Source organism: Schistocerca cancellata, chromosome 9 (genome assembly GCF_023864275.1).
Source record: "Schistocerca cancellata isolate TAMUIC-IGC-003103 chromosome 9, iqSchCanc2.1, whole genome shotgun sequence".
Taxonomy (NCBI): Eukaryota; Metazoa; Arthropoda; class Insecta; order Orthoptera; family Acrididae; genus Schistocerca; species Schistocerca cancellata.
The window spans coordinates 254,426,961-254,499,049 of record NC_064634.1 but is presented as its reverse complement, the minus strand read 5'-3'; the positions used below and the strand labels follow the sequence as shown (position 1 = coordinate 254,499,049).

Genomic DNA, 72,089 nt, shown 5'->3' with positions numbered 1-72,089 from the left:
TGCCAGGATACCTCACTGGAATCTTCTGATTTTTTCTTGTAGTTTGTGTAATTAGTGTAGATTTTATTTATTGCTAGTGCGTAATTGTATTGAGAATCTCCTTTGTAGTTGCAGTCTTTCATTGTTGTACAGTAAAACAGTTGTGGCATGCATGTAGATTTGCACCAAGTATTTCGCAGCTGCGCTTGCAATTAACTAGATATTATTTTCAGTGCTATGTTAATGTATTCCCCTACTTTTGCTCTTCAAATTGTGTTTTTCTGTGTTGTTGTGTGAAATATTGTGACAATAATGGCGTGTGAAAAACGTAATACTAGGCTCCAAAGTAAACTGAGAAATGACAGTGAAGACAAAAGTAGTGTGTTAGCGCCACCATGTAATGAATTAACTAATGTTCAACATAGTAATTTGGTAACTGTGCATAGGGAAATGGAGCGGGTGGCAAACAATGGCATAGGCAGTGAAACAATTAGTGAACAGGGAAACATTATCGATCGATCGCTCGGCAACAGCTCGCCTCAGGAATCCGAAATGATAGGACACAATTTTGCAAATACTGTAGATTCAGGTTTTGCGTCCTCACCGTTTTCTCAAATGAGTCAAGACACATTTTCTGCTTGTCAAAATGTGAATGTTGCCGGTGAAAATGCACTGCCAAAAAGCATAGAGAAACAGATTCCAGACACTAATACATTATTATTGCAATTAATGCAACAAATGGAACAAAATCAGAGACAAATGGGACAAAGGCTTCAAAAGTTAGACACAATGGAACAACACCAGAGACAAACACAGCAACAGTTAGACACAATGGAACAACACCAGAGACAAACACAGCAACAGTTAGACGCAATGGAACAAAATCTTCACATCACGCTTGAACAAACACGTGAAGATTTAACTACTGAGTTACATAACATTGAATCGAAATGTCAAAAAAACTGTAATGACGTAAAAACACAAATTTGTGAGCATTTTCAACCTATTTTTTCGCGGCATGAATTGCATTACAGAATCACGAAGCAGCCATAAAAGAACTGCAAACCATTGTTCATGAAAATCATGAGACCTTGTGGGCTAAAATTGACTCAGTTGCATCTACCGATTCGGTTATGCAACTTGCAAAAACTCAGGAAAACTTAAAGGACACAGTAGATTCGATTTCAACACAAATGGACACTCTGAAACTCGGTTCAGAAAAACACACTGAGGAAATGTGTTCACTATCGGAGAAAGTAGCCGAACTTTCGGATCAGGTCACTAACTTATCTACAAAGGTAGATTATGATCTGAATGACACAAGACCCGTAGCCTTCACTGACACAGAAGAGTATGAACAAATTAGAAAATTCAAACAAAATCAAAATCAAATCAATACACAGTACAAAAGAGAAATCCGGGAAGTACAAGATCAGTTGACACAGGTAATACAAGAATTACATATTTCAGAGGACACTCACGTTCCAGTACGGGAAGAGGGACATAGAAATACGGAACAACCACAAAATAATAACACAGGACACTTCGGAAATTATGAAAGAAATTGGCAAGGCGCATTGGATTTTGAGATGGAACCGCCGAAACGAAGTAACAATGAGCGATGTGCGACTCGCCGACACGATGATTTCGACTATAAGCTGTTCATTACTACACGTAAATTCAAAACATTTAAGAATTCTGGCAACGACATTCATCCACAAGCATGGCTTCATCAATTTTCTCATTGTTTTCCTCCCAACTGGTCATTGGAGCTCAGGTTAGAATTTATGTGTGGCTACTTGCAGAATGAACCAGCTGTAAGAATGTGATCGGTCATTCACGATTGTCACAGTGAAGGAGAATTTTATCATGCCTTCCTCTCAGCATATTGGTCTGAAGCTACACAAGACCGAGTAAAGCATAGCATCTTAATGATGAAACATTTCGAACAATCTGAATTTTCCAGTCTTGTGAAATATTTTGAAAACATGTTGCACAAGAATCAGTACCTGTCAAACCCATACAGCCCCTCAGAACTCATCCGCATTTGCTTAATCAAACTGCCTGAACATTTGAGACATATTATTTTAGCAGGACGTTGCAAAGACGACATTGAAGCTTTTCAGGGACTGTTACAAGAACTGGAAATTGACACTGACAATTGCGGAACGCGAAAACAGGAGTACAACAATTACAGGTCACATCTGTCACAATTCCGCGATAACAGAAATAATACACGACAAGGCTATTCTTATAACGTAAATCGTGACCAAAACAGACACCACTCGTATGACAACCGTTGGCAGAGTAGTAATAATTACAGGGAAAGGTCACCTCTCCGCGGTAATGACTACCACAGAGACAATCAGAGAAACAGACAATATGGGAACCAAAATAATTATTATCAAGGGAGACAGAATAACTTTAGATGCAACGGTCCAGCGCACAGTTACGACTCAGGGAGAAATTCTCTACCACGTGACCAACAAGAAAGAAACTATGGAATCTACTGACATGACGACAGACGATATGATCGTAACGACAGACCGGAACTGCATCAGAACTGGCGGGATTTAAACAGAGCAGGGAACTTTCGACAACATGAATTTGAAGAAGTTAGGTCTCCAAATCCCAATAACGATGCGCGCCAACAAAGGAACAGACAATGACTCGCACCGCAGGCTGCCGCGTGCGCTGGCTGGCTCAGAGAAAAATAACATTGACGCTAACCTTGAGCAAAAGTCCAGTATACTTTACAGGCGAATACCACATGATAATTGTGTTGAAGTTGAAACTCTGCGTACTAGGAAGAGTAAAGGTTTACACCACATTTCACATGTAAAACCATTTATTGACAGATAATCTGCTTTTTAACTTAGTCTTTGCAATTTTCACTTCACGCTACTTGTACAATTTGCCACACTGAGAAACTGTTAACATGCAACAATGTTTTGAAGTTCAATATCCACTCAAGAACCAAGATAACTTATTTAAACAGAAATTACAAATGCTTTGTTATTGCGAACAGACGACACAGTGTTATTGTGTGTGTACATTCTTGCTTGTTAGTTGCACGATTACGTAACAACTATAAGGCTCACATACTTAGAACATATACTGGTACTGCAAATGAGATTCTAATGCAACATTTTGGTTTACTTGAAAATACATTCTGGATTTAAGGTACTTTATGTGAGATACCAGATGATACAGTGATTAGTTTATGTAACAGCTACACGATTTTATCATGACGCTACTAATGAGTGACAATTTACAATGTTGCTTTTGCGGTGTTTCTGTTTTATGTCTGCACAGTTTTATGTATTATTCTGGAAAGTAAAACATGTTTTAGTAGTAACTTTTGTGGTATAGCTACAAGGAGACAGCCTTTTCCGTAGGACAACAATACGTTACAGCACAGTACTTTCTTTATCACGGCAATAAGCGTAATAACTAAGATATCTATACGCAAAGCATTTCACTTTTGTTTATCATGAGGTAAGTACATTGATTTCTGCAGAACTTAGCTTTCGGAGGAAAATAACTACGACATTTCCACAGAGATTACCTTACAGCAAGTCGCACATTTAGCGCTACAGGACACACATTTGAGTGATTAATTTTCTACTTAAGTCATTTATTTTTAAATATATTTGAAGTACAATGATACAAAGGTTTTCCGTAATACATTTCATTCCATTCTTGTAATCTGTAACACCTGAGGTTATAATTACATTAATCCTCATGGGGGGCACACGCTTACTTTGTGTATCATGTGTGTTGCAAGCACAAGGAGCCCTAGCTAATATGGTATTTGCTTATACAACTTTACACATCGGTACCATATTTCTCTAATACATAAATTACACAGCTATCTGATCATTCAACTGAGAGAGACAAATGTTTTTACTACGTCAGTGACAGATATTTACGCAATTACACCGTTGTATAACTTCACACTTACGAAATTGTATTTTGTCTGTACTTTGTGAACTTTTCATATTTTTTCGGACCCATTGTGATACTATGATAGCTTTGAATGATGTATTTGGTAAGGGAGAATGATTTTAAAGTACGTTTGAGGTAGATGACGCTATTGAAATGAGCAGAGAATATTTTTTATGGTTTGAAATTATTGCAGAAAGCTACGACTTTTTTTAGATTTGACTGAGGTGTTATGATGTTATTTTTACGACGATGATGTGTATTTTGCTGTTGAGGTATGTTTATGATCAATAAGCCGATGTTATATGAGGAATTTGATTATGCTAAATATTTATAATGATGAAATATTGAAGAATGTCGACGAATATGTATATGTGTAACAAGGTAAGGAATAAGGAGTAGTGGTTAGGCACTCTGATTTGTGAAAAAGGTTGTTGGAAACCAAGAATCGTACATGTAAGTGTTATGAAATGTATGTAAATGCGTAAATGTATCACAATGCCGGCAAAAATTTTTTGGACACTGTTATATTCATAAGATTTTGTTTCTACACATTTGCAACGCAAATTCTCGACCCGTGAAATTTTGTATATGAGACTGTCACTGTAGTGGAAACTACTGTCATAAATATTTCCGTAAGAAAGTTAAGTGACCACCTGCACGTAATGCGTCGTGGGCACCCAGCTGTGTCAGACGCCTGGAGAACAAGCCATTACAGAGTGCCTTTCCAGAGGCACAGGTAGAAAAAAAAAAGGGAGGCCATTATCCTCGCTGTTGACATTCGTTTGTAGAAAGCATCGTAAATAAGACACGCTCAAACTTGAAAACATAATAGGTTCATACTGTCGAGCTCTTAATTTATGATATTTACTAAAATGCTTAATGAAACGATGAGAAACATTTCACAGCTATTGTCTTGCTAGTTGAGAGAAATGCCATATGGCTTGCTTTATGTACTTATTTACTTATTTTGTTTAGTATCTAGTTTCTAGCTGCACTGCAGCATTGGTTAAAATAAAATTTAATATATGTACTATTATAAATATTTTATGCCTACAGATCCAGTAAATAATTTTATGATCTATTCAAAAAAACGAAGGAGCATAAAAAGACATTTCCCTTCACAGGAATTGCATATGGAATTTTCTTTTCAACTACTTGGTAATATTTTTCGTAGAATAAGTTGTGGTGCTCCACTTTAATTACATAGACATTAAGATGTGAATAGACATTTCCCTTTTCTGCGTTGTTGTTTTTACTGTAATATTTTTTCTGCTTGAGCTATGTCATGTTTAGGTATAAGTTACTGCTGTTTGCCAGGCATAGTGTTACTGAATTTGACTTTGTGTTACTCTTCTAAGCTAGTTTTACTACTGTTTTATTTTTCTTGTTTGCTGCACAGTGCCTTATATTAGTTGTAGTACTGCAATTGCTTTGCCTATTTTTTGTCCTTGATGTTTGTGTTAATTGTTTTATGCTGCTGCATTGCCTCGTCCCTTAGTTTCGCATCTGAGCTCAGTAGATTTAAGTTAGCTTAAGAGGGGGTAGACTATATAAGAAACTAACTACGATGAATTGGAAGAAATGCATTAAGAAGCTATAAGAATATAGTTTGGCCAAAAAAAAGTAGTGCACAGTGGAGAAAAACTATTTTTGAAAGAGGATGTGAAATAAATACAGAAAGCATGCTTGGATAGGATTTTTTTGGTGGAAGCAAAGGTTGAAATAAGACGAAAGATCTATGGAATGAAGTTTTGGGTTGGACTGCAGTACCAAATGTTACACTGAAAACGAACCCTGTCCTTTCCTTTTGTGTTATCCCACTATGTGTTTGTGTACCCTTGTGTATTTGTTTTCTTCCTGTCTCTGTGTAGTTTCATAGAATTTTGTCTTCTAATATTAAGCTACATTCACTATGATGAGGAATACTGTTCTCCTCAAATATAATTGGCATTAATAATATGTTATTTACCTTGTAAATATGCTTAGACATTATTTATTCTGTTTTGTTTTAATGCTCATGTGTGAAGTTGATGTTTCAATAATTATTCTGATCTTTTATGTATTTACTTATGTCATAATTCCTGTAACACTGATGTATATGTTTATTTCTATTCTGTTGTAAAGCTTGTACTACAAATGTTATCTGTATTGTTATGTTCTTTAATGATGTATTTTGTACCTTTGTAATTGTATTCTCATGTTATAATATTGTAATTGACACCAGTTCATCAAATTAAGTAACTTGTAAGCATTCATTTCACTGCACACATTTCTGTTGGTCATAGTAATGCACAATATGTGAGAAGTTGGGACTGTTAGTGTTTGCATGTGTGTTGATAATTCAGCAAGGGACTGGATAACAGCATTGCTGGTTCTAAGGACAATTCCAAAAATTTCTTGCGTGGACGAGTGGTGGTTTATGGACTTGCTGTATTGTCTGCAAGACTTCTAAGGACAATTCCAAAAACTTTGTGCATGCACAAGTGGTGGTTATGGACTTGTTATATTAACTGCAAGACTCTTCAATGGTGATTGTGCACCCTGCACAGTCGCAACAGATGGCTGCTGGCCAAATCTACAAGGACTACAGTGGGTCTGCTCCTTTGATGACTCACCAATACCATTATCTCTACAAGGACTACAGTGGGTCTGCATCTCTGATGGTGCACCAATACCATCGTTTCTACAAGATCTGCAGTGGGTCTGCACCTCTGGTGGCCCACCAATACCATATTCTCTACCAAGACTATAGTAGGTCGATGATCTACCTACCAATATTCTTCAAAACTTCGAATGACTCTGCTGTGGGTTTGCTCTGTTGTGACCCATTACCTGTCAGCATGTCAAGAGTCAGCACTGTCTTTCCGTTGGAAGGACAACACTACAGCTTCAAGACTGCATGGAAATCCACTACTTCCGCGTGCATTGTCTATTACTGCTCAGACTTTGAGAAAAGAAACGGCAGTTTCACTGTGATGAATGACCAGGACTGTCTTAATAGACTTTGAGGAAAGAAACGGCAGTTTCACTGTGTTGAATGATCAGGACTGTCTTTATGGACTGTGAGAAAATTTTAGCTTTTGACCACCATCGTATTAATAAGTGTGTGCATTTGATTTCTTTGTTATTGTAATTACGATTATGAAAAATTTTAACAAATATGTATTGCCCAGTGCCCAAAACAATTTGTAAAATTTTTTGTGGGGAGCATGGGGGCTATGTAAGTAGGCTGTTTATGTTTTCTTATTGGCAACGTTACGTAGCGCTCTGTATGAAAATCACTGGCTGTGCTGTGTGCAGCCTGTGGCTAGTTTGCATTGTTGTCTGCATTGTAGTGTTGGGCAGCGGCAGCTGGATGTGAACAGCGCATAGCGTTGCGCAGTTGGAGGTGAGCCGCCAGCAGTGGTGGATTTGGGGAGAGAGATGGCGGAGTTTTGATAATTTGTAATAGTGGATATTATGAACTACTATATATATTATGACTGTTAAGGTAAATACATTGTTTGTTCTCTATTATCATCTTTCAATTGCTAACTATGCCTATCAGTAGTTAGTGCCTTCTGTAGTTTGAATCTTTCATTTAGCTGGCAATAGTGGCGCTCGCTGTATTGCAGTAGTTCGAGTAACGAAGATTTTTGTGAGGTAAGTGATTTGTGAAAAGTATAGTTTAATGTTTGTCTGGGCCATTCTTTTGTAGGGATTTTTGCTAGTCAGATTGCGTTGCGCTAAAAATATTGTGTCAGTTTAAGCACAGTCTCGTATACAGTTCTTCTAAGGGGACGTTACACTTGCACAATAGGCCACAACTTTGTTATTTCTCTTTCACGTAATCCTATTTCTTTTCTACACTTTTTCTTCTCCAGATCTCCTCAGGGTGTGGTTTTGTTGTTGTACATGTAAAAGAATTCATATAGGCAAAATCTCGCATTTTCTTTGATCTGGCCCCAAAGTTGCGCCGCCAATCTCGCGTCCGTCGGCCGTCGTAATTTAATATATTATTTATTGGTAATGTTGATTGTTGCTGACTTACGTGGTGGGCCTTAATGAAACTGATATTTCATTTAATTTTGATTTACAATTAAATGCTTTTGTGAAGTTCATTTTTTAACAATATTAACCGTCAGTATGAATTATTTGTTACGTTAATGAACAATGGAATAAGCTTTTTGTTGTAGGTTGGCAGGAGAGCCAACACCGTGTCACTAGAGGAAGCCGAAAGGCACGCGTCCCAGCTCACGCAGGCCGGCGTGAGGTCTGGAACAGGAGAAGGAAATTAGACTTCAGAAAAAACAGACGTAGCTGGTGGAATACTTAACTTTAATCCATTAATGGTGAACGTCGCTCTGGGCGGTACATTATTCACAGTATCAATAGTAACTGGTAATGGCGCCTTGCTAGGTCGTAGCAAATGACGTAGCTGAAGGCTATGCTAACTATCGTCTCGGCAAATGAGGGCGTATTTTGTCAGTGAACCATCGCTAGCAAAGTCGTACAACTGGGGCTAGTGCTAGGAAGTCTCTCTAGACCTGCTGTATGGCGGTGCTCGGTCTGCAATCACTGATAGTGGCGACACGCGGGTCCGACGTATAGTAACGGACCGCGGCCGATTTAAAGGCTACCATCTAGCAAGTGTGGTGTCTGGCGGTGACACCACATTCCTCCCCCGCAAATCGGCGTACGGTTGTGGCATAAGGCTTCCGCCCGCCGTGGGGAGGACCCCATGTTGACGTATGCGACGAGGTGGGAAGCCTAACAACAGGCGAGGCTGTGCCACCCGCACTCTGCCATTCAGACCGCGGGGAGCTAGGAAGCGCCTGAAAACCTGCTCCAGGGTGCATGCCAACATGCGGTGTATGCGCCCGCAGAGACACAGGAGGGGCTGAAGGGTCGACCTCCATCGGGCCGGGGCACCCGACGGGCGAAGACGACATATGGTCCGGAGCGGGCAAGAGTTCCATGTCGATGGACAACTGGTCACGGGAAGCGATAGGCGGCGCGTGACCCAGGGAGGCGCCCGGCGGTTGCAGCGACGCGTCCACTGCGGGCGTCGCCGGAGGGAGAACTGGCGGCGGCGGCGGCGGCGGCGGCGGCGGCGGCGGCGGGTCACCATAGGACAAAATGGAAGGCAGCGTCGGTAACACCTGGGGCCGAGGCGAGCCAGTAGATGGTTCCCCAGGGCGCTGACTGGACGGAACCGTCGCTGAAACCAGACGGGGAGCGGCAGATCCCGTGCGACGACAGAGGCGCAGCTGATTGAGATGTCGACGCACCTCACCAGAGGCCCCCAAAACCAGATACATAGCGCGGCCGAGGCAGCGAAGAATGAGCCATTCGAGCCAACGCTGTGAACCTCGATAGTGGCGGTAGTAGACAACGTCGCCTGGGGAAAAAGCAGGTGTCTGCCGCTGCACAGGAACCTGATGCGGCGGATGTAGCAAAGACATCAAGGTTCGATGAGGGCGACCGTGGAGCAACTCAGCCGGCGAGCGACCATCTCGGGGCTGAGAGCGATACGAGGACAAAAAGAGCAATAACGCGTCCTCCCGAGAATGCGACTCTTTCAACTTCAACATCTGTGACTTGAAAGTCCTGACCAATCGTTCAGCGGCACCGTTTGACTGTGGCGAAAACGGCGCGGAACAGATGTTGAATACCATTAGCCTTGCAGAATGATTGAAATTCTGCAGACATGAATTGTGGGCCATTGTCGTAAACAATAGTCTGTGGAAGACCTTCTTGTCGCAAGACCTGAAATAATGTTCTGAGATTGGCTAAATGTTCTTCTTCCGTCTTTCCGGAGATCACAAAATCGTCCAGAGAGTTTGCTGCAGTAGGGACCGACCCACAAACAGTTTTTAGATATTGCTGAAACAATGCAGGGGCGGATGCACACCCGAATGGCAGTCGTTTAAATCGATACAAACCAAGATGCGTGTTAACCGCCAAAACGCGCTGGGATTCTTCGTCCACTGGTATTTGCAAGTACGCATCTGCTAGGTCCAACTTCGAAAAATATTTACCCGGGCACAGTTTCTCAAAAAGAACTTCCAGGCACGGTAAAGGAAAAGTTGCAGTCACTAGTTGTGGATTCAGTGTTGCCTTGAAGTCCACACAAAGTCTCAATTTTCCCGAAGCTTTTGGCAAAATTACTAAGGATGATGCCCAGAGAGAAGCCTGCACACGTTCAATTACACCTTGTGATTCCAAATCGTGTAATGTTTTTGCGACCTCATCACGCAATGCGTGGGGAACATTGCGCGCTCTGAAAAATTTCAGTTGCGCGTTTACTTTCAGTTCCAAATGTGCTTTATACACTCCTGGAAATTGAAATAAGAACACCGTGAATTCATTGTCCCAGGAAGGGGAAACTTTATTGACACATTCCTGGGGTCAGATACATCACATGATCACACTGACAGAACCACAGGCACATAGACACAGGCAACAGAGCATGCACAATGTCGGCACTAGTACAGTGTATATCCACCTTTCGCAGCAATGCAGGCTGCTATTCTCCTATGGAGACGATCGTAGAGATGCTGGATGTAGTCCTGTGGAACGGCTTCCCATGCCATTTCCACCTGGCGCCTCAGTTGGACCAGCGTTCGTGCTGGACGTGCAGACCGCGTGAGACGACGCTTCATCCAGTCCCAAACATGCTCAATGGGGGACAGATCCGGAGATCTTGCTGGCCAGGGTAGTTGACTTATACCTTCTAGAGCACGTTGGGTGGCACGGGATACATGCGGACGTGCATTGTCCTGTTGGAACAACAAGTTCCCTTGCCGGTATAGGAATGGTAGAACGATGGGTTCGATGACGGTTTGGATGTACCGTGCACTATTCAGTGTCCCCTCGACGATCACCAGTGGTGTACGGCCAGTGTAGGAGATCGCTCCCCACACCATGATGCCGGGTGTTGGCCCTGTGTGCCTCGGTCGTATGCAGTCCTGATTGTGGCGCTCACCTGCACGGCGCCAAACACGCATACGACCATCATTGGCACCAAGGCAGAAGCGACTCTCATCGCTGAAGACGACACGTCTCCATTCGTCCCTCCATTCACGCCTGTCGCGACACCACTGGAGGCGGGCTGCACGATGTTGGGGCGTGAGCGGAAGACGGCCTAACGGTGTGCGGGACCGTAGCCCAGCTTCATGGAGACGGTTGCGAATGGTCCTCGCCGATACCCCAGGAGCAACAGTGTCCCTAATTTGCTGGGAAGTGGCGGTGTGGTCCCCTACGGCACTGCGTAGGATCCTACGGTCTTGGCGTGCATCCGTGCGTCGCTGCGGTCCGGTCCCAGGTCGACGGGCACGTGCACCTTCCGCCGACCACTGGCGACAACATCGATGTACTGTGGAGACCTCACGCCCCACGTGTTGAGCAATTCGGCGGTACGTCCTCCCGGCCTCCCGCATGCCCACTATACGCCCTCGCTAAAGACTGCGATGGAGCTCCGTATGCCACGGCAAACTGGCTGACACTGACGGCGGCGGTGCACAAATGCTGCGCAGCTAGTGCCATTCGACGGCCAACACCGCGGTTCCTGGTGTGTCCGCTGTGCCGTGCGTGTGATCATTGCTTGTACAGCCCTCTCGCAGTGTCCGGAGCAAGTATGGTGGGTCTGACACACCGGTGTCAATGTGTTCTTTTTTCCATTTCTAGGAGTGTAGTTCTTAGCGCAACCGAGGTCCGGTGCAAAAATGTCTGTAAATTATTCACATAGACGAGAAACACTGTCTGAAGGCACAGTCTGGTTCACTGATAGGGCCTGATTTACTATAGACAAGTTAAACAACTGAAATAAATCGAAACCAAACAAGTTCACTGCAGAAGAAGAACGAAGGACATAAAATGACACAAGTTTTGTTTGTCCTATGTATTCTGCAAGAAGACTGTACTGTCCTAACACAGGGATCGCTTGATCTCAATAGCTAGTTAACTTAACATTTGCAGCACACAACAGATGTGCGCCCAGCAGTTTGTAAGTGTCTTGATTGATCAGTGAAACTGCAGTCCCAATATCGAGCTGGAATGGTATCACTTTGCCGTTAATGTCCAAGTTCACAAAAAGTTTATTATCCTGCTGACGACAAGAGCGACTGTCTTGTGCAATGTGAACTGACACTGGTACAAAAGCACTTGCGACTTGACGGGAGTTCCGGCGATGTCGACACACACTATTCGGGGGACGAACACAGTCACCATTAGAGAGAGTGGCACTGGGCGGAGTGGAATGGACTATATGAATTTCCATGGGCGATGGTTCGCGAGCCTGAGTATCCTTGGTTCGATTCCGATTCCGGAGCGAAGCAAAGGGCCTGGAATGGTTTTGAGTTTCCGATCTGAGTTTTTTCTGGCAAACACTTTGAACATGTCCTTTTTTACTACAGTAAAAGCAAATAGCTTGGCGTGACGGACAATTCTCACGCGAATGTCTAGTAGCACACCGTGGGCATGACTTTAGCACTGCATTTGCTTGCCGGCACTGTACACGTGGCTGAGAGCCTAGCGGCAGCGGCGCGGCCTGGCACGAGGGCTGTTTACTGTTCCGTGCAGCTCGCCCAGCGGGCTGGTCAACGTGACACACGGGTGGCAAAGTTTCAAATGATTCCTGAGCAAAGTCAAGTCTGTCCTGTCGATCCACTATGTCCATCACTTGTTGAAGGGAGGGATTGACTAGTTTCAAAATCTGTTCCTTTATACGAACATCAGAAACGTTCTGTGCAATTGCATCACGTACCATAGTATCTGAATAAGGGAGTCCACAGTGACACTCAAAAGCACAATCCCTAGTAAGGCCTTGCAAGGTTGCAACCCACTCCCGATTAGTCTGACCTGCCATATGTTTTGTACGAAAGAAGGTATACCGTTTGGCAACTACATTGACTGATTCTTTGAAATATGCATCTAATGCAGACAAAATTTCGTCGTAGGACAGAGCTGTTACGTCGCGTCGGGGAAATAATTTGACTATCACACAGTACATTTGTACGCCGACCAAAGACAACAAAAACGGCTGCCGCTCGTTACCTTGAATTCTGTAGGCGGCGAGATGGAATCCAAATTGGCGTGACCACTCCGTCCAGCTTTCCAGTGCAGCATCAAACGGACGAAACGTTGATGCAACTGCGTGTTGTGGCTGCGTTAGCGGTGGAGTGGCGGCTGCCGCATCGTTTTGCATCGCACGTTGACCCTGGATGAGTTGTCCATGGGCATCCAGTAAGGCCTGCGTCTGCTGATTCTGTAAGCAATAAAATTTCGGACAGTACATCCGGAGATGGTGGCGAAGCCATTACACAACTAAATCAGGGCAGTATAGTTAAGAACGCGGTATTGCCTCGTCGCCAATGTTCTAGGTTGGCAGGAAAGCCACTACCAGGTCACTAGAGGAAGCTGAAAGGTACGTGTCCCAGCTCACGCAGGCCGGCGTGAGGTCTGGAACAGGAGAAGGAAATTAGACTTCAGAAAAAACGGACGTAGCTGGTGGAATACTTAACTTTAATCCATTAATGGTGAACGTCGCTCTGGACGGTACATTATTCACAGTATCAATAGTAACTGGTAATGGCGCCTTGCTAGGTCGTAGCAAATGACGTAGCTGAAGGCTATGCTAACTATCGTCTCGGCAAATGAAAGCGTGTTTTGTCAGTGAACCATCGCTAGAAAAGTCGGTTGTACAACTGGGGCGAGTGCTAGGAAGTCTCCCTAGACCTGCCATGTGGCGGCTCTCGGTCTGCAATCACTGATAGTGGCGACACGAGGGTCCGACGTATACTAACGGACCGCGGCCGATTTAAAGGCTACCACCTAGCAAGTGTGGTGTCTGGCGGTGACACCACACTTTTCATGTTAATTTCCTCGGCTAGTCAGCTCACTTTAAAGCAAAAAATCTTTAGTTATTAATTACAATTGCGGCTCATACACGCGCGAGAGTATTTCATCCTACCTCCGTTAACCATTGCATTGTAGTCGGAATCCTGGCTCTGGCTCTCGGCTGTTGTACTGAAAATAAGAATCTTAAAGCTGCGTATTGTCTGCAGGGTCGGCAAGCTGTGTTTTTCGCTTCCGCTAAATTTTATAAGTTAATATCGCCACGTAATGGCGTCGTTGGCTGCACCGGCCGCTGCGATTGTTGAACTGTAAATTACTCGAATGCAGGTTAATTCAAAGGAAGGCGGACATGAAATCGGGATCACCTTTTACAAATTAAAAGTGAACAATCATATTAAATCAATATATTATCTGCTTAATTAGTACAAATATGCTTACATTTGCCAGCACTCGCAAGATGTCCGTCTACACGCAACTAAGACAAGAGAAGAAGTGAAGACGACTAAAAAATTAACAAAATAGCGTATCTTGTCGTCTCATTAGATCATTTTGTTATACTTCTTTGCCCTTGAAACTTACACAGAGAAATTATTATAATACGGATAGATGAGAAAAACATATATTATTCAATTTTTAACTGTCTCTTCTTTATAAATACTGTTTTTAAGTATTTTCTTATTATTACGCTGGGGACGCTATACGCTCTTGAAAATTAAGAATGACTGTGCTGGTAAACTTCTAAGTTATTTGATTTTAAACAGCTGAGCAAAACTGAACGTACTCTGACATTTCTCTCTTTACTTATTCTGATCATCACTAAACTGACACACAATATTTTTTAGCGCAACGCTGTCTGACTGTCAATAATCCCTACAAAAGAATGGCCCTGATTAACAATAGCCTACACATTTCATGAATCACTTACCTCACAAAAATCTTCGATACTCGAACTACTACAATACAGCGAGCGCCAATACTGCCAGCTAAATAAAAGATTCTAACTACTGAAGCCACTAACTACTGATACGCATAGTTAGGAAATGAAAGGTTTTGATAGAGAACAAACAAAGTATTTACCTTAATAATATTCAAAAGTTATATATATATATATATATATATATATATATATATATATATATAAGTGTGTGTGTGTGTGTGTGTGTGTGTGTGTGTGTGTGTGTGACACCCAATTAAACAATTTTCTTTTTTCATATGGACACACGTCCAGGTCGTCCGCTCAAAACTCTGGCAACTCTCTCCCTACAGCCACCACTGCTGGCGGCTCACCTCCAACTGCACAACGCTACGCGCTGTTCACATCCAACTGCCCAGCCAACACCACCTAAGCGAATATTCCAACAATGAGTCCAGCCAGCCACCGACTGCTCACAGCGCACTCAGCGATTTTCATACAGAGCACTACGTGGCGTTATCAACACAAAAACCTAAACAGACTACATACAAACTTAAGACTTGTAAAAAAGTTTTCATTTTTTGAATAATATACTAAATTCACTGAACTTTCAGTGAGGCTCTAGTCTAGTAGGGTTTTAAATTTATTTCCTTTTCTCCGAAAAGACTCAACAGACTTTCGTGCAACGCAAAACCTCCAGAACCAAGAATCAACACACAAACATGTAGTTTGTGAAATAACAGTATTATTTGAAAATCGTGCTTGTATAATAGGAATGTTTGTGGTGTACAGCAGCAATTAACCACAATTAAGGGAAACATTACCAGTTTCGAGTTTACGGAAATTTTCCAGGTGGTAATTTCACAGCGACTTATGCCTAAACTATAGTAAGTTATTTTGACATCCCGAAGAGCTACGAAAAACAAAATGCGATGTGAGATGAGACACGGAGTTAAGTAATTAGTAAATACCTTAAATGTCATTTGTCTTGCATTCATTGAGTTGTATTACAACCGGAATAATTTGAGTTCATATTCATTACTACAAAGAAGTAACACATTTGAACACAAACGCCCCTGTAATATTTATTCAACAGCCCTTAATTCCATGCCTCCGAGGCGTCAGGCAGTGGTAGCAAAAGACAATGCACACGAAGGTTACCGAAAGGCATTGACAACTTCGCAACGAAGCTCAACTTTTTTTGGGCATACCGTACACGTACGCACACACACACACACACACACACACACACACACACACAATACGTTGATACTACCTACACAACACCCGTGTCATTCAGGTCAGTGCAGGGTAGTTATCCTACCGTGCTAAAAAAAATAAATAAATAAAAGAAAATCCCTGTGAACTTCCGTGAATTCCATGGGTTTGTTCCCCGTTACGAACAAAATGACTTTTAAAGCGGAATTTTACGTGCCTATTCGATTGAACCGTCTAAAGTTAGACTACTGCGATGTTCGTTTATCGACGTTTATAAACAGAGACAGTACAACACGAAGAATAACCATTACTCCAGCAGAGAAGCACCATCCAGACTGGCTCACTGCTGGCGCCATGCAGCAGCTCTTCTCTGTCGCTGCTGTAACAATAGCTTATTCTTCGTGTTTTGATGTACCTGATAATACACATCGATGAAAAGAATATAGCATTACAGTAATGTGAGACCACTCAATTCAATGACCATGTAAAATTCCTCTTTGAAAATCATTTTGTTGTTAGCAGGAAACAGCTAATGCTTTCCATCTGCACAGGTCGTCACGTGAAAGACTTGATGAGCTGTTGTTTCTGCTGAATCCAGCTACACACCACGACAACTAAATTACAAATATCTGCCGAAACACAAGGGAACATGCACCTGATGACTGTTAGGAGACACACTCCATAGATAAATGGATATGTGTGTACGGGTATGTGTGCTATCCAGCATTTCCTACCAATACCATTGAATCGACTTGAACCAAATTTTGCACATACTACTTCCTGCCTGTAAATCAGCGCTGTGGGGATTAGAACCTCCTGGCTACCACAGCACGAGAGACATGGATGAAATGGAAGTCCTCCCCCTGACTTCTGCACTGCCCTCAATGACAGAGGTGTTGTGTGGGTAGTATCAACATACATTGCAGGGGATACACTCGTGCATGGGCATGGCCGAGAAGAGAGAATTACACCTGTGATCAAAAGTATTCGGACACCTGACTGAAAATGACTTACAAGTTCGTGGTGCCCTCCATCCATAATGCTGGAATTCAGTATGGTGTTGGGCCATCTTCCACTCTCACAAGCAAACGTTCATTCAGATGCTGGAGGGTTTCTTGCCGGATGGCAGCCCGTTCTTCACGGAGTGCTCTACTGAGGAGAGGTATCGATGACGGCCGGTGAGACCTGGAACGAAATCGGCGTTTCAAAACATCCCAAATGAGTTCTATAGGATTCAAGTCAGAACTTTGTGCAGACCAGTCCATTACAGGGATGTTATTGTCGTGTAACCATTCCGCACAGGCCGTGTATTATGAACAGGTGCTCTATCGTGTTGAAAGCTGCAGTCACCATCCCCGGATTGCTCTTCAACAGTGGGGAGCAAGAAGGTGCTTAAAACATCAATGTAGGCGTGAGCTGTGATACTGCCACGCAAAACAACAAGGGGTGCAAGCCCCCTCCATGAAAAACACGACCACACCATAGCACCACCGCCTGTGCTGTGGCACTACACACGCTGGCAGATGACGTTCACCGGGCGTTCACCATACCCACACCCTGCCATCCAATCGCCACATTGTGTACCGACATTCGTCACTCCACACAACGTTTTTCCATTGTTCAATCATCAATGTCTGCGCTCCTTACACCAGGCGCGGTGTCGTTTGGAATTTACCGGCGTGATGTGTGGCTTATGAGCAGTCGCTCGACCATGAAATCCCAGTTTTCTCACCTCCCGCCTAACTGTCATAGTACTTGCAGTGGATCCTGATGCAGTTAGGAATTCATGTGTGATGGTCTGTGTAGATGTCTGTCTATTACACATTACGACCCTCTTCAACTGTCGGCGGTTTCTGTCAGCCAACAGAGGAGGTCGGCCTGTATACTTTTGTGTTGTTTGTGTCCCTTCACGTTTCCACTTCACTATCACATCGGAAACAGTGGAGCTAGGGATGTTTAGGAGTGTGGAAATCTCGCGGCAACGGACGTATGACACAAGTGACACCCAATCGCCTGACCACGTTCGAAGTCCGTGATTTCTTAGGAGCGCCCCATTCTGCTCTCTCACGATGTCTAACGACACTGAGGTCGCTGATATGGAGTAGCTGGCAGTAGGTGGCAGCACAATGCACTTATACGAAAAACGTATGTTTTTGGGAGTGTCCGGATACTTTTTATCACATAGTGTAGCAGCGGGAGAGGGGGAAGAATGTGGAGGGGGGAGAGAGATGGACAGGGATGGGAATAAGATATGGTCAGAGAGACGGAAGAAGAGGAGATGGAGAGGCAGAGGGAGTGGAAAAGAGGAGATGCACAGATAGAGGTGAGAGGATATGGACAGAGTGGTGGGAAGAGGAGGTGGACAGAGAGATGGGAGAAAGAGAGTGAGTTTAGTAGGAGATGTGATCAGTAGACAGGGTGAACATTAATAAAACCGCCAAACTGCGGGAATGGATTCTGACAGGGATTGGAGGAAAACAGGTCCTATGAGCATGTGTGCCAAATGTATCATTGCCACAGTAGATGGCGCTGACGCATAGAAGTTCCCCTGACCACCCGCCATGTGTCCCTTGTGGATTGCAGGCTGTATGATTGACGCAGCACACTCAAAGCAGCAGAATGATTCGGTATTCATTTCGGGAACAAGTCGATATGGTATCGGTGTACAGCCAAGCAGATAGAAACGGTCGAGGGGCAGCACGGCTATACCAGAACAAGTATCCTCACTGACACCAACTACATCACTCAACGTTTCAAGTCCTTTTTGGGCGTTTGTGTGATCCTGGGTCCTCTCAGATAAACGTGCAGTGAGGCAGCTGACTGTACTTCCACAAGATTTTAGGAGCCGGTTCTGCCCCTCGAACGTTTCCGTTTGCTTGACCGAACAAAACACCATCTGTCTTGTTCCAGACGTGAATACCAGACCATTATGCTGCTTACAGTACGCTGTGTCGATCTTACAGCCTGCAACACACAAGAAACACACGACACGTGGTCAGAGGAACTTTCATTCGTCAGCGTCATCTGCCGTAGCAACGATTCATTTCCGGACACATATTCATAAGACCTTTCTTCCTCCGTTTCCTGTCAAGAACCATCCATGAAATTTGTCGCTTTCATTAATGTTTACTCTATATATGCCATAGGTGTGCGCAGGCGAAATCACAGCAAAAGCAGAGTGAATATATAAATTCGAAACATATAACAGTTCATTTTCAATGAAGTAAATTACATTCAAATTGTGGCTGGTTGCTGCAGTACGCTCCCGAAATTCTCATTTAAACACAAGAGGCAGCCTCTGCTTATGTACAACAAGCCGCTTTGGATTAACTATAACTCAAAGAACGAATTTCACGTGAACGCGAGTGAGGAAGACACAATTAAGATTAAATGTGATGGTTAATGATCGATGGGTTCAGCACTACAAGGACCTATGGTACCAGCAGGCGAAGAAGAGTACGGCGAACCCGAAAAAATGACTTCATTATACTGCAAGAAGGGCAACGGCCTTGCCGCAGTGGATACACCGGTTCCCGTGAGATCACCGAAGTTAAGCGCTGTCGGGCGTGGTCGGCACTTGGATGGGTGACCATTCAGCCGCCATGTGCTGTTGCTATTTTTCGGGGTGCACTCAGCCTCGTGATGCCAATTGAGGAGCTACTCGACCGAATAGTAGCGGCTCCGGTCAAAGAAAACCATCATGACGACCGGGAGAGCGGTGTGCTGACCACACGCCCCTCCTATCCGCATCCTCAGCTGAGGATGATACGGCGGTCGGATGGTCCAGATGGACCACTTGTGGCCTGAAGACGGAGTGCTATACTGCAAGAGCTTCAGAAATTCCTGAGAGAAAATAAAAACAGAGATGTAACTGGAACATATTGGTGAAGATAACTAAATAATGGAAAACAGCCAAATTAATTTGTATGATCAAGAAAGATGACTAGGAAGGTCGTACAAATTTAGTAGACTTCTCAACTAAATACGTATGTTATATGCTACAGTAACAAATATTAGACTTATAGCAATTACTGAAATTCCGATTAGTTAAGAGCAGATAAGATTTAGAAAATGAAGATTAATCCCAGACTGATGCTTCTTTTAAATCTGAGTGGCGGTAAATGTTTTCATCGGCCACTCATCAGAAAATCGTGTAATTTCAATGTTGGATGTCGCGCTTCTGATCTCCATCGCAGAACCGGTAAAAAAAAAAAGACGTGGAACGTGGCTAAGAAGGGCTGTGAGGACCTGCCTATAGTGTGACAGGTCCACTGTGGCGTTGAGCAGAATTGTGATGAAATTTAGTGCCAATGCGATATCATTCACCCACTTTACAAGCACATGAACTTCTGAGCCTTAACATTTATTCCGTATTCGTCGACACCTTGCTTTTTGAAACGTCTTAGATCCCAAGGGTAAGGTCTCAGGGCGCCATTGTTTTGAACCATTACAAAACGAGGAAGTTTTGAGCCAAATTTGAAACTTTTCCGCTATACGTCGTGTGGCATTGCTTTGGGTGATAATATAAAGTTCTTTATTGATTTCATTCTCAGTGGCTGACGATTATGCTCAAACGCGGGGTGTCTGGGATCTCTAACTTTTATTTTTAAAGCTCTGCAGCTATTCTTCTCCTTACTTCTGGCAGAATTCTGCTCAAAAGCTGATAGATCAGATTTACGGGGATGGGACAAGACGTCCTTCGGGGCTACATTTGCATCTTTTGCACGTAATCGCCGGACAACGGCCTCATACGCCGCAAACGAAAAGCAGAAATACGAAGCATCAGTGCGAAGGACTGTGGATTGTGCTCCCCATCTGCTGTTAACCAGCTTAAGAATCAAGTCGTTTCGAAAGCATACTTTCATTTCTGTACTCACACAGTGTTACTTACAGGTAAGAGAGCAATCGAGCTTGATTCCCATATATTTAGGGCTAGACTTAGAACAACATGAGAGGCGATATACTTTGCATTTTACATTAGGTTCTCTCTTTTCCTCTCACCTGCGCAAATGGAAATTACAAACGTGTGTTCTTTTTATATTTGGACTTAAGATGACAATTATTGTAATAAAACAGCTGCGTTCTCGCATTGCGTTTAGGTTCTTTAATCTTTTATCACGCTCGGCGTCTCGTGACAACGTCAGCTGAACCTAACATTATCAATACGAAACGCTCCACTCAAAAATGTTACAACACTGTAAAAGACCGAGGAATTATAAATAATTGCAAAATGTAGGTTAACGTATAAACGAATCACTTACGCCTTAGCTTTTCAATAACTTCATCACGTACACTGCTAAACGCAAACGCTGCAAATAAATATCTACTCAAAAGTGCACCCATATCCTGTGTAAGGGGGACGGCACACCGACCACCATTCTCCCTAGGGCTCATGGAAAGGAAAAAAATATAGTGTACTCAGGTGTTTTTCTTTAATGAAAAGACTTAAAAATCGGTATTACACAAGTTTTTACCAGGGTTGCAACTGGAAATTTTGTGTGGCTGCTTACAAGTCGCCATTTGTCTTCCAAAATATTAAAAATACACCATACCCCTAGCTCCATCCCCCTCCCCCCTCCCCTACAAACTATCGTAAGGGCGCCATTGTCTACTCGCTACTTGGATTTGCGATTGACAGTAATAATGAGTTCAGAAAAAACATCAGGATCCACTCACCGGCAGTGAGCAAGAGACAGAGGAACAATCCTTATATTGCAAGCACATCCCTAACTACTGTAGAAATGAAACTGGAACGCAAATTTTGAACATGTTTCTGCCAGAGATGAAAGCTGTTACGAGGACTAGAAAAATTCCTGGACTTTGTCAAATAGAACCCATGGATACTTTTTTTATTTCTTTTCGAGGTGTTGTGAAATAACGTAAGCCAAGCTTTAACTTTAGCTATGAATTATTTTTGTACATATGGCTTTCTAAAGTGTAATTGGTATGGATGTTTAATAGTAAAACCAGTTCTTTATTGTTGCCAACGAAAATTCGTCCAAAGGTGATGAAATTTTAAAATGGATCTAATCCTTCAGTTTTAATTGTTCATGGTTGTACTCCTAGATATTCCATCGCAAGGACGTCCCAAAACTGCAACTATGCATAAAAACATCAAGAAACTGCAAACTGTGCTACGGTGTTATGGAAGAATAACAGTGTATGAAATAATTATGTGACCGTACAGGACCCCCAGAAAGGAAAAAACGGTACATTTACATGTGGAATTAACCATGAGAAATCTTTATGTACAACTTTTTGTTGAACGCAAACAAAGAGTAAATGCGAAAACTAACTTCTCAGCATTTATTTGGACCTTTTTAAAAGCAATCCAAATGGCTCTATTCGCCAGTTTGTTGTGTATGAGGCGTGGTTCCACAACGTCAAGATAGGAATAAAACAGGAACCAGAGCAGTCGGTAATAGGCAGTGAAGTAGCAAGTAAGAAATATATAAGAAAGTGGATTTTTTTATGATTTCCTTGCAAAGGATGAACCAACAACCGGCAAAAACTATGCTATTTATCTGGGCCAGCTTTTAAAAAAATTATATACCTGAAAGAAAAAACAATCATCTTCCTCCAATGTAATGCATGTGCTCACGAACGTGTACTGCCAAAGGAAAAGCTGGGCTTTTGTAAGATATTAATTATTTATTTATTCCTGCATCTAAAAATGTTGTAATTGATATATCTTTTGAATCCAGTTGCGATTTTACGACAGCCGTAGACGACTGTCTCTTAGATCTTCCGTAATAACTCATGAGTTAGGGAATTTTCTCGAAGGAAAATCGTTGGACAAATGCATTCACCAAGGAAGGGACCTATGTGAAAAATAATTGCTACGTCTAAATAAAATACATATTATTTCTGTAACGAAATTTTCTCCTTGGCTTCAAACCTGTCAGCATGTTCATTTCTGCTGAAAACTGTAGCATCGAGATGTGGAATGTGAAACTGATAAAGTAAAACTATCAGATCTTAGACAGATCTCATTCATAAGCCTATTAGCCTACTGCAAACTCTCATTAAACAGCAACGCCATTCGCACTTCATGCTGCATTTATAAGACTCCAAACCATGGAGTAACCAACGACTTGTTAAACAACTATGCTTGAGATGATTATGATTGCGAATCACGATAATTGTAAATCCAAATTTGTCTCTGTTTTGCATTCAAATTTACTTTACACAAATCCATTTTGTCATGAAAGTAGTCGTGATGTTAATGGTCTTCAGGTCGTCTCTTTTGAAGTAGCTGCAGATCCTTCAGATAGTACTCTGCGTTTTCTTTTGAAAAGAGTTTTTAAATATTGTGTTTTATTTATGTAACTTTCGTTTTTATGGAGCGATGCATGTAATTCCGTAGGTTTCTCTCTTCTTTCTCGTAGCAAAAAACACACGGAGGTAAGTGTAGTTAACCGAAACGGGAGATGTATTTTTCAAATACGTCAATTTATCGCTTTATAAATGCATCAACAGATGCTGAGAAGCTCATATTACTTATTTCCACTGTCGTACTACGTTTGTTTATATTATGTAACTAAGGACAGGGTAAAAGTCGAAGAATTTAAATAAGTCAGTAAGGGAATGGTGGTGTGCTGCTGGATAATTTAGATCTCATCTCTGACTCAGTAATTTGAGTCACTCACCCGTCATGTATATATATATATACACTCACACGTACACAGGACTCTTTCAACTAGGCTGGGTTAGGAGAGTGAGAGTTCTGAAGTTTTCAGCTGCGTTCCTCCCTCCTCTGTCCCTCGTCGTTAAAGGCGTGGTTCAGTCAGTGCTGATTTACTCCTAGGCAGGCACCGAACCCAACCATGTGCAAATGGCAACGGTCGAGTGCTGTGCAGTAGATTCGTATAATTAATTAAATGCACAGTGGACGAACAGCGGATATGGAAACACCTTTCACCTGGTCGTCCAGCGGGCGGTCGGTACTCAAGCTCAATATACGTCACCTGTGTCTCGTAGGCGTGTGGCCTTTGGGTACTTCCCGCCTTTACCAACTGTACGCCTTCTTCGTTTTTGCTATGGGCGTCTGGAACTTCGCGGAAGGTTCGTTGTGTGTCTCCTACTGTTGGCGAGATCTCGAAGCCACAACACTGGTGGTGGCCAACATGTTCACCATGGGCAGCGGCAACGTGAAGATGGCCTTCTACATGCTGAACCGACGGCGGTACAATTCGATGGTCCGGCGCGTCGACTCGTTGATGTCGCTTCAAAGCGAGAGCTGTTTCAGCAATCCTGCGCTGGAGAATATTGTCCAGAGATCTCGCAGGAGAGCGGCTCGCCTCACGATGGGTATGCTGCTCTTCATGGCTTCGCAAGGCATCGTGTGGTTCCCTATGCCGCTCATCGCCGACCCCAGCGAGCGGCGTCTGCCTTTCGTACAGCACCCGTGGGACAATAACACCAGCTACTACCAACTGTCGTACGCCGTCCAGTGCGTGGTAGCCTTGTGGATGGCCCAGATAAGCATGGGCATGGACTGCCTCTTCGTGACGATTATGATCCTGGTAGCGGCGCAGCTGGAGGTCCTCGCACTCAGGGTCGGCAAGCTGAGGGCAGACGAGAGTGGAGCAGGTGAAGGTCTCCGAATAGCGAGCGCCTCTTCTGTGGCTCACGAGAAAATGTACAGCAACCTGTGCTTTTGCGTCAAAAGTCATCAGGAAATCCTCAGGTACGTTACATTCAATTGTATTCATCATAAGCGAGATGTGGGCGATTTTGTAGCCTTCAGAATTGTGTTCTACCGCAGAGTGTGCTAGAAAGAAACTGAAGTGGGAAACAGCCAAACTAGAATCGACACTCTGTTTAGAACCAACACCATAGTAAACCACGCTGCAAAATAGGAGGAAAAAGTTCAGGAGGCACTCTTAAAATCTACATAAGATTGTGAAAGCAATTTATAGCCACCCGCATTACTAATTCGAAAAAGCGAACTGAAAACTATAGAACAAACTACTTACTACTTTCTCTGCGCTCTGCTTATTTGAATTTCGATCAATGTACGTAAAACAGTGCGGAAGCACACGCTAAGCAAGAAACGAAAATGGGTACCTCATAACTCAAATAATCCACAGCAAACTCTAGTGAAATCATTTAGAGATAATTAATGCAGTCGCCAGCCCAATTGAGCACTACCTGCTCACCAATTCGGAGTGGCCGAGCGGTTCTAGGCGCTTCAGTCTGGAACCGCGCGACAGCTACGGTCACAGGTTCGAATCCTGCCTCGGGCATGGATGTGTGTGATCTCCTTAGGTTAGTTAGGTTTAAGTAGTTCTAAGTTCTAGGGGACTGATGACCTCAGATGTTAAGTCCCATAGTGCTCAGAGCCATTTGCTCACCTATCACACAGTGCAGGGAACAGTAGCGATCGTGTATCAGCTTAACTGCACGTATGGCAAACGAAGGTTCGCATTCATGTTTCCAAGAACATAACACCATACAATGTAATAGTGGGAAATGTTAGCAGTTACTTTGAATCGTTAATAAAAACAAAAAGTAATAAATTAGAATAGTAATAAACTCTTGTAAGGGAAGAATGATGAACTGGAGGCAACTTTTGCTGTCACAGTAAGTAACCTCACAGTAACGTTTACCTACATGCACAAAGTTTCTAGAATTTCAAGCTGAAGACGTTGAAATGTTATAATTAATTTGAAAAGCACTCAACTGGGTAAACTTCCACTGATCTTTAACACATTTACAATGTCAGAATGTCAGCAAAGCTAACACACAATAGCACTTCGACAATAAATGTAAAACGAAAATGTGCATTATTTGTAGCTTTAGTTATAATGTTGATTTGCAAGAAAAATAGGATCTAGGTTAACTTTGCTTTTGCTTTAGTTTAGATTTCTAGAACGAACTTTGCCTCTTATTGTTATGATAGAACAGAACAGTTAAGTTACTCAGGAATCATTAATACTTACTTTCAATTATGCGTTCAAATGGTTCAAAATGGTTCAAATTGCCAAGAGCACTATACGACTTAACTTCTGAGGTCATCAGTCGCCTAGAACTTAGAACTAATTAAAGCTAACTAACCGAAGGACATCACACACATCTATGCCCGAGGCAGGATTAGAACCTGCGACCGTAGCGGTCGCTCGGTACCAGACTGTGGCGCCTAGAACCGCACGGCCATTCCGGCCGGCTATGCGTTCAAATCAATGAGGAGACAAACTGGCACTATTTTTCTTTCTTTGTAATAATCTTTTAGTTTTAAGTAACGACACTCGAATATTTCATAGCAGGAAAGGATTTGGATCCTCACACAAGGACGTAGCAGAATTAATAGAATGTGAATGGAAAAGTTTACATACAACACTTACTGCTTAAGTTCACTTAAAGTCAGTAGGTAACGCGTCATAATGTTTCAGAAACTGAACAGAAATCAAACGACCTCACAGTTCGTTGTAGACAAGGCGCTGTCTTCGACTATGATCCTGTGGCTCCACATATAATGGGCACACCGTAATTAGCGATGACCACTCACGGAGGAGTATCTTGATGTTTCTGGAGCCTTGAGCGTCTGCTCCCGCTTTTCATGCCGCTCCGCCACACATTTAACAACTTCCCTTACATAGGCCTGATTTTCCACTGGACGTGCAACTCATTCGACCAGTTGCTCTCGCGCTCGCTCTGACGTCAACATACTAGCGTCGAGAGACGGAGCTAGCTTCCTAAATTCCCTACCAGCATTAACCCAGTACAGTTACATCACATTACAGAAATAATTTGCATATATTACGAAAATATATTCCATTTCCAATTTACAAATAATATATTAATGGATATAGAAACCACGTAACATTTACAATCTACAGAAATGGCAAAAAATTTTAGGTGGCATGACCGTATTATATTGTAACAAGATGATCTTTAGAATAGCGGAGAGATCGACAAATAATATTGGAATTTTAGGTGGCATGACCGTATTACATTGTAACAAGATGATCTTTAGAATAGCGGAGGGATCGACAAATAATATTGGTTTTCTGTTCCTTTCAACTCAACGTTAATGTCGGAACGGTCATCAACAGCAAACGCAGCCTGTCGACAGTGCTAGGGACGCGCTTGGCGGGCTCGCACCTTGTAGGGAACGCCATGAAACGGCCGCCACCGGGGAAAACAGCGGAAGCCGGCGCAGACGGAAGACGGAACATCTGGCGACCAACCGACACAGTCGCAGCAGGAGCGGACGGCGTAGGGAACGCCAGACACCGTCCAGACATAAATACGGGACACGATCAGCCTGTCGTTCAGTCACAGGAAGCACCTGATGAAGACGCCGAGGTACAACTTCTAAATATTGTGTCAGATAAACGCAGACCACCGGCAGTACTCCCGATTCAACAAGATGTCATTCACCACTTATTTTTTATTTATGATCGATATGCTGCTGATCACGTCAAGAATTCCGTTAGATTCTAGAGTCATCATTCGAACGATTTCAAATCATTAGAACTGTAAAAAATAAATATCTGCATGGGTCATAACAACGAAACTTTTGAGACTCACAGGGTGCGTGTCTGGTATAGCCGTATTGTACCTCCGTACTGTCTGTCGTATAAGAGGTAGACGGGCGTTCAGTAAGTAATACAACACTTTCTTTTCGGCCAGTTTCAGTTAAAAATGCGGAATTGGTTTTGGGACATCGTGGAAGAGTCCCAATTCAGATCCTATAGTTTCAAATTCAGATCCTATAGTTTCAAATTCTGTCAAATTCTGAAGGTGGCAGGGGTAAAATACAGGGAGCGAAAGGCTATTTACAATTTGTACAGAAACCAGATGGCAGTTATAAGAGTCGAGGGGCATGAAAGGTAAGCAGTGGTTGGGAAGGGAGTGAGACAGGGCTGTAGCCTCTCCCCGATTTTATTCAATCTGTATATTGAGCAAGCAGTGAAGGAAACAAAAGAAAAATTCGGAGTAGGTATTAAAATCCATGGAGAAGTAACAACTTTGAGGTTCGCCAATGACATTGTAATTCTGTCAGAGATAGCAAAGGACTTGGAAGAGCAGTTGAACGGAATGGACAGTGTCATGAAAGAAGGGTATAAGATGAACATCAACAAAAGCAAAACGAGGATAATGGAATGTAGTCGAATTAAGTCGGGTGATGCTGAGGGAATCAGATTAGGAAATGAGACACTTAAAGTAGTAAGTGGGGAGCAAAATAACTGACGATGGTCGAAGTAGACCGGATATAAAATGTAGACTGGCAATGGCAAGGAAAGCGTTTCTGGAGAAGAGAAATTTGTTAACATCGAATATAAATGTAAGTGTCAGGAAGTCGTTTCTGAAACTATTTATATGGAGTATAGCCATGTATGGAAGTGAAACATGGACGATAAATAGTTTGGACAAGAAGAGAATAGAATCTTTCGAAATGTGGTTCTGCAGAAGAATGCCGAAGATTAGATGGGTAGATCACATAACCAATGAGGAGGTATTGAATAGATTGGGAAGAAGAGAAGTTTGTGGCACAACTTGACTAGAAGAAGGGATCGGTTGGTAGGACCTGTTCTGAGGCATCAAGGGATCACCAGTTTAGTATTGGAGGGCAGTGTGGAGGGTAAAAATCGTAGAGGGAGACCAAGAGATGAATACACTAAACAGATTCAGAAGGATGTAGGTTGCCGTAGGTACTGGGAGATGAATAAGCTTGCACAGGATAGAGCAGCATGGAGAGCTGCATCAAACCAGTCTCAGGACTGAACACAACAACAACAACAGCTTCATGAAGTTCCGACAGGTGGTGACGTAATTCGTAGTCTTCAAAATGGCGTCTTAACGGAGGTCCGTTGCTGGCAGACAACTCTCATTGAGTTTCTTTTGCCGGAAAACCAGAGCATCACAGATATTCGTAGGCGTTTCCAGAATGTTCATGGAGACCTGTCAATGAACAAAAGCACGGTGAGTCGTTGGCAAGGCGTCTTTCATCATCGCAACAAAGTCGCACAAACCCGTCTGATGTCCCGCGTGCCGACCGGACGCACACAGTTGTGCTACCCTCAGGAAACTGAAGAAACGACTTCACCATGTTCGTGGCTACAAAAGTGCAAAAGCACTTCTCCTTCTCCTGACAACGCTAGACCTCACGCAAGTCTGTGCAATCGAGAGGAATTTACAGGACTTCAGTGGACTGTTCTTCCTCGTCCACCCGGATCTCACATTTTTCGCCTTCCATCTGCTTGGCCCAATTAATGATGTACTCCACGGGAAGCAGTACGTGAGTGATGGGAAGTTTACCATGCAGCAAGACGTAGGCTCAGGCGCCAGCCAGTTGGGAACATACAGGCCTTCCCAGTAAGGTGGTTCAAGGCCGTCGTGTTGAAAGGAATTATGTCTGACAATAGGGCTTTGTAGCCAAAAACGTTTACTGGGATCCCGAATGAAACCAACCTGGATTCACAAAAATGTGTTGCATTACTTATTTGATATCCCTCGTATAGTACAGAAATACACACGTACATACTACGCAAGTCCCACGATGATATAAAACAAAATTGGACAGAAACAGTAACATGCACCATTAATAGTCTGTGAAAACGATGTGGAGAAACTGTGCAACAGTAGGCACTACTCACATAAAGCATCCTCACTCACGAAATGTTCTGAGCAGTACCGCAAGTATCGTACTGATTTACTCGTTTTTTATGTATTCGTGGTAGAAGGTTCGGAGTTTAAGATACTGAACAATTATTTGAGTTCAGTTTGAGATAAAGGACACAGGTCCAGGAACGGTTCAAATGGCTCTGAGCACAATGGGACTCAACTTCTGAGGTCATCAGTCCCCTAGAACTTAGAACTACTTAAACCTAACTAACCTAAGGACATCACACACAGCCATGCCCGAGACAGGATTCGAACCTGCGACCGTAGCGGTCGCGCGGTTCCAGACTGTAGCGCCTAGAACCACTAAGCCACCTAGGCCGGCTTCAGGAACGACCGAGTCGGAAGATATAAAGCAAAAATCGCCTGGCACCTCTGACAGACGAAACGTGTTCGGGCACTGTTGTGTTTAAGAGTATAAGATAAGCAACTGGACCGAAACCAGAAAAAATTCATAGTAAACAAGGCTCTGAAATACATACCATTAGAGCTATGGGCAGTTGTTCAGTAGAATAACGTGTTTTACATCAGCAAAGATATGTACGAGGATGAAGTGTTGTGGTCGCCATTGGTTTAACATTGTATCTCACTGAGATACAAAGTACCATACTTTTCCCATTGCAGGGTAGACAACATACACTGTTCAGTGAAACATAACAGTAATAAATTCTCAAAAGTAGTCATCAATGGCTGGTCAAACAACATTAGGTAATCTTGGAGTCTAAATGTCTGTACGGCAAATGTTGTCTGCTGATATCTGATGTCCAACAATCCATTTTCGTGGAAAGACGAAATCCATAAGGGTTCGGTACTGTAGTCCACTTTGCAGTGCGTGTTGCTACTGTAGAGTTTTTTGTTTTTTCCAAGCATAGAAAGTCACCATGATTTTGCCAACGGCCATGTCAAAGATGGCAGAGGAGGAGCCAGAGGTTCAGGACAGCCTCTTGCCCGTGGGCTGGGAAACTAACCCTAAAGGAGGAAGAAGCAGCAATGATCCAGAAGGCAACTGTAACCACTGCATTATAGAAGCGTAGTGTGTATCCACAGGACATGTGGTCCGTCACTGAAAAAGTGTCACGATGATCTTTCCATTGGCAAAAGTTCCCTACTAGTCACCCGTTCGGGTCTCCGGGAGGAGACTGTCAAAATGCAGGTGACCACAAGGAAAGGACTTAATCATCAACGAAAGGATAACGTTCTACGGGTGGGGAGCGGAATGTCAGAAGTTGGAACGTGGTAAGAAAGCCAGAAGGGAAATGCTAAGGCACAATAGGCTGAATAGGAAGGTAGCGCAGAGAACGAGATACTGTCAACAGTTCGGTGATATGGTTGATCTCATCAGAATAGAAAGGAAACTAACACCGTCAACGATAGTTCAGGTATATATGCCGCCGTCACAAGATGAAGAAGCAGTGACAGCGAAAGTAAATGAAGACGTTGAACGTATAGTTCAATACGTAAAGGCAGATGAAAATCTAATAGTCATCCGGGGGATTGGAACGCGGTACTAGGCGAAGGAGTAGAAGAACGGGTTGGGGAATAATATGAGATTGGAACTAGGAATGAGAGAGAGGAGGAAGACTGCAATGAATTTCAGCGTGTGGCAGTGCATGTTCTGCTCAAGAATCACAAGAGAAGGAGGTATGCTTGGAAAGGGACGGGAGGTACGTGAATATTTCAGTCACATTACACCATGATTAGTCAGAGATTCCGAAATCAGATACTGGATTCAAAGACTTAGCCAGGAGCAAATATAGATTCAAATCAAAATTTAATAGTGATGACGAGTAGGCTGAAGTTTAAGAGACTAGTCAGAACGAATCAAAACGCAACGAAGTAGGTGAAAAGAGTACGCTGAAGGTCTCTATGATTGCGAAGAATTCTCTGATCTGATAGAAGAAAAAACAGGAGACGATATAGAAGAGAAAGGGCATCCATTACTGTAATCAGAATTTACTATTAAAGCTTTGGAAGACTTAAGATCAAATAAGGCAGAAGGGATACATATACTCCATGATAATTTCTAAAGTCATTGGTGGTGGTGACAACAAAACGACTATTCACGTGCGTGAGTGGATTGTGTGTGACGATATATCATTGACTTTCGGAAGAATATTGTCCACACAATTCCGAAGACTGAAAGCCGTGACAGGTACGAGAACTATTCTAGAATCAGCTTAACAGCTCATGCATCTAAGCTGTTGACAAGAATAATATACAGAAGAATGGAAATGGAAACTGAGATGTGTTAGATGACGATTACTTCGGATATAGGAAAGGTAAAAGCACCAGAGAGGCGTAGGATTTGTCGACTTGGAAAAAGCATTTGACAATGTCAAAAGGTGCACTATGTTTGAAATTCTGAGGAAAATAGGGGAAAGCTATAGGGAGAGACTGGTAATACACAACATGTACAAGAGCGAAAAGGGAATACACTACTGGCCATTAAAAATCCTACAACAAGAAGAAATGCAGATGTTAAACGGGTAATTCATTGGACAAATATATTATACTAGAACTGACATGTGATTACATTTTCACGCAGTTTGGGTGCATAGATCCTGAGAAATCAGTACCCAGAACAACCACATCTGGCCGTAATAACGGCCATGATACGCCTGGGCATTGAGTCAAACAGAGCTTGGATGGCGTGTACCGGTACAGCTGCCCACGCAGCTTCAACACGATACCACAGTTCATCCTGAGTAGTGACTGGCGTATTGTGACGAGCCAGTTGCTCGGCCACCATTGACCAGTCGTTTTCAATTGGTGAGAGATCTGGAGAATGTGCTGGCCAGGGCAGCAGTCGAACATTTTCTGTATCCATAAAGGCCCGTACAGGACCTGCAACATGCGGTCGTGCATTATCCTACTGAAATGTAGGTTTTCGCAGGGATAGAATGAAGGGTAGAGCCACGGGTCGTAACACATCTGAAATGTAGCGTCCACTGTTCAAAGTGCCGTCAATGTGAACAAGAGGTGACCGAGACGTGTATCCAATGGCACCCCACACCATCACGCCGGGTGATACGCCAGTATGGTGAAGACGAATACTCGCTTCCAATGTGCGTTCACCGCAATGTCGCCAAACACGGATGCGACTATCATGATGCTGTAAGCAGAACATGGATTCATCCGAAAAAATGACGTTTTGCCATTCGTGCACCCGGGTTCGTGTCTGTGATGCAGCGTCAAGGGTAACCGCAGCCATGGTCTTCGAGCTGATAGTCCATGCTGCTGCAAACGTCATCGAACTGTTGGTGTAGATGGTTGTTGTCTTGCAAACGTCCCCATCTGTTGACTCAGGGATCGAGAAGTGGCTGCAAGATCCGTTACAGTCATGCGGATAACATGCCTGTCACCTAGACTGCTAGTGATACGAGGCCGTTGGGATCCAGCACGGCGTTCCGTATTACCCTCCTGAACCCACCGATTCCATATTCTGCTAACAGTCATTGGATCTCGACCAACGCGAGTAGCAATGTCGAGATACGATAACCAGCAATCGCGCTAGGCTCCAATCCGACCTTTATCAAAGTCGGAAACGTGATGGTACGCATTTCTCCCCCTTACACGAGGCATCACAACAACGTTTCACCAGGCAACGCCGGTCAACTGTTGTCGATGTATGAATGTCTGCAGCTTTTGGTCTTGCGGTAGCGATCTCGCTTCCCGCGCGCGGGGTCCCAGGTTCGATTCCCGGCGGAGCCAGGTATTTTCTCTGCCTCTAGATGACTCTGTGTTGTGTGTCTTTCATCATCATTTCATCATCATTGACTCGCCAGTCCCCGAAGAGGCGTCAGCAAGAAAGGGACTTCCAATACGGCGGCGCATAGGTTCCCCTGGCCAACAATGCCATGCGATCATTTCATGTTTTTGTGTATGAGTAATCGGTTGGAAATTTTCCTCGTGTCAGCACTTTGTGTGAATGCTCTGAAAAGCTAATGATTTGCATATCACAGCATCTTCTTCCTGTCAATTAAATCTCGAGTCTGTACTACGTCTTCTTCGTGGTGTAGCAATTTTAGTGGGCAGTAGTGTAATAAGAGTGGAAGATCAAGAAAGACGTGCTCTGATTAGTAAGGGCGTAATAAATAAATGTAGTCTATTGTTTAATCTACATATCGATGAAGCAATAATCGGAATAACAGAAAGTTTCAAGAGTGGAATTAAAATTCAAGGTGAAATGATATCAATGATAAGATTCCCCGATGACATAGCTTTCTTCAGTGAAAGTGAAGAAGAATTACTGGATCTGCTGAATAGGATGAACAGTCAAATGAGCTCAGAATATGGACTGAGAGAAAATCGATGAAAGACGAAAGCAATGAAAAGTAGCAACAATGAGAACGGAGAGAAACAACATCAATATTGGTGATCACGAAGCAGATGGCGTTAAGGAATTCTGCTATCTTGGCAGTATAATAACTCATGACGGACGGAGCAAAGAGGACATCAAAAGCAAACCATCATTGGCAAAAAGAGCATTCTTGGCTACGAGAAGTCTGCTTGTGTCATACATAGCCCTCAATTTGAGAAAGAAATTTCTGAGAATGTGCGTTTGGAGCACATTATTGTATGGTAGTGAAACATGAACTGTGGGAAAATGGGAACAGAACATACTCGAAGCATTTGAGATGAGGTGCTACAGAGGAGCTGGGTAAGGAATGAGGAGGTTCCCCACAGAATTGGAGAGGAAAAGTGTATGTAGAAAACACTGAGAAGAAGAAGGGATAGGATGACAGGACACCTGTTAGGACAGCAGGGAATAACTTCCATGGTACTAGAGGGAGTTGTGGAGCGTAAATGCTGTAGAGCAGGGCTTAACAAGTGGCCGGTTTTGAGCGCGAGTATTCGCGTCTGCTCAGGCACGTGCTCGCGAGCAGGTGCAAGGTCGCGGATTAGGGAGGGAGGGGAGGGAGGGGAAATGCGCGCGCGCACGTATGAATAGGACCGCAGCGTGCCTATTGAATTCGCGCCGACTGTGTAACGTTAAAAGTTCTACGATCAGCTCTAACAGTCACTTCGCTGGTTAAGAATCATGTCAAGTCGCCGTTGTGTAACCCCAACCATGCTTTCGCAGTTCAACCACCATTGGGAGGAATTGTATCTGTTTACAGAAAAAGATGGTGTTGCAAAATGTTTAGTATCTCACAAAACGCTGAATTCTTTCAGGAAATTTAATTTGCAGCGACATTATTCGTCGTACCAAGCGAAAGACTACGGAAGTGGAAAATGTGATGGACCAGATCGTGCACAGGAAGTTGTTAAACTTAAAAGGAAGCTATCCGAAGAAGATCTTGATGACGAAGAAAAATCAACTGAGGCAGCTCTCAGAGTGAGCTACAAAATTGCTTTGTTTTTAGCAAAATCCCTGCGCCCCTTCACTGATGGCGATTTAATAAAAGATGTTTGGTAGTTGCAGCGGAACATTTGTGTCCATCTCAAGTTGAACAGTTTCGGATTGTGCCATTATCTGACATGACCATTATGCGTCGCATACAGGACATGGCATACGACGTCCAGAGCCAGCTTGTAAATATCTATAAAGATTTTATAGCGTATTCTCTAGCTCTGGACGAAAGTGTTGATATCACTGGAACAGCGCAGCTTTCCATATTTATTAGAGGTGTTAATAGAGATCTTCAGGTGAGGAAGGAACTCCTCGATGTAGTAGCCATGATGAACACTACAACCGGAGGTGATATTTTAAGTAGTGTTGAAGAAAGTGTTGAAAATATAGGATTGTTGTGGAATTCTTTAGTTTCAGTGTCTACAGACGTTGCACCAGCGATGACAGGGAAATAATTAAGTTTCGTTGCGCTGTTGAAGGAGAAAATGCAAAAACTGACCGTGCCGAATGAAATAAGGGGCGTTCACTGTGTGATCCACCAGGAAAAGTTATGTGCAAAGAGTATCACTCTAAAAAATGTAATGAGTGTTGTTGTTCGTACAACCAATTATATAAGGGAGCATGGGCTACAACACAGACAATTTAAAAGTTTTCTTGAGGATGTAGAAAGCCAGTATGGTAGCCTGCCTTATTACAGCGATGTCCGCTGGCTTAGTCGTGGCGAACTATTAAATCTAATTTTTGCCTATTAGATGAGATAAATATCTTCATGGAAATAAATAACATGTGTGTTCCTGAATTGAAAGAGTCTTCATGGAAATGTGATCTCGCGTTCTTAGCAGATTTAACTAGCCATCTGAATGCTTTGAACATTTCACTACAAGGTAAAGATCTGCTAATTACTCATTTCATAGATCGAATACGAGCTTTTAGAATGAAATTGACACTTTGGGTGTGTCAGCTGGAAACAGGAAATCTAGCTCATTTTCCTAAATTATCATCCATGCAAGATGTTCACAAAGACTGTGAACGTTATTCACATAGTTTAGTTGCCCTTAAGGAAGAATTTGATCAACGCTTTCAAGATCTGACAGCACTAGAGAGTGATTCTGATCTGTTCTCCTCTCCATATTCAGCGAATATTGAAGAGATTCGTCCTGAGCTGCAACTAGAAATTATTGACCTGCAGTGTGACAGAGAATACAGAGACAAATTTCAGAACAAGAAAAACATTTTGGAATTTTACAGACACTTCCCTCAGGATAGATTTCCTCATTTGCACACACTGGCGGCTACAATAATATCAATGTTCGGTTCCTTGTATGTTTGTGAATAACTGTTCTCTGCAATGAAATGTAGCAAGACGCGCCTGAGAAACGCATTGTCTGATCGGAATTTAAACTGCACGCTGCGCCTACGATGCACAAGAGCAATTACTCCGAACATAGACGCAATTGTAAAGGGCAAAAAGTACAAGATAACAGAGAATCCCACACTTCAGTGAGACCTTTTATTGTGTAACAGTTCACAAATTAATACGAATGTAGGGGCATACACTAAGCTAATAAAATTATGTGGCACGTGTACATTCTCCTTTATTTGTTTCATTTGTCACAGTAATAATTGGTGAGTGATACCCCTGCAGGTGGCCGCGGATTTACATTGACTGGCGGCAGCTGTTTTGTGCCCCACGTGACTCTCCCCACTCTCCGCTCTGGTCCGGTAGTGGGGTTAGCGTGCTCGCGCTGCCCCGTGTTCGCGCCTTGCTGCTCACAGCTTGCTCCGCGAGCACGTATGTTATGAAGCCCTGCTGTAGAGGAAGAGAAAGACTGGAGTATATCCAGCAAATAATTCGTGACTCAGGTTGTTAAGTGCTACTCCGAGATGAAGGTGAGGAATACGTGGCGGGCTGCATCAAACCAATCACAAGTCTGAAGGCACACACACACACGCACGCACACACACACACACACACACACACACACACACACACACAAACACACACACACACAAGACTTTTCATTCTTCAGGAAGTGCGGGCTATCCGACCAGTGACCAACTTAGAATCAGAAGGTTTCCAGTCAGTCACCAGGGCGAGCTTCATTCACTTTTTCTGTTATTTTAATTTTTTCCTTCTTTAGTTTCTACTCATTGGAGTTGGACGGGCTGTTGTAAGTCTTTCCCCATTTCCAAAGGCTGGTAGTGGGGCGGAGGAGATTCCCAGATATGGTGGAGAGGGAAGGCGGGCGTTGGCCTCTATAAGAGCCACTGACGGAGTGGTAACTGCGACTGAGTGGCTATCAGTGATGCGAGTCTTCCCAGCGACTGAGCCCGGCTCCTTGACTGAAGAAGTGGGTGGTGCACTATACCACTTTGTAGGTTAGAGAAACCACACATTGAGATCAGAGGCGATTTGCCTGCCAAAACCGAAGGTACGCCAGCCATATTGTTCTCATCGAATGCTCGTCCTCGCGAGTCCGATGTAGAAGAAATTATTTTGATACTAGTAAACTGCAGAAGCATCCAAGGAAAGATCCCAGAACTAGTAACGCTTACTGAAAGATACAATGCACAAATAGTGTTGAGAACAGAAAGTTGGTTGAAACCGGAAGTGATTAGCCACGAAATCCTAAGTTCGGAACGAAATAATTACCGAATTCGATAATATCTAGGGACATCACGAATTCCGAATGTGAATTAATCTGGGTGAAGTTAAGTGTCAAACACTGTCCGAAGAGGCCTCGGAAGGCCCCACCATACCGACCAGCCGTATCCCCCCCCCCCCCCCATTGAACTAAATCTGGGATTGCTGATAATAAATTAGTAATTACTGTCGCACCTCAAAATGATATTTGACCTCAAGATAAAACGTATTCTATAAATGCAGTTGCTATAACTAAGAATAAAATTACTGTACCAATTATTCAGGTGTGAATGTATATGTAAGATCCATAGTAAATCCCTCGTCCTACATGCAAATAAATACAAATAAAAAATATAGAAGTTCCATTTGCATGTAAGGTTCGAATAATTCAACCATTATTTACGTCTCGGCAGATGCCTATCGGATGAGGATCCGATGGGCGTCACTGGACGCGGATGTGGAGGGGCATGTGGTCAGCGCAGGCTCTCCTGGAGCTTGTCAGCTTTCACGACCAGAGGCTCTACTTCCAAATCAAGTAATCCCTCAACTGGTCTCATCTGGTCTCATAAGGGCTGAGTGCACCCCACTTGCCAACAGCTCTCGGCAGACTCGGTCACCCATCGAAGTGAGAGCCAAGCCCGACGGAGATGAACTTTGGTGATCTAATGGGAACCAGTGTCACCACTGCAGCAAAACCTTTGGATTAAGCCTCATACATCGGTCCAAAATGGTAATCTGATTCTTTTACAGAGCTATTTCATCACGAGCTATGTCGGTAGAGTGCACCAGAGATAACTTCAAGAATATTGTTAATAACTTTCCTGATCATGCCGTTGCAACAGAAGGTGACTTCAAATTGCCAGGTATAGATTAGGGGAGTCATGGTATCAAACCTGGTGACGGAGACAGTTAATCGTGTGACATTATTCTGAATTTCTTGTCCGAAAATGACTTCGTGAAGGTAATTAGAGAACCGACTGCGAAAAGAAACGTCTTAGATCTCCTAGCTACCAATAGACCTGAATTTATCCAACCATTTAATGTAAAGGAAGGTCAGCGATGATAAGGGTGTGATAGCAACTATGAGTATGGGTATTCTAAGGACATGTCCTAAAGGGCAGATACCATTATATATAAGGCTCAACGGCCAGTTGACCATCTTCTTCTGTGCGGATGCACAAACAGTGCCCGAACTCTTACGGGAATCGGCAACAAGCCTCGAGCAATGGGAATAATGGGCAGGGGCACTAGGAATATAGTGCGGGACAATAAGTTGGGAATGTGGGTTCCATGGGAGGCGTGCCAGAGATAAGTCCCTGCAGTCACACATAGCCTCTGTGTCCTCGGTGGCTCAGATGGAGCCCTCACGGTAGCTCAGTATGTTCGGTCAGAGAGCTGGTTGGCCTCTGTAATAAAAAACTGAGTGGAAGTATCAACAAATGAACTTGAACGGATGTCATGTGACATCCGCAACGACCAAACACAACGAACAAAAAATGCAAAAAAAATCAACAAAAAACAGATGGATAGACCGTCTACCGTGGAAGCAGGTGATCCCGGGTTCGAGTCCCGGTCGGGGCACACATTTTCAACTGTCCCCGTTGGCTTGTATCAACGCCTGTATTCATCTATAGGTATTCATTTCATTATAATAACATCTGCAAGACTCTCTAAAGATTATCCGAAAGAACTTGCTCCCCTTACAGCAATTTCGCTGGCGCATCGAAAGGTACCTAGTGACTGAAAAAGCGCAAGTCATTTCCGTTTTGAAGGAGGTTCGCAGGACAGTTGCACATAATTATAGGTATATATCGTTGGCGTCAATCTGTTGTAGATTTGTGAAAGAGCTTTTATGCTGAAGAATTATGACATTTTTGAGGAACGGAACTCTCCTGTACAAAAATCTACATAGATACCGCAAACGAAGGCCGCTCTGTTCCTCCATGAGATCGATAGCGCTGTAGACGACGGCGCTCAGATTGATGCGATGTTCCTTGACCTCAGGAAGGCGTTTGACACCATCCCACAATGCCGTTTAGAAAAAAGAAAAAAACATACGAGCTTACTGAGTATCGTTTAAGATTTGCGATTGGATGCTGGACTTTCTTGAAGATAGAATTCAACAAGTCAATCTTAACAAAATGAAAATCGAGAGATGTAAAAGTAATTTCCAGAGAGCGCCAAGGAATTGTGATAGTATCGTTACTGTTTACAGTATGTATAAGTGATTCAGTTGAAAGCCTGGGTAACGCTTTAAGATTGTTCGCAGATGATGCATTTGTCTGTGAGAAAGTAGAAATACCAAAAGACAGTATCTATTTGAAATTTTTGGAAATTTGTGGTAAGTTCCTATGGGAGCAAACTGCTGTGGTCATCGGTCCCTAGGCTTACACACTACTTAATCTAACTTACACTAAGTACTTTTACTGCATTTTCTGCTTTTACAATGTACAGATAAGCGTGTATAAGAAATAACAGCAAGCTGTCACATTTCAGAGCATTCTGACACAAATGGTAAGGAATCGTTAAAAACTGCAATTGTATAATAGTTTAAACGTTTATTCCTTCTAAAATTTGAATATTTAACAGGTAAGTTTTCCTTCGGGATTTCACAGCACTGACTGCTGCACTACGTACACATTGGCCTGCAGCTTCTGTGGTGTCGTCTACTGAAATCCGAATGTTTTCTCGGCACACAGGTTTAACGAATGGTAGATCCACCAGGCACTCTTTTACTAGAATCCTTTTTCAAGAAAGTTTTAAGATAAATAATATTTATTTTCCACAAAGGAATGGTTACACTTACTATTATAAATAATGTGTATAGTTGCTTGGCGAATAAGTCACGTGAACCAGCTGGGACGTCGGCCTGCTCCCTAAGTAAAGGACTTACAAGTTTCTTACTTAAAATGGGTTTTCTAACTGATTTTTGTTTTTTCTTCTTAGCGTTCAGATGCTGTAGTACTTGGAACCTTTCCTGTCAGGATCAATGCTTCGTCCACATGATAAAACTATAATACTTGTCCATTCTCACTGAAATTATCGCTCCCGAACTCCGTGACAGTTTAACCGGTGCGTAATCAACCAAAGTATAATTCACTCCGTATTCTTGCTTTTGAATTGTGATTGCAACTGCAACTAAATAGGTGTAACGCAGAACACTGAGGGTTTCTGTCGTTCCTACCCATATGTTTACACTAAGTGTTCATCCAAAAGTTAAACCATTATTTCGCGCATGAGATTTTCTTCTGATGGCGTCAGCTGGCTCCTATTTTATACCTCCATAGCAAACGACGGAACATTCATAGCGAGATTATCCTTACATAATATGATTTCAGTTCATAGTATGATTAGAACGAGATGGTTCAAAACATTCACCAAAAATTAAACAAAGTACTACAGAAAACCGAATATTTGCTCCCATTTTTAACAAAGCTTTGAATCGAGATCCCCTTGCACAGTTCCGACGATAGGACGAACCCGTTTTTCCGATCATACACGGGAAGTGCCGCGACAGCAGCTAGCAATAGGCGTAAGAAATATCGGTTTTCGAGATTTTCTCTTTTTTTCAGGTAACTTTTCAGTGCGTATCGGCAGTTTAATTTTGGCTTGTTTATTTCAAGTGGAAAAAACTACGACAGGCTTCGACATAACAAGTCTGACAGTTCCCGTTTTAGGAACAAAGTCGTTTCTTATGTAAAATGTGTATGCAAGTTAGTTTGAAACTTGTATTTCCATTCTATAACAGTTGACACAACTTTTCAAACTTATTAAAATTGTGCATTTTGTGCAGTTTACGATTTTGGCTAGACTGAGAGGCTCTCTTGAGTTCAATAGTTTTTCACACGAAGGGCTATGTCTGAAATCCTTCTCGTGTTACAGGTTCGCCAGGCTGCTCAATGACACTATGAGCCCAATAGCTATGACACTGTTTGCCTTCAACGTCCTCGTCGGCTGTGTGGTGTTGTTCCAGACAACATACGTAAGTACTTTTACGATCTTCAGTTAAATCCATATCTACGCTCATGAGCAACTGATGTAGAGATATTTAGTAGCGAGTATTTCGTCATCCACGAAAGAAGTGGGCTATAAAACACCTATTACACCGATCTTTTACCTTTTTACAAGTATCTGCTCATTGGCCTTCGACCCCCAATCAGCTTGAACAAATAAAAATGCCTTTTTTGTCGTGGGCTTGCGGGATGGTCAACATCAACAGCAGCAATGATCCACTTAACTTTGCTGTCTGGACAACCAAACACGCGATAAATCATTTTGAAATGTAAAACCGCTTAAGCTATAATTTATTTTATTCTTTGGCGCTATTATTATTGGCGATACTGTGTTTCTGCTATTTCCCCCAGCTGATACCTTTCCTGTACGAGACTTTTTAAAATAGCACCAGCGTATGTGCTATTCGTAGCTGAATAGGTTACCTGCACGTCCTCACATAATCATTATGTCAATGATTTTCTTGTTTAACCGGCTATTGTAACTTTTAATTTTTCATTTCCAATTTTACCTATAAGCCAAAGCTGTACAATTTTTCTGTTTCTTCGTTTCTTGGCGCTTTTATTTACTGACATATGTCACCCTAGTTTCATTTAAGCATATATTAACATTTTTATTGTATATTAATTGCAAGGGATCAACCTATCATTCTCGTCTATCCCGCGAGTGTTTGATACATACGTTCCATAATATATCCGGTTCCGTGTCCGTACGCACGTTCAATCACGCATCCCCTCGCTGCTTGCTGGCTGGTTCCATGTGTTTTTCTGTGAAGCTTGGACATTCTGGTATGCACTTCCTACAACGCTGCCTAACGCTGTTTTTGGTAAGATTCTTCCATTGTTATCACTTTTAACGTCCCTCTTGTATTTGCAGCATATCATCTTGTTTGTCAGTACGATTTAGTTTACTTATTGACGTTCCTGCACTACACGATAGTGTTATCCTATTTCGTCCATCTAATTTTCATCCCATGTGCAAGTTATTTGCGTTGCTAGTTAAACATTTAGGTCATGGACTACGCTACCTGTAGTATCATGTTGTTTCCTAGGTTTTAACGGGAACCCATGCACGGCTTCCCATTTTCCTTGATGCAGTGTCGTTATGGTGGTCAAAATATTTTAGCTGGTGGACCGTAAGCTGTACAGCATGTGATAGGACGTGTTCACCGCTACATGACGACGTTCGATGTGTGCCTGTTACATCTCATTTTTATTCACTGTGACATTATGTAAAATTCCTCTTCATTGTTTTTTACCCTTCTTCATAGATTTTACAGGAACATTCTTCACCACATCGTACTACATCTAGGAAATACGTATTTTTGTAGATTATCTACTCCATAGGACTTACTATGGCGCTGGGACCTTACTAATACACTGTTGACCAAAATTAAGGCAGAAACTTAAATTTTTCAAGGCTGCATTTATTTTGCCACAAAACAGTACAAACAAGTGATAGTAAAGTGGAAACAATGTAAAGAATACAGAACATAATCAACTGCAACATGCATAACGATGGACAAAAATGTTCTTCGTCTTTTTTCCAACTTAAAGAATTTGCACACATAGTCTGACAACTGCTTAATATGCTCAGAATGGGGTGTGACCAACTCTGACACCGTACAAGCCTGACATCAACGGGACATGCTGTGAATGATGTCATCAGCGCCATGCTGAGGCAATAATACCCATTCTTCCTGCACGGTGGCTCACCAGTCTTGGAGGGTGGTTGGTGAATGCTGGCATAATGCAACCCGTCTCCCTAATGCATCTCAGGCATGCTCTACAGGATTCAAATCGCGAAAGTGACCAGGCCACGCCATACGTGCAATGTCTTCCGTTTCCAAACAAACATCAACCACCCATGCTCTATGGAGTCAATCATTATCGTTCACCAATGCGAAGTCTGGGCCCTCAGCACCTCGCAAGAACTGCGCATGAGAACCCAAGATCTCCTCACGGTACCTGACAGCAGTTAAATCTTACTGATTCACCCGCACAATTTCGTGAAGAGGTGTTTGAGTAGCCAGCGTAATCGCCGCCCACACCATCCTCGATATCGATGTCTTGCCATAATGTCTGGGTCCCGAAATCGTGTTCCACGGGTACCCCAGACGCGAATCCGTCGCGAATCACTCTCCGGGCGAAATCGGTACTCATCTGTGTAAAAAACGTTGACCAACCATTCGACCGTTCAGCTGGCATGTTGACTACTGCATACTAAAATTCCCTTCTTCGAAGACACGTCATAGGTAAGAAGAAAGCATGTCTACAACAATAAATGTCACTCTGCTGAAGCCTTCTGTACAGCGTTTGTCTCGATACAACACATCCGGGGGATGCTGTGACGTCAGATGCCAGTTGCAGTGCAGTACTAAGGCGGTACCGTCGTGCCCTTACAGCCAAATAACGGTACACTCTTTCTGATGTCACACATGATTGGCCTCTCCTGGTTTCCGGGATACCGTTTCGGTCTCTATAAACTGTCGCCTCATCCAAGAAACAAGAGAACGATTTACATTAACCCATCGAGCCACATCAGTTTGCGACTCTTCTGCTTCCATTCTTCCTATCGCCCTCCACAGCAGAGAGCCTGTAGTTGTTTTCTCTGTGTCATCCTGCACCTTCTGTGATTGTGTACACAGCGATTGTGGGTGTGGGTCTACCCGGCAAACAGTAGCCCACTTGATAGGTGTCCTGCCGTTATTGCTGGTGTGGTTGTCCGCTGATCGGAATGCCATCTTCCGTGCAGAACACGATCCTAACGACATCTCTTGACAGTTTTTATGATTATATTGTTAATTAGACACAGGACGGAGAAATAGCACTTTGTTGCTTTAATTTTGATACCAGTTAATATGCTGTGTAGGACTTTGTACACAACTATAACAAGATGCGGGCTACAGAGTGGTGTGGAAATTGTCGTTATAAGAAAGTTGGACAACAGCAGAGATGATTACAAAATGGTTCAAATGGCTCTAAGCACTATGAGACTTAACATCTGAGGTCATCAGTCCCCTAGAAATTAGAACTACTTAAACCTAACAAACCTAAGAACATAACACACATTCGTGACAGAGGCAGGATTCGAACCTGCGACCGTAGCAGCCGCGTGGTTCCGCACTGAAGTGCCTAGAACCGCACGATCACAGCGGCCGGCCCCGTCGAGTACAACGGCAGCAAAGATAAACTTGGGGGATATCGTTGGCTGCCACAGAAACAGAGAGCAGAGGATCGATGCAAACCGTCTGAAGCAAACACATGGTAGACTTCTTAAGTAATAGAACCCAGTACGTTGTCCTCGATGGTGAGTGTTCATCGGAGGTGAGTGTATCATTTGGAGTGCCCCAGGGAAGTGTGGTAGGTCCGCTGTTGTTTTCTATCTACCTAAATGAGCTTTTGGATAGGGTGGATAGCAATGTGCGGCTATTTGCTGATGATGCTGTGGTGTACGGGAAGGTGTCGTCGTTGAGTGACTGTAGGAGGATACAAGATGACTTAGACAGGATTTGTGATTGGTGTAAAGAATGGCAGCTAACTCTAAATATAGATCAATGTAAATTAATGCAGATGAATAGGAAAAAGAATCCCGTAATGTTTGAATACTCCATCAGTAGTGTAGCGCTTGACACTGTCACGTCGATTAAATATTTAGGCGTAACATTGCAGAGCGATATGAAGTGGGACAAGCATGTATTGGCAGTTGTGGGGAAGGCGGTAGTCGTCTTCGGTTCATTGGTAGAATTTTGGGAAGATGTGGTCCATCTGTAAAGGAGACCGCTTATAAAACACTAATACGACCTATTCTTGAGTCCTGCTCGAGCGTTTGGGATCCCTCCCTATCAGGTCGGATTGAGGGAGGACATAGAAGCAATTCAGAGGCGGGCTGCTAGATTTGTTACTGGTAGGTTTGATCATCACGCGAGTGTTACGGAAATGCTTCAGGAACTCGGGTGGGAGTCTCTGGAGGAAAGGAGGCGTCTTTTCGTGAGTCGCTACTGAGGAAATTTAGAGAACCAGCTTTTGAGGGTGACTGCAGTACAATTTTACTGCCACCAACTTATATTTCGCGGAAAGACCACAAAGATAAGATAAGAGAGATTAGGGCTCGTACAGAGGCATATAGGCAGTCATTTCTCCCTCGTTCTGTTTGGGAGTGGAACAGGGAGAGAAGATGCTAGTTATGGTGCGAGGTACCCTCCGCCATGCACCGTATGGTGGATTGCGGAGTATGTATGTAGATGTAGATGTAGAACCAGAGATGTAAGAGCCACCGGTCGTTGCTGTAGACACGACGATCCATTAATTTGGTGGGTAGACGCCGCTAGTGATCATGACGATGTACAAAGTACGATAAATCGCCGACAAGGCAACATAAAATGGAGCTGCAGCGACAGAAATGTTACATCGAATTTTTCAGTGACGACCGTGTAACAGTTTTTGGGCCCCATAGAGATATGAAGAATGAAGATAGTTCTCAAGAATATTGGTCACACAGTAACAGACGTAAAACTTAGTATGCATGGCTATAAAATACAACAAAACTTTAGTAGACAAAATGAGATGACATATCGATAAAATCTCTGTCACAGTAACCTGTATAATCTTTAGCAGTCAAAGGAAAAATCGAAATATCAATGTCAGCAGACAAAAAAAAGTAAAAAATAGCCCTATGTAACGGAGCAAAAACGATGCATTGATATGTGACGTTTAGTAAAATACATAAAAGATGATAAAAGGATACTGTTGTCAAAAATTGAAGCAACGATCGGAAATTTTATTAACTTGCCTCTATATTGCCACAAAACAGTACAAACTGGTGATAGCAAAGTAGAAACAATGTGAAGAACACAGAAGGTAATTAACTGCAACATGCATAACAGTAGACGAGAATGTGCTTCGTTTTTTCCGACTTACATGATTTGCTCGCACATTCCGACGTCTGGTTAATGTGACCACGTCTGGCACCAATTCAGGCCTGACAACGACTTAGCATGCTCTGAATTACATCATCAGTATCACGTTGAGGCAAAAATGCAAACTCTTTCTGCGGAGCTGCTCACAAGTCGTGGAGAGTGGTTGGTGGATGCTGACGTGATGCAACCCATCTGCCTAATGCTCCATGGGATCAAAATCGGGAGAGCTAGCAGGTCACGTTTTGCTTGCAGTATTTTCCTTTTTCCAAGAAAACATCGACCACTTGTGCTCTATGAGGTCGAGAACTGTCGTCCATCAGTACGAAGTGTGAGCGCACAGCACTTCGAAGCAACGGTACATGGTGTCCTAAGACCTCGTCACGATACTTGACAGCAGTTAAACCTTGCTATTCACCCGTAAAATTTCATGATGGGGTGTTCGAGTGGTCATATAATCCCTGTCCACACCATTAGTGATCTTCTTCGATATCGGTCTCTTTCCAGAATGTTCGGGTCTCGAAATTGTGTTCTACGTTCCCTCAGATGCGAATCCGTCGAGAAACATTCTCGAGACCAAATCGGACTCTTTTGTGAAAAGAATGTTGGCCCACTGTTCGACTGCCCAGGAGGCCTGTTGACTACTGCACTCTAGACGTTCCCTTCTGTAAAGACGTGTCAGAGGCGCACACATAGCAGGTCTCCGACAATAAAGGCAACTCTGTTGAAGCCTTCTCTACACCGTTTGCCTCGACACAACAAGTCCAGTGAATGCTGCGAGGTCAGACGCCACTTACTGCATAATGCAAAGGCGGTACCGTCGTGCCCTTGCAGCCAAACAATGGTTCTCTCTTTTTGATGTCTCACGTGTTCGGCCCTGCCCTGGTCTTCGGGATATAGTTTCGGTGTCCATAAAATGTCTCCTCACCCGAGAAATAGCAAAACGATTCACGCAAAGCCGTCGGGCCACATGAGTTTGCGACTGTGTTGCTCCCGTTCTTCTTATAGCCCTCCACCGCAGAGAGTCTGGTAGGCTTCTTCTCTGTGCCATATTGCACCGTTTGTGACTGTGTACACAGCGATTTTGGATGTCGGACGACCCTGCAAACACTAGTTCGTTTGAAAGGTGCTCTGACGTTATCGTTGGCGTGGTTTTCCGTTGACCGAATGCCATCTTCCGTGCAGAACACGATCGTACGGACATCTGTTGACAGTTTATATGATTATGTCGTGAATTAGACACAGGACGGGGAAATAGCAGTTTGTTGCTTTGATTTTGGAGCAGTGCATTAATGAAAATGACAAAAGAGAGCTATATAACCTTAAACTGTTTAATATTATAACGGTTACTTTGAATGAAATTTTTGTCGACCTGATGCCTTTCTTTAAAGTGTTCAAAGTTGCATATTTTACTATGTTTGAAATTTTTAAAATCGTTTGGCTGAAGGGCAATGAATTGTAAGCACAGTGTAGGTGGTATGCTGACATCACATCTCTTAAACTCAACTTATGACTACTGTTTCTTGAAAAACAAAAATAAAATTGAGACATGGAAGTTTGAATCGTTCCTGGAGTGGTTCAGACGACCGGTAGTGATAAACGAGAAATCTTTGTCCGACACAGACTTTTGCGTATCGCAAACAACTAAGGATAATGCGTAGTCACGGAATGTGAATCTATTTCGTAACGTGTACCACAACTGTAACCATCAGTGACAATATCTGTTCTTTCAGGACATTGTGTTATGAGAATACGGACATTGTATACAAACATTGTAACCGTCAAATGATACATTGAAAGTTTACCGTCTTGCCTCCTTGCCTAGGGACGCCAGATGAAAGTTGATGCGGTCAAGCCCTGAATCAAAATTGCGCAACGGATAACTGGGGAGAGGAGCTTGAGAGCGCTACCTAGAGAGCGTGTCCTTTCTGTACGATACTAGGCAAGGGGCTGGAGGGCTCACACGCTGATGTGTGGGTCCCTGCATTCTATAGCTTTTATTTTAAATAAATTCCTTTAACTTGACTTCTTTGTGATTTTTAAGGTATGTTAAAGATTGATGATAGTTGATTACCTATTTATTTTAAACATTATCACTCGACTTTACAGCGATAGCAGCAATTGTTTCAGTTTACAGATATTACAATTTTACAATAGCTCGGGTGTATTGTATACTAAGCTGCACGCACATTTCTACGGGTAAGACGGAATTGCGTTGGCCAAATGTATACCACCAAAGTCTCCCAATATTTTACATAGGACATTCACTATGTGAGGAGGATAATGGGCAAACTGGGGACCAGATACTTTAACACAGGGGGTCAAATTTCCGGGATTAAACGGGCACATTCATTACCTTACACAATCCGCAGTTGGAAATAAAAGATTTAGTACAAATATTCAAATACCTCTCTTCCATGCGTGAACATTGAGACAGACGCGCTGAGGGCACGTCTGCTCAGTTACCCGTCTTCTGTAACACCTGGGCCCCGGTGGAGGGGGTGGTCGAACCACTTGGCCGTGACCAACCTCTCCACCACAAATCTTATGACACTGGAAAGTCTTTGACTTTTACCTGCCTGTGCTGTCTCTCTCATCCCCTAGCCAGGAGTAAGGTTGGCACTACTATACTACAGAACTACTTCCCATCAGAGATTTGGCCACGCTTTACGGAAAGGTGTGAGGAGGATTAGGAAAGTTCATGTGCAAATTCACATCCACGTACAAGAAATGCATAATACACGACACATATAAATACGTATTATGAAGCCTGACACATTTCTTTCCACCCGTCCACATGGGTTCTGTTGCACCCGCGGCCGGCCGCGTCATGTAATAAAATTGGCTGCGGAGCCGCCTCTGCTTCTATTTCCCGGTGCGAGCGAGCAGCGAAACCTGCTGCTTATAGAGCGGACACTGCTGTACCGTTTCAATAAGACTTCATGACCACCTAATAACGGCGACATTAATCTGTATTTGGTTGGTGCATAAGTTTGCTGCGTTTTTTTTTTCGTTGAGTATAATAAACACAACAGGTACACATAAAGTAGACTTTATTCATTTGTAAGATATTTTCCTTCATTATTTACAACAGTTTGCCAACTCTGGGGTACCTTCAGATTCAGCGACTGTAGAAATCAGGTGGTATGAGGCGAAGAACTCGTTGAGCCATGTTCGGAGCGCATTTTCATCCGGAAAGGAAGTTCCTTGATGGTTGTTCGATAGAGAGAGGAAACGGTGAAAATCAGACGGGGCAACATCAGGTTCGGAATGTCTTCGCAACTCAACTCTTGTACTGTGCTTTTTGTCAGTCTGACAGAATGTGGGCGGGCGTTATCGTGGAATAGCATCACTTCACGCAGTCTTACAGGTCGCTGTTCTTAGACTGTGCCTGAAGTTGATTAAAATAACTTTCAGCAGTAATGGTTACACTTCGGGGAAGCAATCTTAGCACACCACACCATCGCCATTCCACCACATGCCATTACCTTTTGTGGATGGGCGTAGGTCTTTGTACGGGAAGTTGCTGCTTTGTTCTGGTTCAAACATTCCTTTCTTTTCCTTATGTTAACATAAAGACATCATTTCTCGTCGTCACTAACGATACAGGACAGGGATGGTCAATGTTGCTCACGAGACAATTGATGACGTGCGAGAAGAGATGCACATGTGGCTGCCTGTTGATTTTTTGTAACTTGCGGCACCAATGCACTCGTTTTTTTTTTTAACCTACCCCATTGCAAATGTCGCACTATGATGGAATGAGAACAGTTCATTACATTTGCCAGTTCTCGAGTACACTGAGGTGGATCATTGGTGATTAATGCGTTTCAACGACCTTAACCGAGCCCCGAAGGTCTTCCTGAACGTGGAAAGTTACTAACGTCAAAACGATCCTACTTATGACGAGAGAACCATATTCTTGCCGCCCTCTGTCCAATGGCGCTATCTCCATACTCGACGCCAATGTTCCTGGCTACACCCGTTGCTGTCACCTTCTACTGAAGTCAAGCAGAAGAATATGTCTCGCCAGCCGGAGTGGCCGAGCGGTTAAAGGCGCTACAGTATGGAACCGCACGACCGCTACGGTCGCAGGTTCGAATCCTGCCTCGGGCTTGGATGTGTTTGATGTCCTTAGTTTAGTTAGGTTTAAGTAGTTCTAAGTTCTAGGGGACTTATGACCACAGCAGTTGAGTCCCGAAGTGCTCAGAGCCATTTGAACCATTTTTTTTTTGAAGAATATGTCGGACATGTTCCGATTTCTCCACTTCGTAATCCATTTTCTAGCGTCCGCAACCCCACTCACTATCTCCAGATTACAAAATGACAATATGACTCAAATAGGAACAGTTAACTACAAATAAAAAATGACAGTCGATAAATAAACCCTTAACAACCGGAATTTCAACATGCAAAACAAAAGCAACACAGAACTACGGTTGTCAAAGGCTTGCTTATACTCCAAAGAGACAACATGAAAATAGTGTGCGGAATACTGATCATTTGCGTCTATCAAAGCTTCTGTGTACACTAAAAATTATATACACTACATACCGGACGTGTGGGCGAGGGGTATGAAATAAAAACATCGGATAAAATACGTCGGAGCTGGGTAAGAAAAATCTCATTTCGCTCAGGGAGTCTCGGATATGCTTAGCGTGACTGAGGTCAAGTAGCCTGGAGGACCAAACAGACACTTGTAAATGTGTGGAATTTTCTTCAAATTGTTGTGGTGTGATTCAAGAGTGATGAGATGATGCATAGCCGCAGTAGGTACACGTTGACTGCAAATTGTTATAGGTGAACAGATAGATCGTCATATTCGTACAATAAGGGCCAGTACCGTTCACTTGGTTGAGACGAAGGCAGACATACCAAGAACCATATGAGATCATGTCCATCACTATTCAGCAGGTAAGGTGAATCACCTTACGTGGCTTTCGACGTACTCACATGCCGCCATAAATGTGTACCAGAGTGTACTGTGAGCCATCAGTTGGGACTACTGTTTTCCCATGCTTCGTGCTTACAGTGGCGATATTTGTTTCCTCAACCCAATCTTTGTGCCACTTAAGGTGTGGCACGTGGATGCACACATGCGGAGAAGGAAGGAAGGAAGATTGGGGTTCGACAAGGTTGCTACACACGGAAAACAAGTTCCGATTCGGAAGGTTGGGGAAGAAAAGCGGCTCTCCGCTTGCAAAGGAACCACTAATAAGTGATTTACGGAAATAGGGGAAACCTAAACCAGGATTGCTAGAGGAGGATGAGAACCGCCCTCCTCTCGAGTACTAGTCCGTTGTCTCAAGACTACGACTCCTCACTCGCTCACATGTGGAACAGTACGTTGGTCCCCTATAAGGATGATGTATCATTGGACTGTTATGTCCTGTTTGGTTGCTGGACTGCGGAACAATTTGTGCACTGTGGCTCATCTAACCACTATCATAACCCATAGTAACCGTCGGTTACCCCTTGTCACGAGCACCCTATTTCTCACGGCAGTTGACTACACCAGTGTCGCTTTTCCCCGAATCGAGGTACTAATCGTTCACCATAGACACGGTGGCAGTGTCATGTGAAAAGCTTGTGCCTAAGTTCCGTAGGAGTGTCCATTGCCTCAGATACCAAGCTCTGCTTCAAGAATTTTAAAGCTGCACTGCATAGGTGTTGGACAAAATTACGTAAACACCGTGAGTAAAAACAATGCACACTTGAGAACAAATGCAGTTGATAGCTAAGCCTGAGGGTTTCGCTGTTGTATTTGAGCATCAGCTGTACCTGCCCAAAGTCTTCAATACGTTGTAAGTGCCAGTCGTGTTCAGAACAATGTTCTATGTAGGTGTAAGTGCATACTGTCTGTGCTAAGTGAATTCGAACCTGGGTAATCAAAGACTTATACCGCATTCGGGAAAACTGGAGAAACATCATCCTTTAAATCACAACATGGGCAAACGTCTTAAACATGGCAACTGTGTAAATCTGAAGAGGTTGAAGAATCAGACAACCAGTTGCAAATAAAGGTTTATTAGCCCTTGACCTGTGTTTCGATATTTGTAAAGGACAAAAGTGTGTTGAATGATAGATATGGGCTGTTAATGAAGGCGATTGTGACGAAAAATAAGACTTCGACGCAAAAGTCACTGCAGAACAGAATATGCACCCACGAACCCTACCAGTAACCTAACACTATAAGGTGAGTTAGAGAAGCAGGGTACTGCAGGATGAATACTGCAGGGTGAGGTGTATTTCAAAAACCTATGCTGCGATAGGAATGGAGTCAGTATTAGTTTTATGCTTTCCAAGTTTCTTTATGACGGCCCTCCACCATGATTCATTACAAGCAGCGACAGTGTGGCTGAGGCTTTCAGTTACCTCCAACGTGTGTGTGTGTGTTTGTTCGTGTGCGTGTGTGTGTCTGTGCGTGTGTTTATGTGACGTCTTGCAATGCCGATACAGCGCGATGGACCAAGCGGTAGTACAACACCACAAGACAGCAGCGGCCGACGCACAGCTGATGTCTCCAATGCTGCAGTTGCCATTCTTTACTTTATCCCCATTCCTTACCTTATCAGGCCACCTAAGTTTCAACATTCATCTGTAGCACCACATCTCAGATGCTTCGAATCTCTACTGTTCCGGGTTTCCCACAGTCTAAGTTTCACTATCATACAATGATGTGCTCAAATGCACATTCTCAGAAACTTCTTCATCAAATTAATGTCTATGTTTGATACTAATACACTTCTCTTGGCCAGGAATGCCCTTTCCGCCAATGCTAGTCTGCTTTTAACTCCTCCTTGCTCCGTGCGTCTTTGTTTACTTTTCTGCCCAGATAGCAGAGTTCCTCAACTTTAACAATTTAGTGGCCATCAATCCTAATGTTAAGTTTCTCGTTTTCTCATTTCTGCTACTTCACATTACTTAATTTTTTCTTCTATTTACTCTCAATACATATTCTGTACTCGTTAGACTATTTCATTGAGCAGATCGCGCAATTCTTCTTCACTTTCACTCAGGACAGCAATGTCATCAGCTGATCGTATCATTGATATAATGTTGCCTTGAATTTTAATTCCACCGCTCAACCTTTCTTTTACTTCCGTTATTGATTCTTCGATGTACAGATCGAACAGTAGAGACGAAAGACTACACCCCTCTCTTACACCCATTTTCATCCGCTCACTTCGTTCTTGGTCGTACTGTCCAGACTACACCCCTCTCTTACATCCTTTTTGATCCGAGCACTTCATTCTTGGTCGTACTGTCCTACTATTCCCTCGTGGCTCTTCTGCATATTGTACATTACCCGTGTCTCCCTATAGCATACCCCTATTTTTCTCAGAATTTCGAAAATATTACAACATTTTACTCATTATCGAACGCTTTTGCCAGGTCGACAAACCCTATGAACGTGACTTGATTTTTCTGTAATCTTGCTTCCATTATTAACGCAACGTCAAATTGCCCCTGTAGTGCCTTTACCTTTCCTAAAGCCAAACTGATCATCTAACACATCCTCGATTTTCGTTTCCATCCTTCTGTATATTATTCTTGTCAGCAACTTGGATGCATGAGCTTTTAAGCCGACTGTGCGATAATTCTCGCACTTTCCAGCTCTGTATATCGCCAGATTCATACATTCTGCACACTAATGTGAATAGTCGTTTTTTGCCACTTCTCCCAATGATATTAGAAATTTTGGTAGAATGTTATTTACCTCTCCTGCCTTATTTTCTCATTCTAATACTGGATCCCCTATCCATTCTAAATCGACTCCGGTTTCACCTTCTATCACATCAGACAAATCTTCCCCCCTCATAGACGCTTCAATGTACTCTTTCCACATACCCTCCCTCTCCTCTGCATTTAACAGTGAAATTCCCGTTGCACTCTTAATGTTATCAGCCTAGTCAGTTCTTCAGACAATCATTTCTTTTTCGATTTCTTTACAGTTTTCATGCAGCCATTTCGTATTAGCTTTCCTGCGCTTCCTATTTGTTTCATTCCTCAGTGATTAGTATCTCTCTTTTCCCGAATTTCCCTGAATGTTTTTGTACTTCCTTCTTTCATCTATAAACTGAAGTATTTCTTCTTTCACCCATGTTTCCTTAGCTATTACCTTATTTGTACCTATGTTTTTCTTTGCAAATTCTGTGATTGCCCTTCTTAGAGGTGTTCATTCTTGTTCAGCTATACTGTCTGAGCTATTCCTTATTTCTGAGCATTAGAGAACTTCAAGCGTATCTCATCATTCCTTAGTACTTCCGTATCCCACTCCCACTTCTCTGCGTATCGATTCTTCTTGACTAATCTCTTAAAATTCAGCCTACTCTTCATCGCTACTATATTGTGATCGGAGTCTATATCTACTCCTGGGTACACCTTATAATCCCGTATCTGATTTCGAAAGCTCTGTCTGAACGTGATTAATCTAACTGAAATATTCACGTATCACCCGGTCTTTTCCCCATACATCCTGCTCTTGTGACTGTTGAACAGATTATTCGCTATTATAGCTCAAATTCATTACAGAACTCAGCTTGTCTTGCTCCTCTCTCATTTCTTGTTCCAAACCCACATTCTCCTGTAACCTTTTCTTCTACTCCTTCTCGTACAACTGCATTCCAGTCCCCCATGACTATTAGACTCTCATCTCCCTTTGCGTATTGTATTTCCCTTTCAATATCCTCATATACTTTCTCCATCTCTTCATCTTTAGCTTGCGACGTCGGCATGAATACCAGAACTATCATCGTCGGTGTTGGTTTGCTGTCGATTCTGATCACAACAGCCCTGTCACTAAACTGTTCACAGTAACACACTCTCTGCCCTATCTTCCTATTCACATCGAATCCTATTCCCGTTGTACCATTTACCGCTTCTGTTTATATTACCCTATACTCATCTGACCAGAAATCCTTGCCTTCTTTCCATTTCTCTTCACTACCCCTACTGTATCTAGACTGAGCCTTTGCATTTCCCTTTTCAGATTTTGCAGCTTCCCTATGATGTTCAACCTCGTGACATTCCACACTCAGAGTCGTAGAACGTTGTCCTTTAGTTGGTTATTTCATCTTTTTCTCATGCTAACTTCTGCCTTGCCAATTCCCTCCCGGAAATCCGAATGGGGTTCCGGAATCTTATGCCAATGGAGAGATCACCATGACACACAGGCTACATGTCCAGTGGATGCACGTTATGTGTCATTAACACAGTGGTTTCCATTGTCTTCTGCATTCCCATGCCGTTGATCATTGCTAATTGGTCCGTTTTTTGGGGCGGTTTCCACGCCCAAGGACAAGAGAGTGCCCTAAACGTCTGTCCGCTCCTCCGCCCTCTTTGACGAGGCCGTTGGCAGAATGAGGGTGACTTCTTATGCCGAAAGTCTTCGGCCGCCAGTGCTGATTACTAATAAAAAGTTAGGCAGTAGTACGTCTCGAAGTTGGGACCGATGAAGTTTTGATTACTAATCAAAGACGCTGCGACTTTCTTTTACCTCATGTTTTTCGTTATTGCTCAACTGTATTTGATCGGGGCGGACGTCCCATGACACCCGTTGAAGGTCATCGTTGATCCATTCACTCAGTTACAGTGCCGGCGTCTAGACCACGGCTACTACTACTGTTACTTTGTGGAAGACAGAGTACAACAAATTTCTGGTCTGTCGTAACCGCACTCTTACTAATTATTTGACCAAGATATGAAAGCTCTTAAAATACGAAATTCCAGTTCCCTGTACTCAATGTTAAATTCGCTGCCCCCAGTCGCACGAATACTTCCCTTAATCTTTGTGTGCGCTGTTCCAAGTTATTCGCATAAACAATCCCATCAAGATATATCAGGCATTTCAGTGGTTTCAATCCTCTGAGAACTCTAATCGCTGAAATGCCGTAGGTGCGTTCTTAAATCCTAAAAGTAAACTCTTATGTTGATAATGACCTCATGGTGAAGTAAATGCTGTTTTTGGTTGCGCTTCTGGAGAGGCTTCTTAGCTGATGGTAGCCACTCCTTGACTCCATCGTTGAAAAACAGTTGCACTGGCCCAAACAGTCTATAATTTCTGTCATTTCCGGCAAAGAGTAGGCATCCGCTATAGTCTCGGCATTCAGATGTCAATAATCACAACAAAACCTATACTTCTGTGATTCATCCACTGATTTCTTAGTCACGACGACAGTTCCAGCCCCCCATAGGCTATTAATCTCCTTAGTAATCCTACCCTGCTGATCGATAAATTGTTCCAGAATTGGCTGCATGTAACTCACAGCTCCGTATGGTTTTCGGTAAATAAGTGATTCATTTCCTTTTCGGTACTGCGTAATATGCGTTGCTGGCAATGGCATTTACGGGAGAAACAAATCTCTAATTGCTAAAGTAAGCTTTCAATCCGATCGCTGTCACGTCCCTTTAGGTGCTTTCCCTTCTCTCGCAATGCTCGGGCTTCACCATGACTTTCGGCACGTACACTAAACGTTTCCAAGGGTGCCGACGTTGAAAGGCTTCCATCCTCTTTCGATTAGGTGCTCCTGTGTCAGCTATTTCTACAGCTCGCCTTGCCAGCTTGCCTAGGAATATGCCGAGCTGCGTTGTGTTTTGCAAAGCATAACATTTGCCCACGCCTGCAACTAACTCTGCTGTAATCTACTTCCTACTTTGATAGTTTCTGGCCGAATATGGCCTGTACAACGATTCAAATGCCCGTAAAAGGAAATCGTGGTGTCGACGCCACTAAATTTGGACTATGGAGCAATGAAAGAATGTCGTTTGAATGGACGAGCCGTTTCATGCCGTGTTGGCCGAGTTTACAGCCCAACACATGGAGGGGGTTGGAAGATGAGTTAGGCAACCATACAGAGGTGGAGAAGGTAGACAGTTATACCTGAAGATAGTGTCCACATAATGGTTCCTGGTCGGTGTTTGAATCTAGTGATCGATTTTAAAATCACATAAAGGGATGTACACTAGAAACCACCGTAGAGAGTATCTGACATTTTCTACTGTTTTTCTTGTCGTGAGGGACGAAGTTCTGTTAAGTGCAGCGTTTGTAAATGTTATGAGTTCTAGATATTTAATTTTTGTGTAGTATAATATAGCTACTTTGAGGACACTGCTAAATGTTCTGTTACAAAGTTTTATGTTGAATAAAATTATGTTTATTTTTAGAATTGAACACATAACAGGTGTACAATCAAGTCACATGTTTTCAGTCGTGCCTTGATATGGAATAGTTCTTCCATGTAACACGTGATATTCGAAAATTATCAGAGCTTCTTTAATTTCTTAACAATTTTCCCTGTCTTGAAAATGGAACTTTGTGTTGGTTACCAAGAGCTTGTATTTCAAAATGTTTTTCATTTGTAGTTGGTTTCTGGTAATAATTCTACTTAATTAAATTTCACTTACTAATTGTTGGTGTGTAACTGAGCAATAATGTAAAACGTAGACTATTAAGCACATTATTGACAAGATTTTCTCGATCGCAACAATCTCAAATCTCACTAGATTATTTCTTTCTACGTAGTTGACCATGTTGATCTTGCAACACTTTTTCACATTTGAGAAAACCTTATTTTACCGAAATAATTACTGTAATTTCACAAAATGATTTTAGCACACATAAAGTACATGCTACCATTTTAAAATGGTGTACGGAAATATATATAATTCCCATTCTAATGCTGTCTAGACGTGAAAGTCTAAAAAGTATTCCAACACTCACTCCTAATTTTTTGCATGTGATTCAGAAATGGAAATAGTACTGTGAATAACGTGGGCAGCCTACCCTGGCAGCTTCCTTTTTCATGACAATGGCTGTTCACTAACTTTGATGGTAAAGTGGGTATTTTTGGTTAACTTCTCTGGCACACAATTCAGCACATGCACTATAGTTCATATTCTTCGCTGTGTGTGACTCAGTGACTAATGTGGGCACATAAATCCTTTTAAGATTTTGAAGATGTAATGGGCCTATAAATAGGCGAGGGCGAGATGGGGAGTAACTGTTCTGCTGCTAAGCGGGTTATCTTTATCCCAAGCATTGGTGACAGCTCCTTTTAGACTCTTATGTACGTATTAGACATTAACAGCCCTCTCAGTTTACAGACTGACGATTTCGACATAATATTTTTCACTAGTAATAGTACTTGATGTGTGTTTTGTTATGCTGATACCAAAATTATTTTTTGATGTGGCGTTAACTAGCGATAGTTTATTATCTTCTCCTTTTCAAGAGCTGTCTAATTAAACTTGAAGAACACTTCCTTATGATTATGCGTAGAGAATAAAAGTTATGATTGTTAACTATACAGGAAATTATTGCTTCTTTGCATACTACCATGTAAGGCAAATCTCTTTCCGATATGTTTGAAGGAAAATACAATTTTAATGGTATTCACTGTAAGTGGGACATCCTGTATAACGAAGATCTCTACATCAACAGGCCAGCGCGAAACATTGGCAACTCGAGGCTGATTTTTCCCATAACTTTGCATTTTTTACGTGTGTACTCACGCTTACTACCTGCCCACGTTAGTGACGGTATACACAACTGAGTCTAATAGATACAGTAGTTGGCAATATTATGCAACTTCTTTTGATGTGTGATTCCCATGATTTATTTTTTCACAGAGCTCTGACATCACTGCAGTAATTAAATGCCTCGTTTTTCTTCCCATTCTGGGAGGCCAGGTTTATCTTTATTGCTGGGCTGCTCACCAAGTAAAAGATCAGGTGAGAATACGTCACATTAAACTCTATTCTATTAATTTTTACTTTCGAGTTTTTTCTTGTTTTCCTTCGCAGACTTCCCACGTATTTTGTGTGTAATCGTTTCTTTACCCTGCCGTTTCTGGTACTTCAACAAAACTGTTAGTGGTTAATGCAGATAGAAATCTGAGTGGAATCATTTTTCTCTAGGGAAAGACTTGAACACTTTCCTTCTAGGTCTTCATATTGAACACGAATACATTACACCCATTGGATATAGCGGAAGACATGAAAATCATTGAAGATCATATATTTTGTTTTCAACGTTATTGTTAAATTCCACATATTTCAAAATGCAGAAAACTCATAACCCATTTACTGGCTTAAGAGACACGAAGTTAAAAAAAAATAGCTTCAATGGTGTGACTAGGCTGATTCAATAAATAGTTTTGTCAACTGAACCTCTGCTCAGCTATTTAGAAAGTCTTTACATTTATGAACTGTGAGACCTGAAAACGTACTATCACTTCCTCTTTTAGATATACTTAGTTCAATCAAATCATATTGATAGTCTCCCCCTACAGTTTTATTAGACTGCCATTGTTTGCAGGTGGAGTTTCCCTCCACGTCAAGATGCAAAAAAGTTGTTCCTCTTTTCCTTTCGGTATACATTCAGTAATAGGATGAATTTCATAAATAAATAAATCAGAATTCATACAAACGGTCATCAACACTTACTTACTGTTTGTCAGTAAAACAAAAGGAAACACACTGATGCTGGTGTGACATAATCAAAACATTACATGAGTGAAGAGGAGCAAAGAAGAAACTCTGTATTTCTCGAAGCAATATCTTCAAAAGAAAATTTATTGTTCAAGAAAACACAGACGTACGTAGTAAGCTTTTCTAAACTAAACATACATAAAGATAAAAGTATGACTATTGTGACGTATTTACACAAAAGTGGACTTAAGTTCACTACTCGGCGCCGTCTGTTCTCCGATGAACCTGACTTATTAATTACTAACAATGTAACTAGTCAGCAAGTGCTCACTACTCACAATCCCTTGTTTCTGTAATAGAAGAGTTTGCAGTTGTTGCCATATATTTTGTCAGCGAGGTCTATTGGGTTTTTTGGTAACCATCTATAAAGCGGAAAGGCTGCCCTATAGCAGTAGAAGAACCACGAGTAGAGAGGGATGTACAGGTATCAGTGCTGTGGTTCCGATGTCAACAGGCGGAGGCGGTTTCGACTGCAGCGTATAGCTGCTCGTGGGTGGATGCGGGAACGAGCTTCAAGCGCGCCCTCAGGATTCTCATCTACCGCGCCCAGAAACCACTCATTCTCACTGCCGGACATGTCTGCCCGATCAACAGGGAAGCCTTTCTTTCGGTCAGTACGTACGCACTGTTGTTGCAATGCATACTTGCCTTTTCCAACAAGGCAATTTCTTGGCATCAGTTTCCCTTTATTTGGTTGTGATTATTGGCCAAATCTCTGTAAGTCTCATATAAGTAGCTGACTTCTTCCGTAATACAAATTTCAAGTTATGGATAACTCTGAGAATTGCATGCAAAGTCCAAATTATATCTGCATCTGTACACAAATTTATCAGCTGCCCACACAAATATTCCGAAATTCCCTTCTCAATAGTTCGTTTCGATACTCGGTAACACTGGTTTCGACACCTGTACTGAGTGATTGAGTAGGGAATGCACTCTTTTCAGTTTCACAATACAGCTGCTACGTTTTGTGCCTATTTAGTTTGTGTGAAACACGTAGACTTTTGGCCACTAATCCAGTAAAAGAAACTTTGTACAGGAAGTGATTGCTCTGTTAAATTATTAGTTAAAAATCTAATTTACTTATTGGCAATTTTACCAGAGGCTTTAACATTGTTTTGCTCTTAGAATGCTACTGTAAGTGGTCCACGTAAGAGAGCAAAGTGAAGATGTTTCGATCTTCCAGTGAATGACTGCATTTTTATTGTAGTAATACATTTGTTTTTCAGCACAATCCCTTTCTACAATGAAGGATTTGTCAATCGTTTTTCCACTATATCTGTCTCATCCTTGATGTGCGTTTTTTTCTTAAGAAATATATAGGACAAAACAGTTGATTATTTCGAATAAGATTTCAGCAATAACTTAAATAACCAACGATCTGCAATAACAGTGCGCTTGCGCGAGAAGGGGCACAGCATCAAAAGCCCTTAAGAATTAAAAAAAACATATTTTGAATGTATTACAGGAACCAGAAATTTTTAGAAATAAAAATAAAAACGAAAACGTACAGTTCACGTTGAATAACTAGTCGGAATTAAAGCACCATAGCATTCTGGCTAGTTTTGATTGTTTGTGTGATTAGGTGTTAGTAAGTAATAAAATTCTATATTATTCTCGCTTATGAAGATAGCGACCCAGCGGTCCTAGTCGCACTGTCCACATGGATAGCTTCTGTTCCGCCAGTCAGCTAGCCTTTCGTTGTCTTTCGTGCACCGAGCTGCCCTGGTGTCACACCGGTAAGACACTTCCACCTGATACTTTCCACATAGTAATTTGCATACTGCCGTGACTGATAATGTTCGTAGTGACAATTTTTTATCACTAATCCGGCACCTTTTTAAAGACTTTTAGCGTCCTCTCAACATAAAATATTTTCTTTTTTTATTAGTTGCGCGCAAATTTTCAACAATGGAGTATGTCTTCTTTACCTTTCGCCTGCTATAGTATTGACAAAATTCTCTGGATACTAAATTTTGACTAGGGGTAGTCGGTATGCCTTATCTTTTAACCTTGTGAGTATATTTTAGAAATTCCTTTATTAACTTTAATATCCATAAAATGTGGTGACATTGTGCTTCGATTTTTACCCTGTATTTAACACAGCTTTTTCCTTGTGACTGAGTTTTCTGCCTGGTTCCCAAATTGTAAAATACAGTGGAATAGTGTATTAGATTTCATGTCTGCCAATTTTTTTTCCGATATTGCACCCAGATACGGTATTCTGCAAAACATAGAGGGTTCCTTTGTCTCCTCGCCTGGACTAAGCGTTATAAAATCTGCTTCTGATCCACTATGAGAGGAAAGATTCTTCTCCTTCAATATACTGCTACTTAACTGAGGTAACACATTTTGGATCGTAACCGTTTTGATACGCTGTATACTGTATTTCATATTCAGCCCCTTGAACTTCATTGGTAAGGGTACTTCATACATACGGTTTAACATGGCTCGGAATGCTGAGAATTTAAATTTCTTTGGATTACATGACTGCCTCTGTATATAAAAAAAATTTTTTTTTTCACGCAGGTAAATTTTAAAGAATGGAGCACGTCTTCTTTTTCTCATCATAGTATTGACGAGATTCTCTGAAGAGTAAATTCGGACTAGGAGCTATGGGTATTCCTATGATGTTTTAACGTTGTGATTATATTTTACACAATCCTCTATTAGTTTTAGTATCCACAAAACGTTGTGATACTATAATTTGCTTTTAACCGTGTAGGTTGCAACTGATGATACGGCTTTAAACCGCGAAACCGGTTGTGTTTTAATAAACAACAATTCACCAGCTGTTAGCGGAGCTCTACCTAACATCATACTTCTAAGTTACTCATGTTGACAGTTGTTCTTGATTAGAATTCTAGAATATTTGCTTCCTTCTCTGTGGTGAAGGAATTTCGATAAAACTCTGTTTAATAATACCACTTAAGTGGGGCTGTTATAACTAATATTACCATTGGTATCATGCAGTGTTGGCATTGATTGTGTCATGCCACTGGTCTCTTTTACATACGATCAGTATCGCTTTGGATTTTCTGGCAGATTTTGAGGAAGAATTTCATTGTGGAAGCTGTTAAAAGCATCTCACATTGAAGTCCGTACTTCAGCCAAACATCTGGTATCTTGGAGATTTCATGTTTCTTTTAAATTTGACATGCTTTATTCGTTGTTTCTTCACCAGCGTTCTGTTTTGTGCAACATGGGGTCAGTACCATATTTTATTAATTTATTAGGCATAGATCTCTCAACTGCCTTAGATACTAATTCTCTGATTGTGAGGCACCTCTTGTGCTCACTTACATACTTCGTTAGGAAGGGTTGGTGACTATCTCTTACGAAGACATCAATCGAATTTTTATGTGTTTTTATAAAGAAATTTACTTTGCGCTTACTTTTGGTAGAGTTGAAGTAGCGGTAGTCAGCCTGGCTGCAATGATCTTGTGGTCGCTGTTCCCTATATCCGTCATGCCGCTGTCTATTTGCTCAGTATTATTTGCTGCCAAGAAGTCAAGTACGTTTTCGCAACCATTTACACTTCGAGTGGGCTCCTGAACTAACTGCTCAAAATAATTTTCGGGGAAAGCATTTAGTACAATTTCTTATGATGTTTTGTACCTACCACAGGCTTTGAACATGCATTTCCACTAACATATCGAGGGTAGATTGGAGTCACCACGAACTACAACTGTATGAGTGAGGCATCTACTTCAGACGACACTCAAGTTGTTTTTGGCCTGTTCACCAACTCAATTGTCTGAGCGGGAGGTCGATAAAATGAACCAATTATAGTGTAACCTCTACCCTTACTATCTACTTCTGTTTCCCTATAAATTAAACTATTTCTAACAACAGCAGACATGCAACCACCAAATGTATTTAATTTACTCTTTCTGACCACAGGTAAGTCCTTTGTAAGAATTTCGGCTGAACTTACCCTCGTCTTTACTCAGCTTTCGGTACCTACAATTCAGCTTCAGTGATTTCTGTTGGCGCTTAGAACTCCGGTTCTCCCCTACACAGCTATGGCAATTTACAACTGAAATACCGACTATTGCTAACTCTACCCTCGCCCTGTGTTCGCCCTGATTAGAGTACTCTGGTATGTGGTTCTGCTGAGACAAGACAGGTTGCTGACTCAAGTACTTAGATCCGAAGCTGATCCAGTGATGGAAGCATGTAATCTAATTAAAAATGTGCAACTAACACAGAACAGTAAATGAGACTTACCTTAAGCCATAGATTCGATTGGTAGTCGACTCCCAGCGCTGCAGTCAAGCTAAATATTATGTCTCGTCTGACTTGGTTTTCCAAGCCATACCAAAGACTTTTGAAACTGCTCTCATTTTCATCTGAAATCTCTACACCAACCTGCCACCGAGTTGTAACTGCGATACGGGACCCCATAATGATGGCTGTTAGCAATAGACCGTTCGGTTATATGTTTATGTACACCATTTACTTCTACCATGACATGCTATAGTAACGCTAGTGGCACTTTGTGTGCCCCCCCCCCCCAATTCCGTGTCACGCAGCTGGTAGCAGTATATTATTCAGTTGTTCCCATTGTCATATCATTACACCAACGACTAAACTTCCATGTGTCCTGTTACAATACATTTTCTAACGCGAGCCTGAATCCATTCATTCTCTGTCTGCCAGAGTTACCCTTTGAGATGCACAACGGTAATAACTGATTGGCGTAATCTGATATCTCTGATAGCCATGTGCTACGATCATTCAAGCGGCTCATGGCCCATGAGAAGGGGCAAATTAGTTTTGATCATGCAGTTACGTACGTCACAACTGGCGTCGCCAGGTCTACACCATGACACAGCGCTATGTATCTCTGTCTCCCCTCCTCTTGCGCCATTTTTAATTGGACTGGTTGTAGGGCTCTTGCATAAGAAAGGATATTGTAGTCAGTTCTCTAACTCGCCCAAGGAAGTCGTTCCTCGGCCCACAACCGACAGGCAACTGTCATAAGTAATAGCTCTACGGAAGCGTAATATGCACTTCCCAAACATTATATTTGGATGTAAGGTGCAATTGCGTATTTGCTCTATTATTGAGTAGTTTACTGAAAAATATTTAGATTCATGGTCCAGCCCCTAAGACAGTCAATGATGTCAGATTTGTGCAAATTACGGAGTCGTCCCTTACTGTATATCGATACTGTACTTTCCTAAGAGGTTGTTTCCAATCCCAAAGAAAGCAGGTGTTGACAAATGTGAAAATTACCGAACTATCAGTTTAATAAGTCACGACTGCAAAATACTAACGCGAATTCTTTACAGACGAATGGAAAAACTGGTAGAAACTGACCTCGGGGAATATCAGTTTGGATTCCGTAGAAATGTTGGAACACGTGACGCAATACTGACCCTACGACTTATCTTAGAAGAAAGATTAAGGAGAGGCAAACCTACGTTTCTAGCATTTGTAGACTTAGAGAAAGCTTTTGACAATGTTGACTGGAATACTCTCTTTCAAATTCTGGAGGGGGCAGGGATAAAATACAGGGAGCGAAAGGCTATTTACAACTTGTACAGAAACCAGATGGCAGTTATAAGAGTCGAGGGGCGTGAAAGGGAAGCAGTGGTTGAGAAGGGAGTGAAACAGGGTTGTAGCCTCTCCCCGATCTTATTCAATCTGTATATTGAGTAAGCAGTAAAGGAAACAAACGAAAAGTTCGGAGTAGGTATTAAAATCCATGGAGAAGAAATAAAAACTTCGAGGTTTGCAGATGACATTGTAATTCTGTCAGAGACAGCAAAGGACTTGGAAGAGCAGTTGAACGGAATGGACAGTGTCTTGAAAGAAAGGTATAAGATGAACATCAACAAAAGCAAAACGAGGATAATGGAATGTAGTCGAATTAAATCGGGTGATGCTGAGGGAATTAGATTAGGAAATGAGACACTTAAAGTAGTAAAGGAGTTTTGCTATTTGGGGAGAGCAAAATAACTGCTGATGACCGAAGTAGAGAGGATATAAAATGTAGACTGGCAATGGCAAGGAAAGCGTTTCTGAAGAAGAGAAATTTGTTAACATCGAGTATATATTTAAGTGTCAGGAAGTCGTTTCTGAAAGTATTTGTATGGAGTGTAGCCATGTATGGAAGTGAAACATGGACCGTAAATAGTTTGGACAAGAAGAGAATAGAAGCTTTCGAAATGTGGTGCTACAGAAGAATGCTGAAGATTAGATGGGTAGACCACATAACTAATGAGGAAGTATTGAATAGGATTGGGGAGAAGAGAAGTTTGTGGCACAACTTGACCAGAAGAAGGGGTCGGTTGGTAGGACATGTTCTGAGGCATCAAGGGATCACCAATTTAGTATTGGAGGGCAGCGTGGAGGGTAAAAATCGTAGAGGGAGACCAAGAGATGAATACACTAAGCAGATTCAGAAGGACGTAGGCTGCAGTAGGTACTGGGAGATGAAGAAGGTTTCACAGGATAGAGTAGCGTGGAGAGCTGCATCAAACCAGTGTCAGGACTGAAGATCACAACAACAACAACAACAACAACAAGAGGTTGTTGGACATATTTTGAAAAGAGCAAAATATACAGTGAGATTATAGTTAATGGACTTGCAGTGTTTGTCAGATCCATTAGCTCGCAATATATCTTGCTAGTTCCACTACTTGTTGCAAGGTGTTTGAGAGTACATAATACTGCTTATTATCTAGCAGTCTCAGAACGTGAAAGCTCCATTTCTGTAACGTATCTCAAAACTTGCTTCTGACCTGATAAACATGATGAATCGTATATCATCCAAACATTGCAAGCTCTAATGAACATCCTTTTTAATATTTTGTAAACATTACTTGATACTTACTTGGGTTCTTTTGCTGATTTCCGTGATCATATTACTGCGTATGGGCCAAAACAAGAAGAAATGGAATAGAAAGTGCATACCTTAATAGCTATTAGTACTTTTTCATATTTGCTACTGTGAAACATACGTCTACTGAACAAGTGCTCATTGCTCTTAAGGTAAGCGTTGTAGAGCCCATGATCACTAGACTGTTTTCTTGTTTTGGTATAAAGAACCTGCCTCCTAAGTTGTTTATGTAGTAGTATATTACTAGTAATTTTTTTGAGTTCTCTAACTTCGAGGAGTCACTGGTTTGTCTATCTGTCATTTGATTTATAACAAATGCGGTTTATCATGTTTACTGATTTCCTGTGTTAATTCTCTCATTTTTTGCCTCCATTCCTTGCAGATGGTGAATGCCTCATACTCATACTACGCACTACTGGGTCAAATGAACAAGCGCTCTGTGGACTGAAGAGCAATGGGTATTGATGTCCATAGTTTGCTACTTGTAGTATTGTTTTCTGAGCCTACCTTTCAGATAAAGATTGTTTAGAAGAAAGTACAATCGTAAAGCAGTTTTCTGATGTTACTCCAATTACCAAAAGATCTCAAATATCAAAACTGCTGTAGCACTGCAAATGTACACATATAGCCTTAGATCAATGATAAATGTCAATTATGATTCATTGACAGTTGTTTATTCCTTTCTTTTCCAAATAATTCAGTACTTACCAGCTACATTTCCTTAAGGTTAAGCTGGAGAAACAAATATGTTTAGAAATATAGACAAAAATTTTGTGAGAATCATGAACATCTGAATTGAGTACCATATTTTGCTGGGGGGGGGGGGGGGGAGGTGGAAGATAAAGTGAAAGTTCTTTCTTCTGAACTATCTTTCGTATTTGTTGCTTTATTTAGCACTGGCTCTATTTTCGTTAGCTTACCTCAAGTTCAGATTTTGTCATATGAAGTCACATATTTCAAACTGAGTAGATTATTAATCACTCCATTAGCTTTATTTTATTTGTGTAGTAGATAGAACTTTCCCAATGTTACAGTTATATTATTATTGAAAACTATGTAAAGAGTTAAAAATCTGATACATTCATTTTGTGAACTGTAACAGAATATTTTCCAATAAGACATTAATTTAATGTTTACAATTTGCCATTGTCTTGTTACATCACAAGTTATTTGAATTCTAAATTAAGTAGGGTGCTGATTGAAGAATTTCGTAGACTCTCAAATTGTAAAATTCTGTCTCTCTGTAGAAGATACAGAATTTTTTCGGAAGCAGTAGTTCCACATTTACATTTTATATTTTTTTTTTTTTTGTTTAAGTTGATAGTGCTTGAATCTTATTATATAAAATAAACTGTTTCCTCGAGTTTATCGTATCTTTTTAGACAGTGCTAAATCATTTTTGCTACCGACCACCACCGTAAATCTTCCTTAACAGCTGAGAGTCAAGAAGTTTATAAACTGCTGTAAATCTACCATTCTTTGATCGCAAGAAGTATTCAAATATCATTTGATAACGACGTTTGATCTCTAAGTTTATGTTTTGAAGAAATTAAAATATATTATAGTACTTATGGGAAAACATTATACAAGACAAAAAGGACAGATTATTCATTCTTTACTTTCTAACATGTCCTGTCTTATCATAAATTTTGATAAGGCATTATACAATTCTGCTAATGCAGACTGATCTGACATGTCCATTACCAGTGCCAACTAGCTGTCAAATGAAATACAAAAGATCAGAATGAAGGTAATAGAATTCACATTGATGGTCTTGATAAGAATGTGTTTTTCTCATAGGCATATTATTTAGATGTTTCAAAAGCTTTTGATAATATTGAGTGTAAGATAGTACTAAATAATTTAGAAGCATTAGGAATTGAAGGTGTAACTAATGACTAGTTTCACTCATATTTTGCAGATAGGTTACTAAGGGCAGAGATAACCCAACCCTCAGATAAGGGTAAACATTAAGCTAAACACTTACCAGAAGCAAAATGCATTACTATAGGCGTTCCTCAACGTAGTATATTAGGAACAGTTCTTTCCTAACATTAATCATTGACTTTTGCAATAGTGTAAGTCATATGGAAGGATATTCTCTCTGCTGAGGACGGCATTACTGTAGTTACTGAGGAAACATGATATCTTCTTGAAAGGAAAGCAATTGAAGCCCTCAATAAAGTTTAAAGTTGGTCATTAAGCAATAAAGTGGCACTGAACAAACAGAAACAAATGACATGAATTTCAGTTAGAAAAGAGAAAATGATCATATAAAATTATTTGTATCTGGAACCTCTTTAGTCTGTATAACAAACACATTTCTAGGAATTAATATTGATTCTCAGTTGAAGTGGTATGAAGAGAATGTCATCAGTACTCTATCCTCTTAGAGTCTTATCATCAGTGTACCTTTTACTAACATACTGGTAGTATGTACACCCAGTTCGCAGCTAGGGAATTCTTTTCTGTGGAATAAATGCCTAAAATAGGAACACATTTTTCAAACTACAAATAAGCGTGATAGGAATAATAACGAAAAATAGTAGTTGAGCTCATTGTAAAAATCTTTTCAAAACACTGAGTGTTTTACCTATACCATGTGTCTACATTTATCAGTCAGCTGTGTACACCAAAAATAACGTTGATTGTTACTGTTCACGACCATGGAACAAAATCTCGACTCAACTTACATCTACCAAGAAAGAATCAACATAAAACTCAAGACACCATATTCTACAAAGGAATGAAACTCTGCAATAAATTTCCCAATGAGATTAAAGAGATCACGAAAAAATATTTGTTATAAAAGTCTGTTAAAAAAGTACATGTTAAGCAATACAGTTCATACTGTGAAGGATTACATAGATAATACAGAGAAGGGTTTGGTAAAAAAACGTAACATAAGCAAGCAGTGGACAAATGCTTCTGTCAGAGCACAAAAAAGGCCCTTATATTGCTCTTCAAAAGACTTAAACAGGAATGTGGGGAACCAACTGCACCCATCCTCATGCCGCCTCCCTCCCCATAAAATTTTGCCATGTGATCATATTCGAGCTCTTTTAACACAGAACATTCCAAACCCTTTTATCCCAGTCTCTCTTTGTAGTTAAGCCTTCGTTCCCAATGTCTCCCTCTAAGAGTCACAGTCCATATTTGTCTCTCTCCCACTCCCTCCGTTTTCTCCCACTGACGTACAATATATCTCATTGCTATTGTCTCCTCTCTCTCTTACTCTGCCTCCTTCTGTCCTTCTTTCCCACTGCCACTGCCTCCATCATACCTCAGTAGCTCAAAAATTCTGGGAAGTCCAACATATTTTTTTCCACCTGTACTCTCGTGTTTAAAACTTCAGTCAAAAATGAGTCCTCCCTTATACCTACTTGTTAAAGTCCACAGCCCCCAAGCCTATGTATCGCCTCCACTCACCTATAATTTTCATTGCTGCTGTCTCCTTTCTCTTAGGCTCCCACTGGTCCTGTCTCCAGCCATCTCTCTTTTTCTTTCACTACCACTTTCTCTTTCCCACCCTCCTTTCTCCCACTGGCATTGTCTCCTCATCCTTCCATCGTCGCTGCCTCTGCCACTCTCTTTCAGCACAAACGGCCAGAAAAAGTTCGCATGCCAAAATTTTTAGTGAGAAAGGAGGTATGAGGATTGACGCCTGGTTTCCCATTTTTCTGTAAGTCTTTGAAAGAGGAATTATTCACCTTTTTTATGCTCCGACAGTAACGTTCTTTCGCTGGTTCCATTCTTTTTCCTGTTACAGCAGGGTGTGCTGTTTATATAAAACGAATTCTGTAAGTAAATAAAGTTTTTACAGTTTATTTATGTACTTCAACACATTTATATGCTATGGCACACACAAACAACTAACAAGTACGCCTAATATAAGGGTGACAGTAAATCTTTTGCTTAAAATTTTTTCTGGATACCTTGCTCATCGCTTTCAATTCAACCAAAATGTCCGGCTTGCGATTGGTATCTTAAAACAGTGTATTTTATTAGCATTATTTTACTGAATTCGCAGTCTTTCAGTTTTACGTGAGTTTTGGCAGTCATTTTAAGTTCTTTTCGGGCAGCCTAACACCGTTTTTAGCCCATTTTTTTGCCACTGCAGTACCACTTTGGGCTTAATTGTATAGGCGTTAAGTGACCATTCTACGGAGACAGAGCTTCATAAAGTTTTATTGGTGAAAAAGTGTTGGTGACCTCAGAACGCTTTCGATGGGCGCAGAACCTTTTCCATGTATTCACTAAGTCAATTTAAACAACATTTATGCCTCTGGGAGGATATTACGTGCGTATTTTACGCGCACAAGTACGGTAATTTTTGACCTCTGGATATCGGTAACGGATAATTATATCAAATAAACGTTCTTGGTTCCCTTCATAATATGTGGTAAAAATTTCGATGATTTGCCGTGAATAGAAATTATAGATGTGGCCATCCATACAACTGGTAATTTTGGTACGTACAGATAATGTTTTTTTTTCCGGTGTATATTGATAAAAGATTAAGACTTAGGACTACGTAAACCTAACTAACCTAAGAACATCACACACATCCACGCCCGAGGCAGGATTCGAACCTGCGACCGTAGCAGCCGCACGGTTCCGGACTGAAGCGGCTAGAACCGCTCGGCCACATCGGCCGGCAGTGAAAATCAAAACTGTTTTATTTGCAACAGTTAGTTACAACTTCCAGCTACTTATCTCCGTAGTCGCCGATCCGACTTAGACGTTTGTTGCTGCGTTGTACCAACTTTCAAATACCCTCGTCATAGAAGGCAGCTCCATTATTGTTTTCCAACAATTCTCTATGCTGGCCTACAGCTCGTTGTCTGTGCCAAAATGTTGTCTTCATAGCCAGCGGTTCATGTGAGCAGAGATGAAACTGAGACGGAGACAATTACGGGCTGTATTGTGGGAAATCAAACATTTTCAATTGAAAATGATGCAGGAGCATCTTCATTGTCCTTTCAGAATGCGGCTGAGAATTTTCTTGAAGAAGAAACCGCACGACAGTTATGTAATGTTGGCTGCATAGCTTCAGCCGAAATTTCTCACCAGGCCCTCGTACTTGGTGGGAGACACTATTGTTCTAGGTATCTTTATGGGCTCCCTGTCTGGTCGTAAGTAAAAAGAATTACGTAATGCGATCGAAGGGCATACTAGAGACATTGCCCAACACACATGTGTAAAACTTCATCGAATTTTCACTGTGGTTTCCATTTCGCGACCGATCATTCCTTACCCACCGAATAACCATCGTACTATTACATCATGTATATAGTATGT

General features: G+C 42.1%; 1 protein-coding gene and 1 pseudogene across 1 annotated transcript; both read left to right on the top strand.

Moving 5' to 3' along the window:
* The first annotated feature begins 19,394 nt into the window (after nucleotides 1–19,394).
* LOC126102376 (5S ribosomal RNA) lies at nucleotides 19,395–19,511 on the top strand (annotated as a pseudogene).
* A 4,107-nt stretch (nucleotides 19,512–23,618) lies between these two features.
* Nucleotides 23,619–68,265, top strand: LOC126100651 (odorant receptor Or2-like). The gene is made up of 5 exons (XM_049911277.1): nucleotides 23,619–24,584; nucleotides 41,404–41,503; nucleotides 59,078–59,179; nucleotides 60,393–60,548; nucleotides 67,171–68,265. Exons 1-5 carry the CDS (start codon nucleotides 23,776–23,778, stop codon nucleotides 67,234–67,236), a joined length of 1,233 nt encoding a protein of 410 aa, XP_049767234.1. The 5' UTR covers nucleotides 23,619–23,775; the 3' UTR covers nucleotides 67,237–68,265.
* The last annotated feature ends 3,824 nt before the right edge of the window (nucleotides 68,266–72,089 follow it).

Coding starts and splice junctions, on each gene's coding strand:
- LOC126100651 (XM_049911277.1), top strand. CDS start 23,776: ATGCACAGTGGACGAACAGCGGATATGGAAACACCTTTCACCTGGTCG. Junction 24,585..41,403: donor AGTCATCAGGAAATCCTCAG/GTACGTTACATT, acceptor CTCGTGTTACAG/GTTCGCCAGGCTGCTCAATG. Junction 41,504..59,077: donor TGTTGTTCCAGACAACATAC/GTAAGTACTTTT, acceptor ATTTTTTCACAG/AGCTCTGACATCACTGCAGT.